The following is a 60,948-nucleotide window of genomic DNA, read 5'->3' as shown; positions in this document are numbered from 1 at the left end:
TACCTGATGTTTATCAATGTCTAACTGACTACAGATTTACTTTGTTGCTTGTTTGATTTTTTTCTTTTTTGCAACAGGGTCTCACTATTGTAGCTCAGACTGACCTTGAACTCTCAAGTCTCCTGCCTCAGCTTCCCAAGAGCTGGAATTACAGATGAGTGACCGTGCATAACCAGATGCATTTGTGCATCTGTCACCCTTGCCCAGAACATGGAAATAGCTTCAGTGAACTTAGGGACTGATGTTTTGCGTGTTGCTACAACAGTGCCTGGCACATAGTAGGCGCTCTTTGTTGACTGTATGCCTTGTTGTGGCCACGAGGGGTGGTGCTGTCATCAGCAGCCCATTCTCACAGAATCACATCATCAGAGCAAGGATGAAATAGCCCTTCGGAGAAGGGGGGATCATGGTGTACACAGGGGCTCTGGGAGAATCACTGCGTGACCTGAGGGTCTGATGCTTTTATACACATTCTCTTTTTGCACCTCAGAGAGGCAGGCTTTGTCATTCCCATCCCACGGTTGAGAACCTAAGGCAGTTCCCAGTGGGCTTTAGAACCTTGGGGCTTCCTGCTGTGTGTCTCGGTGCTCATGGACCCCCAGACGGCAGGACAGCTCCTCCTCTTTTCTCCCTCAACTTCCCAGAAGTTCCCACAGGGGTCAGCTGGGGTGAGAGCAGCCAGTTCCACATTCTCTGCCTGGCACTGGAAGGAAGGGTTAACAAGGAGTGTTTGTAGCAGCCGCTGTCTCCAAGGAGAGGAGAGGGAAGCAGCGGGGAGGCCCAGCCTCACCAGGCTTCTGGCTGGTGGCAGTGGCTGGTCCGAGTCAGCAGCCGACCTGTCCAGTTCTGGGAAGAGAAGATTGCCCTCAGCTCTACTTGTCCTGGGAGACGCTGACCTCAGTGGACTGGGCAGCTGAGGGTGAGATCGCTGCAGGGCCACACCAAACAGGGAAAGTTCTGGCAAGGACCGAGGAATGTGGGGAAGCTTGGGGCTGGGCCTGGCCTGCAGGCTGGAGCTGGTGGCAAGCTGCCCTCAGAGGTAGAAGGGGACCCCGGAGCCAAGAACTGCGCCAAGACCCAGCAGGAGCAGAGAGGCAGCAGTGGGAGACCGGAGACCCCGACTTCCTCCCCTACTTAGGTTCCAGCCATGTCCCAGCATGGGGGACACAGGAGGAGGTCCCGGACTCCAGGGCCTCCCAGGTGCAGCATCCAGTCCTTCAAGTCCAGCGAGCAGTACCTGGAGGCCATGAAGGAGGACTTGGCCGAGTGGCTTCGGGATCTCTACGGGCTGGACATTGACGCAGACAACTTCCTGCAGGTGCTGGAGACGGGCCTGGTCCTGTGCCGGCATGCCAACACCGTCACCGAGGCTGCTCTGGCCTTCCTGGCTGAGGCCCCTGCCCGAGCCCAAAGGATTTCTTTGCCCCAGGCTGGGGTTTTCTGCAATGAGGCTGCCCAGCCGGGTACCTTCCAGGCCAGAGACAATGTCTCCAACTTCATCCACTGGTGTCGCAAAGAGATGGGCATCCAAGGTAACCCAGCTGTCCTAGACTCTTAATTTGCAAGGCTGGGGGCCATCCGTCTCCTCTCAGGCCTGGGTTAGATCTGGGGGCCAAGAGTTAAGTTCAATAGCTATCTCTCTCTCTCTCTCTCTCTCTCTCTCTTTTCTCCTGTGTCAGTTTCCCCATCTCATAGTAGATCCTTGGTAAACATGTGCTGACAAATGAGCACATTTGTTTGTTTTCAACAAACATATGTGAATCACCTTTTCTGTGTCAAGTCCCATACTGGACCCCAAGCACAGGAGGAATGAGACCCAAGGCCCCAAGAATGTGTGACCTAGTAACACAGACAAAGACTCAGAACTTACACCCCAGGGTGAAATGTTCTCAAAGTCAACGTGTATGTGGGGGACACAGAGACCTGATGATGCGGCGCAGAGCCCTGGGAAACGCTACCCACAGGAAGGGGATTTGCGCTAAAGAGAGAAGCTTGGTGCAGGAGTTTAGGAAAGGCTGGCAATAGTGTCGCCACGTTACAAGCCTTCAGGACAACTCAGGTCATTAAGGTCCCTGAAAACCGGCTACAATGTCAAAATGTTGAAGTGTTTCCATAACTCTTAATTAAAAATTGACCATAACTTGTTTGTTCTAAACTTAATGAAACTTGAAAAAGTTTATTATTGCATGTAAAAAAAAATAAAGAGGGGCTGGAGAGATGGCTTAGCACTTAAGACGTGTGCCTGCGAAGCCTAAGGACCTCTACTCGATTCTCCAGGTCCCACATAAGCCACATGCACATGGTGGTGTATGTATCTGGAGTTCGTTTGCAGTGGTTAGAGGCCCTGGCATGCCCACTCTCACTCTTTCTCTCTGTCTCATATAAATAAATAAAAATAAAATCTTAAAAAATAAAAAATAAAGAGGCCTGGCACAGCGGCACACGCCTTTAATCCCAGCACACTGAAGGCAGAGGCAGGAGAATGGTTGTGAGTTTGAGACCAGCCTGGGACTCCCATAGTGAATTCCAGGTTTGCCTGGGCCAGAGCGAGACCCTGCCTCGGAAGAGAGAGAGGGAGGAGCTAGGGAAAGGGAATTCTCAGCAGGGGGACACCAGAGGCAAAGCCCAGGAGAGGGGCCTTGTGGGTGACTGGAGAGGCTGGGAATTGAGGGCGCGGGGCTGGGCTGGGAAGAGAACTCATGAGGCAGAGGAATGGCAGGGAGGGGCACATTACCGTCTCACATCTCCCTATCCTTGAACCCAGGAAGGGTATTGCGTCATTCTCGGGGGGGGGGGGCAGGTAGTGGAGGTGAAACAGGAGAAGGGTCAGGTTTGGGATAGCAGCTGTTGGCAGGGAGGAACAGGATTGGAGAGTTAACAAATGATTGGATTGGAAGTGTAGCCTAGGTATATATACAAGGTTTTGGGTTTCATCCCTAGCGAACCATACAGGTTAAAAAAAAAAGAAAGAAAGAAAAGAAAAAGTAAAACAACTGAATGCCAATAACTATTGATCTTTGTTTGTTTTTTGAGCTAGGGTCTCACTCTAGCCCAAGCTGACCTGGAATTCACTATGTAGTCACAGGGTGGCCTTGAACTCATGGCGATCCTCCTACATCTGCTTCCTGGGTGCTGGCCAACTTATCTCTCTCTCTCTCTTTTTTTAATTGACAATTTCCATAATTGTAGACAATAACCCTTGACAATTATCTTTTCTTTACCCCAAGGTAGGGTCTTGCTCTAGCCCAGGATGGCCCAGAATTCACAGTGATCTTCCTACTTCAGCCACCAGAATGCTGGGATTAAAAACATGAGCCACCACACCAGTTTATCTTTTAAAAAAAATATTTTTATTTATTTGTTTGCAAGGGGAGGGAGAGAGAGAATGTGTACACCAGGCCCTCCAGCCACTGCAAATGAACTCCAGGAGCGTGCACCACTGTGCATCTGGCTTTACATGGGTCCTGGTTGAACGCAGGTCATTAGGCTTTTCAGGCAAGTGCTTTAACCACTGAGCCATCTCTCCTGCCCAACTATTAGTTTATCCAAACTTCTCGACAACTCCGCAACATTCACTACATGCCTAGTTTTCTGAAGAAACCTGGGCTTGGGGGCTAGCCAGGAAGGAGTCAGGATTCAGGCTCAGAGGCCGGCTGTCCAGAGCCTGTACTCAAATCTGCCTTGTTCCACCTGGTCTGGGGGTTCACGTGTGAGGTGCTGGGGAGATGGGTGGGAAGTGCAAAGTGGGTAGGAGGGTACTGTAGGGGGCACCCTTCACCCTGCCCTGGTGGAGCCAGGGCCAGGCTGCGAGTTCCTTTGCTCGTCCCACCTCGGCCAAGCCGAGACTCCCTAAGGGACCCCTTGTCTCAGGATGGCGCCCAGGGCTCTCCTGGGAGGTCATCAAGGGGTCTTCTTCGCCCCCCTCCTCCCGCCCCACACCAGAGGTGCTGATGTTCGAGACCGAGGACCTGGTGCTGCGCAAGAACGTGAAGAACGTGGTGCTGTGCTTGCTGGAGCTGGGCCGCCGCGCCTGGCGCTTCGGGGTCGCGGCGCCCACCCTGGTGCAGCTGGAGGAGGAGATCGACGCGGAGCTGCGGCGCGAGCTGGCCCTGCCGCCCCCCGACCCGCCGCGGCCCGCGCCCCCCGCGCGCAGGCCCTGCCACTTCCGCAACCTGGACCAGATGGCGAGCGTCCCGAGCCACCCCGGGCCCCTCCGAGCCGCCCTCGCTTGAGCTGAGCCCCAGCGCCCATCCCCTGGGTCCTGGGCACGCCCTTTACTGCCCGCCCTCCAGGCCAGCACCGCACACCTCGCGCTTCACCCGGGGGCTGGCTGCGAGGTGCCTGGCTGGCATCCCCTTAACAGCTTCGCTTAACTTCTCCCCTGCGGCGCGGCTCTGGGCGAATGATTCAACCTCTCTGCGCTTCAGTTCCGCGACCTGTAATGTAGTCTGTAGTGAGCCAGCACCTGCCGTGTGTGGACGATGTCTGTGCACAGAGGGCCAAGCCCATTTCCATCACTGAAGAGACTGGGAGGTTCCTCTCTCCTGTCCCCTCCCCTCCCCTCCCCTCCCCTCCCCTCTCTTTCCCTTCTCCCTCTTTTTGCTTTCTTTTTGGTTTTCGAGGTAGGATCTCACTCTAGCCCAGGCTGACCTGGAATTCACCATGGAGTCTCAGGGTGGCCTCGAATTCATGCCAATCCTCCTACCTTTGCCTCCCAAGTGCTGGGATTAAAGGCGTGCGCCATCTCACCTGGCTTTTTCTCCTTTTTTTTCCTCCTCTTCCTTCTTGGTTTTGTTTTCCTCTTCCCTTCTTTTGCTAAATTGTCAGAACTGACCTCAAAGTCACAAGTTCAAAGCTGGGCGTGGTGGCGCATGCCTTTAATCCCAGCACTCGGGAGGCAGAGGTAGGAGGATCACTGTGAGTTCAAGGCCACCCTGAGACTCCATAGTGAATTCCAGGTCAGCCGGGGCTAGGGTGAGACCCTACCTCGAAAAACCAAAAAAAAAAAAAAAAAGTCACAAGTTCAAGCTTCAGTGAGGTTTCCTAGCTAAAGGCCTTGAGGCAGTGGACACGGGACTCTGTGGCCCAAGCTGGCCAGACTCCACAGCCCACCTGGTTACCTTTCCACCCCGCTGCTGCTTTTCTGCTGACTGCAGGGCACTGAGCCCAGGCGGCTGCCTCCCTGACTTGTCCTTGCTGGGTCATTTCAGGTCTTCTTGACTGTACTCGTCTCTCAGTCCTCAGCCCTAGCCTCAGCCCCAGTGGGATGGACCAACTCTGGAAATAGCGAGCCCCCCCACCCCCAATTAGCAAGGGACATGGGTGCCCAAACAGAGAGAAGGGCTGAGTCTCTGCCTGTTGCCCTCAGGTGCAGAGTCTCGTGAGCCACTGCACATGCCCAGTGCAATTCTCCATGGTCAAGATATCTGAGGGGAAGTACCAAGTGGGGGACTCCAACACCCTCATCTTCATCCGAGTAAGTCTGATGTGGGGTGGCCGAGCCGGCATGGTGGGTAGAACGGGGTTTCTTTCCATGGAACCCCGGCCTAGCCTAGGAGCACGGAAGCCACCACGCACCCCGGGTCACTAGGCCTTGAGGCACGCCTTTTCTTCATTGGGGATCGCTGGCAAAACAGGCTCACCTGTTCCATCTTCCTGTCAGGGCACCAGAACCACCACCCTGTACCAGTCAAGTGTCTAGTGTGCCCTCAAGCAGAAGTGGGGTATTAAGAAAGGTACCCTTACTTGTCCCTTCTCTCCACCCTCCTCGCAGGCTAAGTTAGAGCAAGGGACCTGAGAAGCCAGGTCTGTGTTCAGGTCCAGTCCCAGCCACATGGACCGCCAAATCCACTCCTTAGACCTCCAGTCCCAGCCACATGGACCGCCAAATCCACTCCTTAGACCTTAATGTAGTCCATTCTGCAGAATGAGTAGTAACTAAGTCTGAGAGGTGCTGGCTACCAACCCCCAGAGCTGGCTGCACCTCCTCAGAAGCCCTCCTGAGCCCAGGGGTGTGGCCGGAAGCCCTCTGGCACCGAGTGTTCCTGGGAGCAGAGCCAGCAGCCAGAGGTGTGTAAGAGTAAGGAGCCCTGGCCTTGTCCCGGGGAGTGGGACGGGGTAGTATTGGCTCTGTCTGCCACACAACACAGGGGCAGCGCCAGAGATGTAAGGCCAGGGAATCCAAAGCAAGCTGGCAGCAGAGGGAGAGAAGGCGCATGGTGGCGCACACCTTTAATCCCAGCACTCGGGAGGCAGAGGTAGGAGGATCACTGTGAGTTCAAGGCTAGCCTGAGACTACATAGTGAGTTCCAGGTCTGCCTGGGCTACAGTGAGACCCTACCTCGGAAAAACAGAACAATAGCTGGTCGTGGTGGTGCACACCTTTAATCCCAGCACTCGAGAGGCAGAGGTGGTAGGATAGTCGTGAATTCGATCGAGGCCAGCCTGAGACTACATAGTGGATTCCAGTTTAGCCTGGGCTAGAGAGAAACCCTACCATGAAAAACTGAAAAAAAAAAAAAAAACAAAAAAAGGTGAGAGAAGGGTGTGTCCTGGACCGGGGCGCTACGCAATCCCTCGCCTGTGTGATCCCTTGTCTTTGTCCATTGTTGGAGAAAACTTGTTTTCTTTTTTTTTTTTTTTGAGGTAGGATGTCACTGTAGCCCAGGCTAGCCTGGAATTCACTATGTAGTCTCAGGGTAGCCTCGAACTCACCTACCTCAGCCTCCGGAGGGCTGGGATTAAAGGTGTGCGCCACCACACCCTTCTTGAAACTTCTTGAGAGTTTGACACTTCCCACCCCCAGCCCTTCACAAGTGACATCTGATGCCAGTCCTGTTGGTGACTAGACTGTAAAATACACTCTCCAACCACACACGTGTGCCAGATAGCATCTAAGTGTGCACACGTAAGCCGATGGGCATAGGTGTGAGCGCATGCCAGAAGCCTGCGAGCTGCTCCAGGAAGAGAGGATGCCCTTCACCTGGCTCTCATCCTCAGCTTTGCCCCCTCAGATCCTCCGGAGCCACGTGATGGTGCGCGTGGGGGGCGGCTGGGACACGCTCGGCCATTACCTGGACAAGCACGACCCCTGCCGATGCACGTCTCTCTGTGAGTCTCGTCCCTGTGGGCTGGTTGGAGAGACACAGCTGTGGGTTGGGAGGCCCAGAGCGGGTAGGTCGGACCTCCAGGGACGGAAGGAGTGCAGGAATCCGTGGGCAAGGATGGAGGAAAAATACTTACTGCTGGGCTGTGGTAACGCAGTACTAGGAATAGCCACAGGGTGGCGCACGACACACGCAGAAGCAGGTTTTGGTCAGGGCAAAGCGCGTGGCATCCACAGTGGAAGCACCAAAGCAGGACTTGGGAGGTTTTCAGTGCTTTCATAATCTCCGTCAGCCACTCAAGCCACCCCAAATAAGTAATCGAAATAAAAGCTGTCGCCTTCCAATACAAACACAGCTTTCAACAAGTCCCCCAGGTGGGCCCTCTGACCAGATTGGGTCCCCCTAAAATCCCTCCTGTAATGAAACTCTGGGGTTGCCATTATAGGTTTCAGTGTCCATAAGGTGAGACGAGGAGCGTGGTACCGCTGGTGCAACAGTGGGCCTTATCTGCAAGAATTGAACCCTTCCATTTTTTTGTAATTTTTTTTCCTGGGGAACTATGTTGGTAGCCCACAAACCAGGCAGCTTCTTGAAGGCTCCAGTGCCACCTGTGCAGCATGAAGTGAGGGTGCAGGATGGACCCTCGCAGGCCCAGCCTACGATGACCATCAGCCGCTCACAGAGCCCACTGCCTCCAGTGGACTGGAGGACATACACCTCTTCAAGCAGAAAGCTGAGACCCTTCACCCTCTCCTCTCCCAGATCCCGTGAAGCACCGGGAGCAGGGGCAGGGCCGCTGAGAGAGACGGCTCCATTCCTCAGGTATTCTCAGAGGCCTCTCCTCCTGAGATAAAAGGAGAAATGCCCCCGCTCCAACAGAACCTCAGGTTTGCCAGGTTGCTGGGGCATGCCTATAATCCAAGCACTTGGGCATCCAAGGTCAGAGACTGAGTTTGAGGCCAGCCCGTACAATTTAGGAAGATCCTGTTTCAAAATATAATTTTAAAGGGGGAGGGGCTGGCATGTAGCTGAGGGGCACGGCACTTCCCTAGAATGCGCAAAGTCCTGGGTTCAACCTCCAGCTTCACATAAACAAAACAGAAAAAAAAAAAAAATCTCAGGTGTTTGGAACAAACAAACAAAAAGTCACCCAGGGCTTTGAGATTATCCAGTCACTTCATGTAGCTGCCCATTTCAGACAAGGAGGCTGAGGCCCAGAAAGGGACAGACATACCCAAGGGCCTTTTACCATTTCATAGTAGAGCTGAGACTGAACCTTACTGCAAACACAGTGACATCTAGCCTGGAATCATCACTTGAATGATCTGAAGTCACCTTCTAGCTGCTGCACTGGGAACAGTAACTGCTGGGGAGGGGCTTGTAGCCAGTCTTGGAGAGGAACACTTGTTCTACAGACCCCTTGGTGTTCCCACGGGAAAAGAAAGTCCCTTCCCAGAACCTGGAAGCTTCGCTTGATGCCGCTGTCCGCCCCAAGTCTCCCTTTGCAGCTTGTCATTCCCCTGCCCCCTTTCTTTCCAAGGTAGGGTCTCACTGTAGCCCAGACTGACCTGGAATTCACTATGTAGTCTCAGGCTGGCCTGGAATTCACAGCGATCCTACTTCTGCCTCCTGAGTACTGGGATTAAAGGCATGCGCTACCACACCAGGCTCAGCCTGTCATTCTTTTTTCAGGTCCCATGAAAGGTCACTCACCCCATCTCAGAAATTGCTGTCAGCTGGGGATAGCCTTCCCAGTCCCCAGTTCTCATCCATCCATGGGGCCCGAGATCCATGGGACAGCCAGTCAGAAACCAGACACCCTGGCGAACTCCCCGGGAGAAGGACTCCCACATCTTGGGTTCACAAGGAAAGAGACAGCTGGGGAGCCCACGCCAGGGTTCCCACCTCCCAGAGACTCCAAGCCCTTGAGGCCGCCAACAAAGCAACATCAGCAAGTGGACCATCTCCCCCACCTCGTTCCTCTAGCCTGATCAAGCCCCCGGGCACATGGCTGCCTCAGCGGGGAGCTTCCCCCCAGCTCAAGGAGCCTGTCATGAGCCGATCGTCATCTCCCAGCAAAGGACTCACCAAGATCCCCATCCGGATGTCCTCTGCTCGACCCCCCACCCCAGCAAGAAGCTTTTTGGGAACTGAAAATGGAGGTCCCATGGCAGAACTGAGGGGAGACCCTGTCCCATTAAGGACTGTCATTGGGAACCTCGCTGGGTCCAAACATGGAAGAGCAAGGCTTGAATTCCACAAGGCAGATATCCAGGTCACTGCAGATGGTGGGGCATCCCAGGACCTTGGCACACAGGAGCAGGAAGGGAGGCACGCTTCTCTGCCCCTGGGCAGGACCAAGGAGCAAGCCCTCTGCCATAGCCTTGAAGAGGACATTGTGGCCAACATGACGCTGCTGGAGATAGGGGCTCCTTGTCCTCAGGGCACAGAGTCCAGAGTTATCCCTCGAAGCGGAGTCTACGTTCCCAGTCTGGGTGGGCGGTGGCCTCAACCTGGAGGTCCTTATGACAAAGTCATACAAGAGCTTGCTCAGGGACCCCCACCTCTCCTAAAAGTGGACCCAGGAGCCTGGAAGAAAGTCCCTGCAGGCTTCCCTAAGCCAGCTGTCACCACAAGCCCAGGAATCCCCGAGGGGACACTGGGAGTCAGAAAGTGTGGGCCAAGGACAAAAGAAAGCCGGGACACCAAGGGCTCCAGAGTGAGCGCCACCTCACTTCCAGGGGAGCAGGACTGCTCCGCCCCTACTGTGTCTGTCATCTCAGAGGGGCCCCCGCCTTCAAGCCCAGACCCCAGTTCTGACAAAGCCAAAGCCTGTCTGGGCAAGGGCAAGAGAACACTCCGGACACCCCGGAAGGTCCCGTCCATCTACAAACTGAGGCTGAGGCCCAGGATCCGGCCCCGTAGAGACCACAGACCTGAGAAGCGACCTTCCAGAATTCCCAAGCCACTGGCCTACCTCTGCCTGGGTCCAGCTAGGGCACCCCCCAGGGACAGGCTGTTGAGAGCTGCGCTGGGCACTAAGGGAGGGGATGCCTGTCAGGTGGGGGGAGCATCTGCTGGTGAAAGGGAGGAGGAAGAGAGGAGGAGGGAGCCAGCTGCCCGATTGCACAGTGGCCCCCAGCCTTTGGAGGACCAGGGCCCTCAACAAGTTAGTCGAGCCCCCCTCCCACCCGAGAAGGAATCCTGGGTTTGAAGAGCCCGCAGATGGGGGAGGACAGAAGCTTGAACATGGGGGATGTTCTCTCACTTAACACAGGGCTTTGACCTGGAGTGAATTTGAGCAAAATGAAGCCCACTCCAATTCCAAAATGAGGCTAGGGGCAATGGGTTACCTCATATCTTGTTGATCCCCTCCCAGGACATTGGCTTCATGATATTTCTACCTGTTCCCACAGCTATATGTTATTAAACACATGTGGGTCTGTCCTGGAGCCCAGTTTCTTGAGTCCCCTCCCCTAGGAGTGTGCAGGAAGGTGCAGCTTCAAACAGATGTCTCCATCACAGGGGATGAAGCCCAAGTCAGAGGGCCTGGCCACAGAGGCAGCTTCCTGTTTGGAGGCTGAGCCAGCCTGGCCAGACAGCTCCTCTTCCCTGGAGAGCGATAAAAGGCTGTCCAACACTCATCTGGGAACAAAGACCACTCAGGGTGAAGAGGGATGGTTGATAACATTCGTCACAGTTCTACATCCACGAAGGATGTAGACGGAGGACGGAGGGTCTCCAAATCTAACCCAGAGTGGGAAGACGCAGGGGCAGATCCAGGCCGTGGTGAGGTCGGGTCATGATGCTCCCCCTTGGATGGGTGTAACTAGCTGGAAGTTTAGGGGCTGGAGAAAAGGAGGTAAGTCCAGAACCCTTCTCCCTTGATTTCTGGGTTGACTGGGCTTTGGAATAGGAGTCCCCCTTCACCAACCGCACACTCCTAGAAAGCCCAGCACAGAGGCACTGAAGGGATCTGCCTCTCTCCGCGAGGAACAGAGCAGACACAGTAGTACAGAAACGAGGGAAAACACTCCCTGATTTTTAATCTGACTTCCAGTAACAGCTCAATGGTGTCACACGCACACGCACTTCCAGACCCTGTGGTGGGAAACCCTGGTAGGGGAGGGGATGGACAGAGACGCAGAAAGGGAGTGGAAGGACCTGAAGTCCGAGACCTGGGGTGAAGCCGAGGGACTCGAGGAGGGCTACATTCCGATGGCTTCCGCAGGGCTGGGGAGCCAGAGGCCTGGATCCCCCACACCCACACTTTGGGGGCCTCAGAGTTGCGGGCGATGGAGCACAAGAGATGCTGCCATTCTTCATCCTGTCCCCCTGTGAACCAGGGCTGGGGACGCAAGAGACAAATGTGGCCAGCCCTCCTCCTTACCCTCCCAGCCACTCTGAAGTGTGGGGAAGGGGAGCCACCTCCTCTGTTCCAAAGGGAGGCTCAGAGAGGGCAAGTCGTGCGCCCAAAGGTCATGCAGCACAGCAGGGACTAGAACCCAGGAACGTTGGATTGCTCAAGGTCAGGGCCTTAGCTGTAGGGCTGTGCTGCCCCCGGTTGGGTGGAGAGAATGGGAGTTGGTGGGGGAAGCAGAAGAGAGAATCACAGATTCCCTCCTACACTGGATCTCAATGATAAATTCCCCACCCACAACCCTGCCCCAGATTCTTCTCCATCACTGCTCTGGGTACTTGATTTCCGAGGCCCGGTGGTTCTTTGTGCCCCTCTTGATATCCTTCCTCCCAACCAGACCAGGGTGGAAGCCGAGGGTCCATCCCTCAAGAACTTCCTTTGGCCGGGGCAAGGGGGCACAGTGCCATTACTTCCTCCCTCCAGGTCCCCCAGCAATCCCTCGGGCCATTCCTGCAATCTTCAGTAATATTATTTCTAAATCAGTACAAAACGGACAGTGATCAGCTCCGGTGAGGAGAGGTAGAAACCCGGCCAGGCAGCCGGAGAATATGGGGTGGGGTGAGTTAGGGCATAGGGCCACCTGGTGTTGGGACAAAGGGGTCAGATCCTGAGGGCTTCCACCAATGGGTGGGGAAGATGCCTATCTTCCCCAGGCACAGAGGTCTCCAGCATTCTTTTCCTGACTCTACTCATGCCCAGATTGTCCGAGTCAATCTGGGACGTGCTGGAGGCAGAGTCTGGGGTAGTCAGACCGGGGTGGGACTGGGAGACAGCATTGTCACTGGCACACTCAGACCCCATCCTGCCCACCACCCTGCACTCCACACACAACTCAGCTCCCCTAACCTGGCAGACCACTCAGTACAGGAGGTAACAGAGAAGTGAACCTGCTATCATAGGAAACATGTCCTTTGGGAGTGGGGATATCCCCGCTCCACACTGTCAAAACAAAGCAAAACAAAACGAAAAAGTTTTAGCTCCCGGCGGGACGGGGGAGGGCGGGAAGATCGGGCTTTCGGGTCAGGAGGGGTGAGGGGCACCCGGCAGGGATGGACTATTGAGTTAAGGCTGGAAGGTAGGTGGTTGTGTCTCTGGGGGGGTTGCTGGGTAGGGAGGTCTCCCTGGAAGTGGGAGAACTCAGCTTTCTCTCCCCCTGACGGATCTGGGATCTCAGCCCTAGGACCCTTTGGTTAACGGTCCTTGGGCTACGTGCATCTCTCTGCCCCGTGGCCGGTGGTGGTGCTGCCGGTCAGAAAGCCTGGCATCACAAAGTCGCCAGGTTCTACGACAAGGGGATGGACAAGATGAGAGAGCCCTGTGAGTGGAGCTGGCGGGGGGCTGGCTGTGGGGGTGGTGGTGGGGGTGCTGGGGGGAGGGAGGCTGGAGGGTGGATAGGACCACCAGTAAGGACTGTTGGGGCAGACAGACACGGGAAAGGAGGACACGGCGGAGGACGGCGGGTAGGGGTGGAGTGGGGGCAAAGACAGACACACTCTGGGGAAGACGCGCGGGGGCCCCAGCCTAGGCAGCGCCCCCGCCACCCCACCGTCCATCCATCTCCCGCGCTCTCCCCTGTGCCCGCCGGCTGCGGCGCCCCCCTGGCGGCCGGGCCGGGTACTACACGCACTACAGCGCTGACCGTGGCTGTCCCGGGAGGACCCGCGGAAGTCTTGGGGGGGGGGGCGAGGGGGGCTCCCCGTCGCCCTCGGCTTCTCCCTCTCGCGGGGAGCTGCGCGGCCGCCCCGAGGAGGGTCCCCCCCCAGCCGCCCCGCGGGGCCCCTCCCGCCCGCCCGCCTCACATGATGGCGCAGCGGTTGCGGCGCAGCGCGCCCTGGAAGCGCAGCGCGGCGTGCACGTGCTTGCAGCGGGCGCAGCCGACGCTCTTGAGCAGCTCGCTGAAGAGCAGCAGGATGTGCCAGTTGTACTTGGCCGAGCACTCCACGTAGCCGCACTTCCACGTCTTGCGCACCAGGTGCGACACGTTCCAGCGCGGAATGACGCGCCCGCGCTGCAGGTCCCGCTTGTTGCCCACGATGATGATGGGCGTCTCCGAGGTGCCGATCACCCTGCGAGGGAAGGCGGGAACCTCAGAGCCCTGCCCCCCTCCCCACCCCCGGGGGGCTCACAGACAACCCGCAGGCTCTGTTCCGGGTGCTGGCTCCAAGGGATGTGTGTGGGTGGGGGGAGGGGGAAAGGGGGTTACATTCTAAGCGTGACAGATGGCTCCAAAAGGGGGTACCACTGTCATTCCTGTTTTACAAGCGAGGAGACTGAGGCTTAAATGCTAACTGGTCCACAGTCATGTTCCCAGTCACCCCTTGGTCGCAGTCCCAAGATGAGCCAGCAAAAGTGGGGGCATACTAGGGTGTGGTGAGCCATGCTCGTCATCCTCGCACTGAGGAAGCAAGTTGAGGTAGGAGGATCTTGAGTTCGAGTCCAGCCTGGTTACACAGTGAAACCTTGTCTCAAAATCGGGAAAGGACAAGAAGTGAGTGTGTGTGTTCGAATGAATGTACAAGCGGGAACAATAGACAATAGACTTCACGTGTGACTGACTCCCTCTGTCCTCATCTCTCGGGAGCAGGCTAGCAGGGGGCACCCACAGAGGTGGTAACGGACTGTTGCAGCTGCTCACCTCGTCTCCAGGATCTGTTGACGGATGGTCTTGACGTACTCAAAGCTGTCAAAGCAGCAGATGTCGTAGACCAGGATGTAGGCGTGGACGCTCCGGAGTCCCCTGCAGCAGGCATCTGCCCACTCCTGCAACACCCCCGGGGCCAGTACCACCGTCAGAGCAGCCACAAGGCCCCCCAGCCGGCAGCCACCCCCGTCAGGCTGACAGTGCTGTCATCTGCCACTGCACCTGAGGCCTTCCGCACCCCCACGCTCAGGAGGCCAGGCCTAGAGGAAATGCAGGTGCTCAGGGATGCGAGCTTCCCTCCCCCACCAGGACAGAGCAGGGTGATGCTGACTGGCCTCCAGCCCCACTATCCTGTCTTGTGCCTATCTGGAGGTTAGATCCACCTTATCCCGTCCACCCATTCATCCATTTATCCATCTGTCCTTCTATCCATCATTCATTCATTCAGACATTTCTTTAAGAAAAACCTTTATTAGTTACTTTTAAGAGCACAGTCCTGAGCTAATGGTTGGGCCTGCTGAAATCCTACCTTCCAATGCTTAGCGGAAGTGTCTCCTCTGAAAAGCGTGTGAGATGACGCCCTTCATCTCCTGTGTCTTTGATTATACCCTGGTTACATCTGTTCCATTTCCAGTTTCCCAGATGCTGTGAGCTCCCAAGAGGGCCAGAAGCTGTCCTTCCTCATTTTACACACTCCCGCCTCTGTCTGTCAGCTAAAGGAGTTGGCTTTTAGGAGATACCCCTTAATTGCAGGATGTACGCTGTTGTGAGCTCTCCATGGTCCTGAATTCCACAGGGCCAAACCTGAGATCCAGGCAGGTCTTGTTTTAACATAGCCCTTCCGCGGCTTCCTCCCGCTCCTCTCAGCAATTACAGATGAGAAACAGGAGGCCTGAGGATTGAAATATTGAGACTGGGGGCTGGGGAGATGGCTCAGCAGTTAAAGGCACTTGCTTGCAAAGGCTGATGGACCCAGGTTTGATTCCCTGGTACCCGTGTAAACCAGAGGCACAGAGTGGTACATATATCTGGAGTTCATTTGCAGTGCCAATCTCCCATTCTCTCTCTCTCTCCTTGCAAATGAATAATAAAGAGAAAAATTAAAAAAAACACTGAGACTGGGAGCATGAGAGGGGTGGCATTGCAGAGACACAGAGCAGAGCCCAGGGAGAGCAGAGAAATTTGGGGATTTTCTTGTTTTGACAGTGCTTCCCTGTGTAGCAAAGGCTGGTCTTGAAACCTCGACGCTCCTGCCTCCCGGCTGCTGGCAATACCAGCATGCACCACCACACGGGGCTTGAGAGGAGACTTCCTAAATGTTTGTTTGTGGCAACTTCTCAGGGAGGGGCTTCAGCTCAAGATGAATAGGGCCCTTGGAAAGGCTGAATGTGCTAAAGAGAAGGTTCCTTGAGAGATTAATTAGCTAATTAACCTGCCAACAGATGTAATTGCAAGAGGAAGTTCAGGCAGACAGTGTGCAGAAAGGAGATCCCTGAAGTTGGGGGTGGGCAGAGGTATTTGGAGGGAAAAGAGAATCAAGGTTTTCTCCCTTGAGGGTTCATGAAAAGACTAAAAGGTGGAGGAGGGATATAGCTTAGCTGTAGAGCAGCTGCCTAGCATGTGTGGGACTCTCTGATTCCCTCCAACACACACACACACGCACACGCAAGATTAGAAGGAGGTAGAGGTCATGTCTTCTGACCCAGCTTGAGTTGAGTTGGGGCGAGGGCTGGGCACAAAGAGGGTTGAAGCTGGGTGGCAGCTGTGGTGTGTGAAATCTGACTTCGGAACAGCATTTCCAACCCAAAGGCTGGGAAGATGCTGCAGCGGGCTTCCCTGGGGAGGTGATGTGGCATCTTCGCTTTGTGCTGAGGTTTTAATTTCTGGTGCAGAGGGAGGATGCTGAAGGCAAATCTAAAACTGTAGAAAATCACGGACCTGCTTCCTCTCAGACAGACCTGGGAACACTGCGTTCTCCAGGACACGGTGGCCTCACAGAGCCAGGGGTCTGCCTGCTTGCAGATCCTCCCTCAACCCACGAGGAGTGAAGACTTGTGGGAAGAGGGAGGGAGGAGAGGCTCCCAGCCTTTGAGGGTGACAGCCCCGTCCCTCCCTCAACATGCTGCCTCCTCAAGGAGACCCCAGGCTACCTCCCACTCCCTGCTCTGTGGAGGCTCCAAAAAGGGAGAGAGAAAAGCCTGCTGACTGGTTGGGCTGTCCCTCTACTCCTTGACTGAAGGGAATAATTGAGAACACTCGGTTTTCTGTCCAGCTTGCTCTGTGTATAGTTCTAATTTGTCTCCTGGAAGACCATTTTGGAGCTGTGTTAAGACAGAGGATGGGCAGATCATACAGCTCAATGGCAGAACCTACATATAGAGTGTGTATGGCCCTGGGTTCGATCCCTAGCACCAAAACAAACACAGGAGAGGAGTTGGGGAGATGACTCAGTGACTAAAACACTTGCTGCACGTCTCTGAGTACCTGAGTTTGCATCCCTAGATGCCATATAAAACTGGAAGCTGTAGGCTGGAGAGATGGCTTAGTGGTTTTAAGGTGCTTGCCTACAAAGCCTAAGAACCTCTGTTTGATTCCACAGTACCCACGTAAGCCAGATGTACAAAGTGGTGTGTGCATCTGCAGTCCCTTTGCAGTGGCTGGAAGCCCTGTGCACCCATTCTCTCTATCTGCTCCCCCCCCCTCTCTAAGTAAATAAATAAAAACTGGAAGCTGCACCTATGGCAAGAAGGGAGGAGACAAGAGAATTTTCCAGAGACTTGGAAGCTGGTGAAGGAAGTGGTGAACAACAGCCACTGAGAAACCCTACCTCAAATAAAGTAAAAGGCAAGGACCAATCCAAAGGTTGTCCTCTGACCTCCACATGTGCATGCTCTCTCACACACATAACCAAAAAAAAGGAGAGGGAGCTAGAGAGATGGCTTTGTGGTTAAAGGTGCTTGCTGGCAAAGCCTACTGGCCTGGGTACAATTTCCCAACTCCCTACATAAAGCCAGACACAAGGGGCTGGAGAGATGGCTTAGTGATTAAGTGCTTGCCTGTGAAGCCTAAGGACCCTGGTTCAAGGCTCAATTCCCCAGGATCCACGTTAGCCAGATGCACAAGGGGGCGCATGTGTATGGAGTTCATTTGCAATGGCTGGAGGCTCTGGCATGCCCATTCTCTCTCTCTCTCTTTCTGCTTCTTTCTCTGTCTGTTGCTCTCAAATAAATAAATAAAAATAAACAAAAAAACTTTAAAAAGATTGACACACACACATTGACAGAGCATGGTGGACACATATGTAATCCCACCACTCAGGAGGCAGAGGAGGAAGTTTAGGAGTTCAAGATTGTCCTCATATAGAGAGTTCCAGGCCAATTTGGGCTACATGACAGACAGCCTGTCTTTAAAAAGCAAAGGAGGGCTGGAGAGATGGCTAAGCAGTTAAGGTGCTTGCCTGTGAAGCCTAAGGACCCAGGTTTGATTCCCCAGTACCCATGCAAGCCAGATGCACAAGGTAGTGCTTGTGTCTGGAGTTTGTTTGCACTGGCTAGAGGTCCTAGCATGTCCATTCTCTCTCTCTCTCTCAAATAAATAAATGAATAAATATTCTTTTAAAAAAGAAACAGAAACACAAAGGCTTTAAATACATATATAAAAAATGGTCAACCTCACTAATCAGAAATGTAAATAGAGTACATTGAATATTATATCTCAATTCCTAGATTGTGAATACTCCAAAAGTTTAATAATATATTCACATGGTAAGGCTTTAGGGAACTGAGCTGTCACACCCAACATATGCAGGCCATATTATGTACAACTTTTATAGGAGGGACTCTGGGGATGGAGAGATGGTTTGGTGGCTAAGGCGCTTGCTTGCAAAGCAAAGGACCTAGGTTCAATTCCCCAGGACCCATGTAAGCCAGATGTACAAGGTGGCACATGCATGTGCAGTTTGTTTGCAGCAGCTGGAGGCCCTGGCACATTCATTCTCTCTCTATTTGCCCCCCACTGCTTTTCTCTCAAATAAATAAATAAATAAAATATATTTTTAAAAAAGAAAACAGAATAGAAAGGACTCTGGACACATCTTCCAAATCCAGGTTCATTTACCCTTTGATCCAGTAATGCCATTTCCAGCAGCTAATCACATAGAGAGATATACCTATGCACAAACTGACTTATGCCCAAAGCGACAAAAGATTGGAAACCACCCACTTGCCCAGTAAGACAGGAACCATGAAACATTTCTTCCAGGAAGTACGAAGTAGCAAAGAGAAGAGAATGCGCAAGTTCTTCAGATAGTGACATGAAACAGCTCTAGGCCAAGACATTAAGTTAAATAAGAGCAGGCGTGGGGCTGTACTCCGGTAATCTCAGTTACTCTGAGGATGAGGCCGGAGGATTTTGAGTTCACGGTTAGCTGGGGCAATAGAGCGAGATATTGCCTCTTATTGAAAACATCAACAGGGGCTGGAGAGACAGCTCAGCAGTTAAAGGCCCTTGCTTGCAAAGCTTGCTGGCCTGGGTTCGATTCTCCAGCACCCACATAAAGCCAGACAAGCAAAGAGGCACATGTGTCTGGAGTTTATTTGCAGCATCAAGAAGCCCTGGTGTGCCCATACTCACTCCCTCTTTTCCTTCCTTCCTCTATCCCTCCCTCCCTCTCTCTTCACTCTTAAATGAATAAATCTGAAAACCATCAACAAAGGAGACTGGGGAGATGGATGGCTCAGTGGTTACCAGTGCTTGTTGTGCAAACCTGGCGACTGGATTCAAGTCCTCAGCACCCTTTCTCTCAAATAAATAAATAAATAAATAAATAAATAATAATAATTAAAAAGTAGAGTGGAGAGTGTCTGAAGAAGGCACCCATGTGAACCTCTGGCCTCCACATACATGCACATGCACCCACATACACAAATGTGCCAACACACACAGGAACATGCATACAAAGAGATCACACACACATATACACCCAGAAAGAAACAACAAATACTGAAAGTGTGAATGAAAAACATCACACACACACACACACACACACACACACACACACACACACACACGCACAAAATGGCTAGAGAGCAGAGCCACAGGATGAAAGGGGCCAGGGTCGGAACCAAGACTTTTTTTTTTTTTTTTTTTTTGAGGTAGGGTTTCACTCTTGCTCAGGCTGACCTGGAATTCACTATGTAGTCTCAGGGTGGCCTCGAACTCATGGTGATCCTCCTACCTCTGCCTCCTGAGTGCTGAGATTAAAGGCGTGTGCCACCACGCCAGGCTTGAAACCAAGATTTCTCTGGCTGTAGTTTGGGTGTTTAGTCTGTCTGACCTATTCCCAAATTGAAATGACATTAAAATTCTGTCTGACCTATTCCCAAATTGAAATTACACTGAAGATAAATACACAACTAAATGTAGAGAAAGAAGCAAAGCTCAGTGTCAGGCTTGGAGCCAGATTTGAGTGTCTACTCACGATCCCCGTCAAGGGCTCCATTAGGGAATTAGAAGGCCCCAATCCAGGACCCACGGCCCTGACCTGCTCAGGCGTGTTTGTTTCTAGAGCAGATGTCGGGACCTGTCTTGTATGGTGAGCTCAGGCACCTGGGACGAGGGAGACCAGCCACGCTGGCAGATTGGGCCCAGGCCCTCCTGCTGAGACAGCGCTGAATGCTCAGCAGCTGCTAGCCCCAGCCTGGCAGATTGCTGAATCTGCTGTTACAACTGCCCAGGACCTGTCCTCTACCTCCTGGGTATCTACAGCTTTGTTTATCCTCATGTGAAGCCTCAGAAAGCTTTGGTCAGAGGACCCCACAGTAAGAAAATGCATCCAGGCACTCAGCTTTCCTACACCTGCTCCCTCTCAGGGCAGAGAGACGGGGAAGGAGGGAGGGCCTGGTCTCAGGAAACTGGAAGAAGGTTCATGGGGAGCTTGGAGACCCCGGGAGGGGGGCACCTGAGCCCAAACGCTGCAGGGAGGGGCCCTAGAGGTATTGCTAAGGCAGAGGGGTGAGAGTGGGATGGGGGGCAAGCATCCATCACCTCAGGGAGGACGCCCTTAGACAGAGACCTGAGTGGATCTCCAGCGACTCTGAGAACACCCCTTTCCCTGGTTCCAGACAGTCCTGCTGTCCCTTCTATAGTTGACAATGAGGAGTGAGGCTCTGAGGCCAGGGCAGGCAGAGCCCAGAGGATGAACAGAAAGTTGGTGCTCCTCGTCATTCTCCCCACGACCCCTTACTAGCCCCAAACCTACTTTGTTCCACCACCTCACACCCTAACAGGCTAGATATCCCCCCCACAAGAGCCAAATTGGTGGTCTCATTCCCTCCATCACAGCCCTCACCCACCGTACAGCTGCCCGTCAGTCTTTCCTCACCAGACTTTGAATTCCTTGAAAGCAAATTCCATATCCGTTTTGCTGACCATTCATTCCTGATGCCCAGCGCAGGGCCTGGCACACACTAAACAATCATCAAATATTTGTTGAATTAACTAGCATACAAATGAATGGCTTCCTGGGGTGATTCTAAGAAGGGAGGCCCAAGGTGCAGCGCAGTGCTCCTAGCAACTGAGAGCTAAGGAGGGTTAGAGCCCGGCCTGTCCACGCCCCTCACTGCCCCACAGGGCCTGCCTACCTGAAGTGTGTTGACAGGGAAGGTGCTGATGGGTGGGAAGTCCAGGATCTGGAGGTCGTGCACATGGCCGTTCATGACCACAGCAGGCAGGTAGAGGCGGCGGGCGGTGGTGGGCACACAGACCTCGCTGAACTCGTTGTACAAGAACTGGCGCACGATGGCACTCTTGCCCACACCTCGTGCCCCCAGCACAGCCACCCGGTAGGTGGAGACCATGCCTTCCGCCCCACTCCGCCACCGCGTCCTTGCCTGGGGCTCCCCCGGGCTGCATATTCCAGGGGCTGGGGGCTCAGCCACCCTCAGGACCAAGCATTGCTGCCTCTGCTTGCCTTGGGCCCTCTGCGGCCTCCACCTAGACTGGGGAGGGGGGGAAACAAGTGGTGGCTCAGTGCACTGGCTTATATCTGCTCCTGCCTTGCCCTTTTCACTGCTGGTCTTTACTGAGGCTCCCCCTTGAATGCCTTCCCTTCTCCAGAACCTGCGTCCTTGCCTATCCGAAAGCCCCCTCCACCACGCCTTATCCGCTTCTCCTGCAACCCATTTGACTTGCATTGTGAGCAGGTCTGGCCCCCTCCCCCCAGCCCAAGGCAGGCTTCACAGCACTGGACTTGAGTTCAGATTCCAGCTTTTCCCCCAAGGCTGGGGCAAAATGGCAGCTCCCCCGTGTCTGAGTTTCATCCTGAAGGGGCAAGACCCAGCAAGAACACCTCAGCAGAGGCCCTCCCGGTGTCCGGTGGGGAAGAGAACTCTTCCTCATACAGGACTGCTCTTACATTACAGGACATTCGACTTTCACGGTTCCCAGGAGGTAGCTGGCCCGCAGCAGCCTTCAGTGACTGCGATGACCAGAAATGCCCTCATCATTTCCCCAAGTCCCGCTGCACTAGATGACAGCATTGACTCTGGCCAGCGAGTGCTTGCTGTCAGCACGCCCACATGGTTGTCCTCCGGTCAATACAGTATCCCCAAGGGAGAAGGATTGCCAGTCGTACTTCACAGAGGAAGCTCTGTGTGCCCCACATCACAGCTGGGAATGGCAGCTACTCCTGTCTACAGGTTGTAGCACTTACAGCGTCCACGTGTAGCCATTCCAAATGGTGACTGCATACAGACTAAATGCTGGGTCTGACTCTCTGGCATGCCCTGGAGCCAAGAGGGAGGGCCTGGCACACAGATGGTGCCTAGGAAAGGGGTTGAACTTGGAGGGGAACTCATTAGCAACTCGCTTGTTTAGTTTCTGTGACTTCTAGAGTTTGGGTGTAAACCCCAGCTTTGACATTTTCTTTTTAGTCTTTGGCCAGCGGGGCAAGCCACTTGCCTGAGAGCTGTGCTCTGCACATATGTGAATGGGATCAAAAAAGGTGCCCCACTTCCAGAGATAATCCTTCAACTGTGTGTGTGTGGAGGGGCGGGGGGCTTTCTCATCATTTCCCTGAACTGGATGATGTTCCCAGTGGCTGCTAAGTAGGCCCAGGGCAGGTGGGCTTGCTGGGCTCCAAAAGGACCACACTTTTTTGTGTAAGTGCGGTTCTGGGTGGATGCGTGGCTCTTTCCACATATACATGATTCACAGCCAAGTGTCCCCCAGGCTGTTCAGGACCAAAGGACTCAGTGTATGTGTGTGCGTGCATACAGAATAGTAAATAAAGGATACGATGTGGAGCGAGAACTGTCAAGGTTTGCTTCCCAATTTTTCCATTCACCTAAAGTGTAAGCTTGGGCAAGGAACTTTACAGGGTATTGCGGGGTTGTCTGTGCAAAGCCCAGTGCCTGGCGGAGAGTAGGTATGCAATAAACAAGTACAAATGCTTAAATAGAGAAATAAATGAATAAAATAAAGTCATATGACTACTATTAGGTGCAGGGGCCTGTTGCTCATTTAAAGTTTCCACACTCTCGAAGTGGGACTGCCTAGAAGCGATCACTAGCCAGTGTTGCATGAGCTCACATGGATGTAGTATGCATGAGCGTGTGCGTGTGTGCGTGCATGTGCGTGATTGCTCTCCTTTTATTGAGGGAAAAACCAAAACAAGACCCCCAAAGATGTAGTAGGGAAGAAAGGTCTCTTAACCAGCTGAGTTGTGCACTAAGTCTAGGACCCCAACTCCCTTTGTGCCCCGTGCGCGTCCCTTCCCCAACAGGTGTTCACACATGTGTCAGATCCAGCTGAGGCAGAACCAGTCCTTCCACACCATACATCCCTCCAGGTTCCTAGCCCCCTTGGGCATCCCTGGTTGCTGCCAGCTTGGCAGAAAGACTGGGTTAATTACATAACAGCACAAGCAGGTGGGGAGGAGGGAGACCTAGGGGAGTGACAGAGGGCAAGGAACAGAGAGTCCTGGTCTCTGGGTGTGGCAACTTAAGAGGTTTCTAGGATATAGTTTACCTGCAGACTCTCCCTGCCCAGAAACCAACCCTTTCTGGGGAGTAGCACAACGGAACGCAAGACAGAGCCTGGGATCCAGGGACGGGGTGTCAGAGGCCCCCCAGGCAGGGTCCAGCCTCCTGGAACTCACCAGGCCCGAGTGCGGCCCTGTCTCCAACTCAGATGTGACAGGTGTCCCCTCTTTCTTCTCAGGCAGAGGTCCTGGGTCTCAGCTGTTACCAAGCCCACATGCCTGGCGAGGTGGGGACTGAAAGGTTTGTCCTAGGAAGCTGGGCCCAGGCCCCTGAGCTTGCTCCCCAAGGCCTGTGCTCTGCAGTGAGTCTGCAGACAGCTCCCAGCAAAAGACAGGGGCCACACACTGAGGCCCAAACCTCCTTCTAGTCCCCTTTCCTTAGCCTGGACACCTGGGTCCCTGCCTCATCACGTGGGGTTTGGTTGGCGGGCGGTGGGGTGGGGGGAGAGGTCAGGGGCTTTTGAGGATCACGAGAGGCAGGGTCACACGTCCGCCCATCGCGTATCCCTTACCACGTTCGTTCGCGTGAGGGTAAGGGGTGACGGGGGGATGCTGACCTGATTGGCAGGAGTTGGTGGGGGAGGGATGCAGGAGCCCAGCGGGCTCCCTTGCCTCCAGTACGGTGCGGGCACCCCGGGGGGCTCCCCACCCCCCCCCCGCACACACCCCAGCTCCAGCATTCACGTGGCGGCCTCCGGACGCCCCTCACCCCGCCGACGACCCCTCTCCTCTCCCCGCCCCCCCCCACCAAGGCCCGCCCGCTGACCTCCGGCCGCCGCCGCCGCTTACCCGGGGCCGTCCTAGCCGCCTGCCCCGTGCCCTGGCCGGCCGGCCGGCGGGGCCGCGCTCCCCCCCGGGCTCCGGCGCTGCGCCCGGCTCGGCTCCGCGGCCCGCCCGGGGGAGGGAGGAGCGGCGCCGCCGGCTGCCGGGGCGCGGGGGGCGCTGCGCCGAGGGGTCGCGCTCTGCTGCTCTCCCCGCCGAGCGGAGCGCACCGCCCGCCCGCCCGCCCGCTCGCGCCGGCGGCGGGGGAGGCGGGCGCGGGGTGGGGGGGGGGCGTTCCGCTGGGTCCCCGCGCCCGACGGATTCACGCGGGCATCGCTGGACCAGTGAGTGGTTCCCTACTCCCTAACCTCGACCTTCTTCACCTCCTCCTCCTCCTGCGCTCTCCGCCCTCTCCCTGCCAGAGCCGGGAAGAGCGGGGAGCACAAGGACCCGAAAGGGCCCCGAAAGCCTCCTCCCTCCTCGGGCTTCATTCCCACTCCTGCCCTCACATCCCCGCATGCCGTGAACCTCGTCCTCCATCCATCCTCTCTCCATCCCCCGCCCCCCAACGCCACCCCGGGGGTCTGTTCTTTGCACTCTCACCCGTCCACTCAGTCAGTGACTGACAGGCGGCCAGTGCCCTGCGCTGGGTCCTGGGCATCCAGGTTCCTCTCCACCCCTGGAGGACAGAGTGAGGAGGGTGGTCACCCTCACCCTTCACTGCGGCAGTGAAAGGCAGCCCAGGCTAGCGCCAAGCCAAGCTGGGTCCCTGCCAATGTATGACCTCCACTCCTCTAAAGCTGCTAATCTCTCTCTCTCTTAGAATGGGAGACACCAGCCTTTGCCAGACTTGAAGGCGAAACTCGCTCATTGAACTTATTCTAAAATCTTCATATTTTTTTTAACCAATAACTAACATTTATTATCCCAGACAATGTGGCAAGAACTGTGCCCACACCCTCACGTTGAGCCCCACGACATTCTATGAAGTAGACGTTTCCACCCACTCTACAGATGAGACCGCTGAGGTGGAGAGAGGCCGGAGAACTCCTCTCACTTAAACTGCAATGTGACATACAAAGACCAAGGGTCTAGCCGGGCAGCTGGTGGCAAGCTTGGCATGGGCTCAGAGTCCAAAACAGACAGACAACCGGTCCTCATACGCACTCTGAGCAAAGTCCAGGCTCTGCGGGTGGGCCAAGAGGACTCAGTGGAGGTGTGGAGAAGTGGTCAGGGCTTGCTTGAGAAGGGAGATCAGGAACAAGACAGCCTGAACTGGAGCAAGGGTAGTGAAGGTGACAACTTACAGGCCCTGCATTAGTTACTTTCCTTGCTGCAGTCACAGCTACCCGACGAGGAGGAAAGGGTTTATTTCCGCTCGAGAGTTAACCGGACCTAGACCATCCTGGCCGGTGGAAGTGTGAGGTGGCGGGGCGGTCAGGAGCCAGAGAGGTGAATGCTGGTTCTGAGTTCACTTTTTTCTTTTTTACCCTTTCATTCAGTCCAGGACCCCGGCTCATGGGATAGTGCCACCTACATTAAGGATGGATCTTTCCTCCTCAGTGATACCTCTCAGGCTAACACTCTCACAGACACACCCCGAGGTATCTTTCCTAGATGACCCCAAACCCAACCATGCTCACAATGGAGATTAAGCATTGCAGGCCTGAATTGCTAGGGGTCGTTTGAACTCAGCCCAGTGCTGGCTGGATGGGAACACAGTGAAGAGCTTTGAAGCAGGACTGTGCTATCAGGTTGTGTTTAAATGCTTCCAGGAGGAGGAGGAGGACCAGGGTTTCCCCCATTGGAACTGGGACTCACATATTCTGCCAAAGCTTATTTTATTTTATTACTGTGGACTCCAGCTCACTCACAGAACACACTTTCCTTCTTCCCTTTGTGCTCTGCATTTGGGCACTATCTCTTTTCTTTTAAAATATATTCTATTTATTTTTATTTATTTGAGAGAGAGTGAGAGCGGCAGATAGAGAGAATGCTCCCCAGCCCCCCACTAGGGCCTCTAGCCACTGCAGACGAACTCCAGACAAATGCACCATCTTGCGTACCTGTGCACCCAGCTTACACAGGTACTGCGGAATCAAACCTGGGTCCTCTGGCTTTGCCGGCAAGTGCCTTAACTGCTAAGCTATCTTTCCAGCCCCACGTTCTCTTTTCTTAAAAAATTATTTATGAGAGAGTGGAGAAGGAGAGAGACAGAGAGACAGACAGACCAACATGATCTCAGGACCTCTTGCCACCTCAAAGGAACTCTAGCTGCACTGGTCACTTTATGTGTACCTGATTTTATGTGGATACTAGGAAATAGAAACTGGGCTGTCAAGCTTTGTAAGCAAGCACCTTTACTCTGAGCCTTCTCTAGCCCCTCCTTTTTATAAAATATTTTCATTTACTTGTTGGACACTTTTCTTTTTTGGGTGGGGGTTCAAGGTAGGGTCTCACTCTAGTCCAGGCTGACCTGGAATTCACTATGTAGTCTCAGGGTGGCCTTGAACTCACAGTGATCCTCTTACCTTTGCCTCCCGAGTGCTGGGATTAAAGGCGTGCACCACCATGCCCAGCCCTGGACACTTTTCTTTTTTTTTTTTCATTGAGGTAGGGTCTCACTATGGTCCAGGCTGACCTGGAATTAACTATGTAATCTCAGGGTGGCCTCGAACTCTCAGCAATCCTAACTCTGCCTCCCGAGTGCTGGGATTAAAGGTGTGCGCCACCAAGCCCGGCTGACACTTTTCTTAATAGCTCTCCCCAGAAAGCTTAGTGGCTATGAGCCTGTGTTTCATCATCAGACAGATCTGGATTTGAAGTAACTCTCCAACAATCAGACACTGCTTTTTCATGACATGTGGATGTGGTTTCTTGTCCCACTGTTGCTTGTTGGGCATTAGTGTACTAAGGTGTGAAAAGTGTCTAAAATAATGCCTGGCACACAGTAATCTCAGTGTCTAGCACGATGCCTGGCATGCGGCAACTCAGTGCCTAGCACGATGCGTGGCATGCAGTAAGTCTGGTGTGTGGCCTTTGCTTTATCTTGCCTTTTCACACACACACACTGCATTCTTGGGAGACTGAACACTACTATGGGAATATTTCCATTTTTTTCTACCTGGGCTCCCAGAGTTAGCAGGTGGGTTTGAGAAGGGCCAGTACAGTAGCTTGATGCAAAATTCAGACTGGGAATGGCAGGGCCTTCCAGGGTGCCACCTTAGGGAGTAGAGCAGGAATCAGATGTAACTGTCTCCACCAGACCACAGTGGGGGTCACTGAGGCCTCTTCACTTGATTAAATCATTCTAGGCACTGTTTTCCATTGTATCTGAAAATCTTTCATCCTTAACGTTATTTGAAAACCCTAAACTTTCTGTCATTCTCCCAGGGCATAGCTCCTTTTCAGCCCAAGGGGGGCTAGAAATAAGAAATCAAGCAATGCTTACATTCATAGCTTGGGGCCTGTATTAGTTATGGCTCTCTAGAGGAACAGAACTGATAAAATGAATTGTATTAAAAGGGAATTTATTGGATTAGTTTACAGCATTCCAACAATAGCGGTTGGCAGGCCTGAAAGTCAAGGAACCCAGTAGCTGCTGTGTCCATGAGGCTGGATGCCTCAGCAGTCCCAATCCAGCCCTGAAGGCCTGGAGGCTTCTTCCTGCAGAGCTGCTGGTCTTCAGTCCATGTTGGAAGGCAGCAAGCAGCACCAGCAGCCAGGTGGGAGGAAGGAATTCCTTTATCCCAGAGCTTCCTTAGATAAAATTCCCCTCTGAGAGAGGCCGCCCACTCTGCAGGAAGGGCTCACCCTGAGAGAAGGACTTCCTCCTTTAGTTATTCCTTCCTGGAAGCAACTTCAGAGACCCACTTATGAGGAAAGTCTGTGGATTACTAAACAGTTGACACAAAACTTAACCATTTTAGGGCCAATCTTCTCAAAAGCTTCTCAATGGGACCTGGGGAGATGGCCCAGCTGGTAAGAGTGCTTGCTGTGCAGTACGATGATCTGAGCTTGATGTCACATATCCCTGTGGCCCTGGGTGCTGAGGAGGGTGGGAACAGGATTGTTGGATTTCCTAAGACACCAAGTCTTATTGGGGAGGGGGAACTTCTTCATGTAGCTTACACTAGGAGAGCACAAAGCCACAGGCTATATGGTCTCATTAGCCTTCAGTGGAGGGTCATTTAAAACATCATCATCATCATTTATTTGTTTATTTTTTATTTTATTTATTTATTTATTTATTTGATAGTGACAGAGAGAGAAAGAGGCAGATAGGGAGAGAAGAGAGAGAATGGGTGTGCCAGGGCCTCCAGCCACTGCAAACGAACTCCAGACGCTTGCGCCCTCTTGTGCATCTGGCTAACGTGGGACCTGGGGAATCGAGCCTCGAACCGGGATCCTTAGGCTTCACAGACAAGCGCTTAACCGCTAAGCCATATCTCCAGCCCAATCATCATCATTTATTTTAGTTTTTCGAGGTAGGGTCTTGCTCCAGCACAGGCTGACCTAGAGTAATTCACTCTGTACTCTCAGGCTGGCCTCCAACTCACGGTGATCATCCTACATCCACCTCCCGAATGCTGGGATTAAAGGCATGCATCATCACCATGCACAGTGAAGGTATTATTTTTTTCATTTTTTTGTTCATTTTTATTTATTTAATTCAGTGACAGAGGTAGAGAGAAAAGAGGCAGATAGAGAAAGAGAGAGAGAGAGAGAGAGAGAGACCTTGTGTATCTGGCTAACCTGGGTTCTGGGGAAGTGAGCCTTGAACCCGGGTCCTTAGGCTTTACAGGCAAGTGCTTAACTGCTATGCCATTTCTCCAGCCCAAAGGTATTATTTTTATTAAAAACAAAAGCAAAGGGCTGGAGAGGTGGCTTAGCAGTTAAGGAACTTGCCTGTGAAGCCTAAGGACCCATGTTCAGCTCTCCAGATCCCACATAAGCCAGGCACAGAAGGTGATGCAAGTGCGCAAGGCCCACATGTGCACTAGGTGCACACCCATCTGGAGCTTTTTAAAAAATTTTTATTAACAACTTCCATGATTGTAAACAATATCAGTGGTAATGCCCTCCTTCCCCCCACTCTCCCCTTTGAAACACCACTCTCCATCATATCCCCTCCCCCACCTAATCAGTCTCTCTTTTATTTTGATGTCATGATCTTTTCCTCCTCTTATGATGGTCTTGTGTAGGTAGTGTCAGGCACTGTGAAGTCATGGATATCCAGGCCATTTTGTGTCTGGAGGAGCACGTTGTAAGGAGTCCTATCCTTCCTTTGGCTCTTACATTCTTTTTATTTATTTATTTTTTCAAATTTTAATTAACAACTTCCATGATTATAAAAAATATCCCATGGTAATAACTTCCCTCCCCCCACTTTCCCCTTTGAAACTCCACTCTCCATCATACCCCCTCCCCATCTCAATCAGTCTCTCTTTTTTTCCTCCTCTTATGATGGTCTTGTGTAGGTAGTGTCAGGCACTGTGAGGTCATGGATATCTAGGCCATTTTGTTTCTGGAGGAAGCACGTTGTAAGGAGCCCTACCCTTCCTTTGGCTCTTACATTCTTTCCACCACCTCTTTCGCGATGGACCCTGAGCCTTGGAAGGTGTGATAGAGATATTGCAGTGCTGCCATCTGGAGTTTGATTGCAGTGGTTGGTATTGGTGCCTGGGGCACCAATTCTCTCTCTTTTCTCCCATAAAAAAAGCAAAATATCGCCAGGCGTGGTGGCACACTCCTTTAATCCCAGCACTCAGGAGACAGAGGTAGGAGGATCATTGTGAGCTCGAGGCCACCCTGAGACTTCATAGTGAATTCCAGGTCAGCCTGGCTAGAGTGAAACCCTACCTCAAAAAACAACAACAACAATAGCTGGGCATGGTGGCGCACGCCTTTAATCCCAGCACTCGGGAGGCAGAGGTAGGAGGATCGCCATGAGTTCAAGGCCACCCTGAGATGAGAGAGTTAATTCCAGGTCAGCCTGGACCAGAGTGAGACCCTACCTCGAAAAAACAAACAAACAAACAAACAATCAAAAAACAACAACAACAAAAAAACAAAAAAAAATAGCTTCATGAAGTGTCAAATTTACATATATTTAAGATAGTTGATTCATTTGTAGAGAATCAAGAACATTCACTCCTCGAGACTTGTTTACACTCCTCTGTCATTAGTATTACCTTGGTGGAAAAGTTTGAGAGCCTTGTCCTTCATTTTGTCTGCCCTTGAGCCCCCCTTGTAGCTGTGATTCAGCTGAGGATGTCTGATGGCTGAGGTACCAGCTCACACGCTCAGGTTCCAGGTGAGCACACACATGGGCTCATCTGCGGTACCTGAGGCCCAGAGGTGAAAAGGGACAGATAAGACAGAGCCCACCCAGCCACCTTGGTATTACCTCCCTGTTCCCTCAGAGCTGAGAACCCCTTGAGGTGTCCTGGGACAGTTGACTGTAAGTGGAGCATGGAGGGTCTCACTCTACCTCAGGCTATCCTGGAATTCACTCTGTAGTCTCAGAGTGGCCTTGAATTCACGGTGATCCTCCTACCTCTGCCTCCCTAGTGATGGGATTAAAGGCGTGTGCCACCACACCTGGCTCAGAGGCTAGTTTTTTTAAAAAAAATATTTTTATTTGCAAGGAGAGAGAGAGAGAGAGAGAGAGAGAGAGAGAGAGAGAGGGAGAGGGAGAATATGAATGGGCACACTAGGGCCTTTAGCTATAGCAAGTGACCCTTAACCACTAAGCCTGAGGCTAGTCTTTTTTTTATTGCAAGGTATTTTTAATTTAATTTTTTTAAATTAATTAATTAATTTATTTGAGAGCGACAGACACAGAGAGAAAGACAGATAGAGGGAGAGAGAGAGAATGGGCGCGCCAGGGCTTCCAGCCTCTGCAAACGAACTCCAGACGCGTGCGCCCCCTTGTGCATCTGGCTAATGTGGGTCCTGGGGAATTGAGCCTTGAACCGGGGTCCTCAGGCTTCACAGGCAAGCGCTTAACCGCTAAGCCTGAGGCTAGTCTTTTTTTTTTTATTGCAAGGTTTTATTTTGTTGAAAGTTTGAAATATATACATACATATACATACCTCACTGATTTCTGTTTTTTTTTTTTCTTTTTTTTTGAGGTAGGGTTTTGCTGTAGCTCTAGCTGACCTGGAATTCACTCTGTAGTCTCAGGGCGGCCTTGAACTCACGGTGATCCTCCTACCTCTGCCTCCCAAGTGCTGGGATTAAAGGCGTGCGCCACCACGCCTGCTGAGGCTAGTCTTGAACCTCACTCTTCAATACCAACACAGCAGAGGAAGTGGTACTTTCTTAGCTCTTGTGCTGGGGTGCTGCTGGAGGGCATGATCCTAGCTAGAGATTGCAGTCTTGTCCCCAAACAATGCTCCTGGAAACAACTCATGAAAGCCACTTTCCAATTAAGAATCTGGGTCTAACTAGTCCCCAAATTAGCCTTTTCCCTTGTTGCCAGCATCAAGAACGGCAGGGCAAAAGCGAAATGAGAATCAGAGATGGCAAGTTTGAAGCCAACTCGGAAACTTTTCAAGAAACATCCTTGTTGCTAATACCATGTCTGGGGGCTGGTTGGGATTCTAGGATTAGTGTTCAGGAGACAGGAATGGGTAACAACGGAGGAGGTGTGATCTTTCCCAAGTGCCACACCAGGTATTAAAATAAACAGGCTCTTGCCTCCTAGAGCTGGGGGTGGTGGGAAAGAATCTGGGTCCAAGCAAAATGAGGAAAAAGCACTAATACATGAAGTAGGAGGACGAAGGCTCAGGCCTGAGAGTCTTCAGCTATTTTTCTAGCCTCAGAAATAATGTAAGGGTGTGAGTTTTTATTCTTGTTTCTATTCTGCAGGCAGAAACCAGTGCAATCTCAAGGATGAATCTGGGGCCAACGTGCTCTATCTAAGCAAAGCTGGATGTGGTAGCAAAAAGAACCTTCCATGCTTCGGAGGAGGAAGCTGTAGTGTTGTTGGATGCAGTGCCACATGTCATTTGAAAAGCAGGGGCAGGAGCGACACTGAACTAAGGAGATGGGCAAGGAATAGACTAAGCAGGTATAATGGGCAGAGTGCTTTTTTTTTTTTCCCCCTGCTTTAAAACCTTGAGTTACTGAAGAAGAATACAGGTGAACAGGTGTGAACCTCTGACTGAACATTATTAATCCTGGGGATATCCCCACCCCCAAATAATTAAGGGATTAGGAAGATGGTTCAGTAGATAATGCGTTTGCTTCTCAAGCAGGAGGACCAGATTCCTAGCATCCATATAAATGCCAGGTGAACTTGGCTGCCCGTCTGTAGTCCCAGCACTAGAGAGGCCGGTGAGGTGGAGACAGGGGTCCCCTGGATGAGTGAGAGACCTTGTCCCAGTAAACATATGGAGTGAATGACGTTGACCACTGGCATGTGAGCCCGTATGCATACATGTATGTATGTATGTATTTAATATGTACTTAAATATCTTTATTTGCAAGCAGCGGGGTGAGGGGTGTGCCTGGGCCTCTTGCCACTGCAAACCAACTCCAGATGTATGCAACGCTTTGTGCATTTGGAAAACTGAACCTGGGCCATTAGGCTTTGCAAACAAGCCCCTTTAACCACTGAGCCGTCTCCCCATTGCCCATATATATAATCATTTATTTGAGAGCATGAAAGAATGAGAAAATAGGTGCTCCAGGGCCTTCAGCCACTGCAAATGAACTCCAGACGCATGCACCTCCTTGTGCATCTGGCTCACGTGGGTCCTAGGGAATCGAACTGGGGACCACTAAGCCATCTTCTCCAGCCCCCTATATATATTTTAAAGTCAAAAGTAACAGAAAAACAAGCCCAGAAAATGCTTTATGTTAATCAAAACATTTCTATGTAATGTATATTAAAAATCATTTTAGGGTTGGGGGGATGGCTTAGCAGTTAAAGGTACTTGCTTGCAAAGCTTTCTGACTGATGCATGTTTGATTCCCCAACACCCACAAAGCTGGACCCCAAAGTGGTGTGTGCATCTGAAATTCTCTTGCAGCAGGACACACATACACACTGCATCAAAATCAAATAAAAAATCTTTTTAGCTTGACTTTGGGGCTCACACCTTTAATTACACCACTTGAAAGGCTGAGGTAGGAGGATCACTGTGAGTTCAAAGCCAGGCTGGGAATACGGAGTGAGTTCCAGGTCAGCCTTGACTAGAGTGAGGCCATTTCAAGAATAAAAAAAGCTGGGCTTGGTGGCACACATCTTTAATCCCAGCACTTGGGAGGTAGAGGTAGGAGGATCGCTATGAGTTTGAGGCCACCCTGAGACTACATAGTGAATTCCAGGTCAGCCTGGGCTAGAGTGAGACCCTACCTCAAAAAAAAACCACCCCCCCCAAAAAAAAAAGAGGACTGGAGAGACACCGGCTTGGGTTTGATTCCATGTAAATAAAGCCAGATGCACAAAGTGGCATATGCCTCTTGGTGTTCCTTTGCAGCAGCAAGAGGCCCTGGGATATGCACATTCCCTCATTCATTCACTCTCTGAAAGAAATATTGTAAAACAATAATTTATCTATATTTTAGAAATATATATATTTAAAATTTATTTTATTTGAGAGGTAGTAGCAGATAGAGAGAATGGGCATGCCAGGGCCTCCAGCTACTGTAATGAACTCTAGAAGAATGCACCCTCTTGTGCATCTGGCTTACGTGACTCCTGGAGAATTGAACCTGGGTCCTTTGGCTTTGCAGGCTAGCACCTTAACCGCTAAGATACCCTCCAGCCCCAGAATATTTTTAATATGTAAATTCTAATTTTTAGTAATTTTAAAGCATTTATTACTTTTTTTGAGGTGGGGGGGATCTCTCACTCTAGCCCAGGCTGGCTTCTAACTCACACTAATCCTCCTACCTCCACCTCCTGAGTGCTGGGATTAAAGGCATGTGACACACTAGGCTTTTAAAGGCTTTTTGATTGACAATTTTTGTACATGCATACAATGTATTTTGATCACTATCTCCCCCTCCCAGTTTCTTAGGCTTCACAGGCAAATACCTTAACTGCTAAGCCATCTCCCCAGCCCCGACCCAATTACTTTTTTTAAATGCAGATTTTCCAAGCTCCATCCCAGATGCATTGAATAGAAACATTTGTCAATTTAAAGAATTATTTTTTTTAAATTATTTATTTATTTGAGAGGAACAGACACAGAGAGAAAGACAGATAGAGGGAGACAGAGAGAATGGGCGCGCCAGGGCTTCCAGCCTCTGCAAACGAACTCCAGACGCGTGCGCCGCCTTGTGCATCTGGCTAACGCGGGACCTGGGGAACCGAGCCTCGAACTGGGGTCCTTAGGCTTCACAGGCAAGCGCTTAACCGCTAAGCCATCTCTCCAGCCCTAAAGAATTATTTTAAAAAGTATTTTATTTTTATTGAGAAAGAGAATGGGCATGGCAGGGCCTCCAGCCACTGTAAATGAACTCCAGATGCGTGTGCTACCTTAACAACTAAGCCATATCTCCAGGCCCCAATTTTTTAATTATTTTACTTTATTTATTAGAGAGAGAAATAGCAAGTTAGAGAGGAGATAATGGGAGCACCAGGGCCTCCATCCATTGCAAATGAATTCCAGATGCATGGGCGACCTGTGCATCTGGGTTATGTGGACACTGAGAAATCAAACCTGGGTCCTTAGACTTCACAGGCAAGTGCCTTAACCTCTAAGCCATCTCTCCAGCCCACCTCTGTTATTTATTTTTTTTAATTTATTTTTATTTATTTGAGAGTGACAGAGAGAAAGAGGAAGAAAGAGAGAGAGAGAGAATGGGCTTGCCAGGGCCTCCAGCAACTCTGAATGAACTCCAGATGTATGCGCCACCTTGTGCATCTGGCTTACATGGAGCCTGGGGAATTGAGCCTTGAACCGGGGTCCTTAGGCTTCACAGGCAAGCACTTAACCACTGAGCAATCTCTCCAGCTCACACATGTATCATTTTTGAAAATTTACCAGGTAATGTGCACCAGAGTTGAATCTCTCTGGGGTCTTTTCTTGAACTGACATTATTCTTTACTGGTGACCCGTTTGACCTAAGCTTGCTCTTCAGGTCTCTGTCCCTGAGCTTTAAATGAGATCACCTGATCCCACTCAAGTGTGAATCCTGCTCTAGCTTGGTAGCCTAGCAAAATGTTTCTAGTTGTTCAAAGCAATTCATTCATGGTGTTTGGACATGCAAGAAATAAAAGCTATTTTTCTAATCACCTACCAAGTTCTGCACAGCATACACTTGTTCTACATGCCAGCCAGCCATGAAAGGCGCAAGGAATTATTCCAAGGGCCTCTTATTGTTGGGACCTTCTCTGCTCTTCCCTAAGTGCAGGTTGTGGGATAATTCAGTGGCTGTCAGCTTATCAGAACATGTACACATATCCCTAGAGACATGAATGTAGTTCATTAGGCTTGAACTTCTTGAGGAAGCTTGCTTTAAAGCAGAAGCAATTCTGTTTACTTGGGAATTTTGTGAGCGCTGGAATGAGACATCCTGGGGAATGGGAAACTAGCAACTTAACTGTACTCCTGCCCTTGGGTGTGCTGGCAGGCTGCCTACTCACAAGTCAGAAAAAAGCCAGTCACTCTGTCTGGTGCCCCTGGGAACACGTCAGGCAGGCTAGCTGCCCTGGGCGCGCTCTACTTACAGCAGAGGTGGTTCGAGGCTCAGACAGCCAGGGACCTCCCTGAGGTATATTCCTTTTCAAACCACATGTCATTCCATTTGGCTGAACTCCTGGGAGGGCTAGGCCATTAAAAGTGTTTTCAAAGAATGGTCACTAATGTGCTGTCACTCCCCTGGCCAACGTGTTTTGTCCAAGTGTCAGCTCTGGAAACAAAGGTACACTGCACATTTTATTTTGTGTAAATGAGTTTATTGACGAATACACAAGGTCAAGCTTCCCCCAACTCCCCCCCGCCCAAACAGATCCCAACAAGAACAGAATAAGAAGCATTCTTAGGACAGCCTTTACCCCTCCTCCTGCTCCTCCAGCATCCCAAGCCTCACATACAGACACACGGAACAGGACTGGGTGAGGACAGGAAATCTCTGACCAGTAAGAGCCCTGGGCATGTGCTTGCCTCCCCAGCCCTCTGTATGCCAGTAACATCAGACACACTTGGGCAGAGAGTGGGGTGTGGGGGCATGTATCCAGCTCCCTTAATCTGGCCAAGCTTGAAAGGGGCCTGAGGGGAAGCTGTGGCAGAGGCAACAGGCTGTCTCTTTGAGAGAGGTTCTTTCCCAAGAAGCAGAGCTCCTCCCCAGCTCTTCCTGGGGTGCAAATGGGAGGAGGCTCCCCCAGGAGGGAAGACATCATATGGATTGGCTCAGTTAGGCCAGCAGAGAACAGCAGCTGTTATCCATCAGTGGTGGGGAGGCTGAAAGAAGCCTTAGCTTCAGGGGTTGAAGGACATATCCTGGCATAAAAGCATGTTCTGTCTGCTTGTCCTGACACATTCTCTTCCTTCTGGAACTACAGTTTGCTTTGAGATGAGAGCACAGTGTTTGTAGTGTGAATCTCTTATAGCGCCTGTATCCAACTGACTCCATGTATGAGTCTCAACAAGGGAACTTTATCAACTTGCTTTCTTTCCTACCCTACATATCACCAACCTACCCACCTTCCACACATAACCCTGTGTTATATCCTGTTTCCCACAAGCCTAAGCGGTAGAGAGTGAGGGATGTATTTCCTTTTCATCATTTAGTAATTCTGATTCTTAAGATCTTAGAAAGTACACTGAAGGCCTCACACTCCACTGGTTTTGCAGCTGGTATGAAGCAGGGTCACTGCAGACACAGAGTGGCTGGGGGCTGGCTTCTGCTCTGATTTTCTACAATCCCTTCTCTGAGTCCAGTGGGTTAGGTCTGAGTCCAACAGAAGGTCTCTGCACCCTGGAGTGCTTCTGACTTCAGCAGGGGACGCTGAGAAGAGCTGTTTTGGTCACAGATCCCAAATACCGGGTGCTAGGATCTGCAACTGTGTGGACAGTGTTAAGCAGGGTAGTGTCCTGGGCATGAGGTGTTCTTTAACCAATCACACTTAATGTGTTGAGGAGACTTCACATACCCGTCTTTTGAGAGGTGACAAGAGCTACTTGACCTTCTGGGATGATTCTAATTTGCTTTGCAACTGAGTGCAGAGCAGATCAGAGATGAGGGGATAATGCAAACTGGCAACAGCCCTAAGCTCACTTCTCCTGTGCACTTCCTTCTGGCCTCAAAAACCGTGGCTCATTGAACCCATGGAACACGTTAGTTCCACCTTCACTGAGACATCTGGAAGTACCTTCAAGTAAATGAGAAAGATGCTTGCTGTCATCTGATGTCTACAAATGGATGGGTGCCAAACAGTGTGGAGTATGCAGAACCAGAGTAGACACAGGGAAAGCGGGCTTTGAGAGAAGAACAGGAAAGTCCTTCAGTGAGAACAGCACTGAAGGAAGTTGAGGAGACCCGCCTCAGCTCTGCTGCAGAACAGCCAAGATGCCTTGGCAATAACGAATGGAATGACTGACCTTCTTGCCTTTCTTTTTCCTTTATAGGAAAACAGGGTTGGGTGAGTCATTAAAGTTGGCCTAGACTCTGACTGGAGATCTGAACTGGCCCTGAGAACCACAGGGAAAGGGGCTGGGGGAGAGCATTTGGTTCCTGCTCGTATCTCTACCCAGCTTCCCGAGTCCCTGTCATTACTGGGTTGGTTCAGTGGAAAGGAATGTAGGAAGTTCCAACTTCTTTCAGTTTTGGTGCTGACAGGCCCTAGGTTTTCTGTACTTGAAACACCATTCAGTGAAGCTCACCATTACTAAGTATGCAGCAATCAAATAAGAATACAGCACGGGGCAGCAGAGAGCTCGAAGGCTTGGTCAAAAAAGTATTTTGGCTAGAGGGGGAAAAAAAGCAAAAATCCAAATGACCAAATACAAGGTTGCCATGGACAGAACCCCTCTGAGTGGGCCAGTAACTGCATCTTGGCCTCTAGACTACAGTGAATGATGGCTAGTTGTTTCAACACTTTCCACTGGGGACAGTTCCTCAGTTTCTCATATGTACAAAAATATACAACAATGAAGTGCAGCTTATGTTTCAGTGACACTTTTCCTTGCTTTAATATTTGCTGTCTTGTTCTGCTTTCGAAATGAGCTTTCAATTACAAAAAAAAAAAAATCACACTACACTCAAAAGAGGGCACAGAAAAGGCCAGCCACTGGCACATGGAGAAGCCCACAGTAAGGTCAGAGAGCAGCAGCAGGTGGCAAAGGCGGGAAGTGACTGAAGCAGCGGTTACAAATGTTCACAGAAAGCTAAAACTATCCAACAAGGTGAGCTCTAATGTCAGCACAGGGTAGACTTGGTCACTACCTGGGTGGGTGCCGTAGTATGTGTGGGTTCAGATTCTACACAGCAGTACAGTTCCAGTTAACAGTTCTTGGTGTGCACCGATTACAGGGTGGCTTGGAGGGTAGTGGTCTAGTTTATTAGTTTTTCAAAATGCTATCATAGACCTGATAGACGTACTGAGAGACTTCAGGAGCTCTACACTTCAGCGACAGCTGTGAGGAGAAAAAGAAGGGAGATTAGCATGAAGGACGGCATTAGCTCTAAAGGTATTCAAGCATTCTGTTCAAGAAAACTTTTAACAGTTTGCAAAAAGTGCAACTATTGATTAATGCAATATAATGTTAAATTAGATGCACCTTCCTGAGCTCTTTATCTGTTCTAGCTTTGTCTTTGTCTTGTCTTCTCATTACAGAAGGTATATTGCCTTGTAAATTGTGGCAGCAATCCCAGGAATAAAAAATTAAGGGCAACAACAACAGCTGCGCATGGTGGCACATGCCTTTAATCCCAGCACTCGCGAGTCAGAGGTAGGAGGATCGCTGTGAGTTCGAGGCCACCCTGAGAATAAGCAGTGAATTCTAGGTCAGCTTGGGCTAGAGTGAGACCCTACCTCACAAAACCAAAACCAAAACAAAACAACCCCTCCCCCAACTTTTAACACAGTAGGAGAGGACCTCCTATGATTGGAACGGCCAAATGAAGACTTTATATTAATAAGTACCATATATATTTTTATTGTTTTTTTTTTGAGGAAGGGTCTCATTCTAGCCCAGGTTGACCTGGAATTCACTATGTAGTCTCAAGGTAGCCTCGAACTCACGGCAATCCTCCTACCTCTGCCTCCCAAGTGCTGGGATTAAAGGCATGTGCTACCATGCCCGGCTCTAACACATTCTAGAAATGACATATGCACAGTAGGAGAACCAAGCAGTGGTTGTGAAGGGTTGTCACTTAGGTAAGACTGTAACTACAAAGGGAGAACAACAGGAAGCCTTTTTTTTGTGGTGATGGTTTATACAGAGCTACTCATATTATGAAATTGCATACTATGTAACCCCCCCCCAAGGAATATGTAATGTAAAATCTCAATTATGTCTGTCTATAGTTATATTGTAGCAATACCTATTTACTACCTTTGAAAACGCACTACAGGTGTGTAAGATACCAACAGGAAAAACTAGGTAAAACATACATGAAAGCTTGTGTGTGGTGCATGCTTATAACCCTAGCACTTGGGAGGCTGAGGCACAAGAATCAGGAGTTCAAGTTCAGCTTTGGCTATACAGCAAAATCAAGGACATGAGACCCTGGCTCAAAAAATAAAACAGGGACTGGAGAAATGGCTTAGTGGTTAAGGTGCTTGCCTGAGAAGCCTAAGGACTCAGGTTCGTTCCCCCAGTACCCAATTAAAGCCAGATACACAAGGTGGCACATGGGTGTGGAGTTCGTTTGCAGTGGCTGGAGGCCTTGGTGTGACCATTCTCTCTCTTTCTGTCTCTTTCACACTCTCAAGTAAATAAAATAAAACTAAAAAACTAAACAAACAAACCATGAAGTTGGGTATGGTGCTACCCAGCACTCAGAGGGCCGAGGCAGGAGGAGTGCTGTGAGTTTCAGGCCAGTGTGGGCTACATAGTGAGTTCCAGCTTGGGCTAAAGTGAGACCTCGCCTCAAAAACCTGTTCCATTTAAAAAACTTTAATTATATCAAATTAAAAGGTTCTAAAAAAAAACAACCCTGAGGTTAAGATACTGATAGTAAGAAGCCCTTTTCAAAATAAAATAAGGTATAGGAAGCATCAAGAAATAGCTGACACCTAAACATCACTCATCCATCAAAAAATTAATGATTTTTTAAAATAAATATTCACTTATTGGGGGGGGGGGAGAAAGGAGCAAGCTAGGGCCTTCAGCCACTGCACACAACTCCAGATGCATGTGCCACCTTGTGCTTCTGGCTTACATGGGTCCTGGGGAATTGAATGTGGGTCCTTTGGCTTTGCAGACAAGTACCTTAACTGCTAAGCCATGTATCTCCCACCCAAAAAATTCATGATTAAAAAAAAAAAAAACATGCAACTGTCTTAACTGCTAAGCCATCTCTCTCTCCAGCCCATGATTTCTCACTCTAGCCCAGTCTGACCTGGAATTTACTATGTAGTCTCAGGATGGCCTTGAACTCACAGTGATCCTCCCACTTCAGCCTCCTAAGTGCTGGGATTAAAGGTGTGAGCCACCACATCTGGCTTACCTGACTTTTTTTGTTTTTAAGATTTATTTTTATTTATTTATTAGAGACAGAGAGGGAGAGAGAGTGTGAGTTTCTAGCCACTGCAAATGAACTCCAGACACATGCAATACCATGTGCATCTGGCTGACGTGGGGCCTAGAGAATGGGTCCTTAGGCTTCGCAGGAAGACCCTTAACCGCTAAGCCATCTCTCTAGCCCTTACATGACTTTAAAAAATACATATTTTATTCATTTTTTTTTAATTTGAGAGAGAGATAAAGAGGCCTATAAGAGAGAAAATGTGTGCTCCAGGGCCTCCAGCCACTGCAAATGAACCTCAGACCCATGTGCCACCGTGTGCATTTGGGTTATGTGGGTCCTGACACATCAAACCTGGCTCCCTTAGCTTTGTAGGCAAGCATCTTAACCACTAAGTCATTTCTCCAGCTCCTTACATGATTTTTTTAGAGAGAGAGAGAGAGAGAGAGACAGACAGACAGACAGACAGAGACAGAATTGGCATGCCAGGGCCTCAGCCACATAATAGAATTCCAGATGCTTGTGCCACCTAGTGGGCATGTGCAACTTTGCCCTTGCCTCACTTCTGTACATCTGGCTAATGTGGGATCTGGAGAGTATAACATGGGTCCTTAGGCTTTGCAGGCAAGGGCCTTAACAGCTAAGCCACCTCTCCAGCCCAACCTTAGGTATTTTTGATTAAGATTAACAAAACATCTATAATTTACTTCAGTGCAGTACTGAAGAAGTTTCCCAAACTAAAGGAAAATCTGAAGACTGGAAACTTCCCTATAGGCTAAGGAAATTCATGATTAAGAATAATTACTTTGCAGCTGGATGTGGTACCACATGCCTTTAATCCCAGCATACAGGAGGCTGAGGTAGGAGGATTGCCATGAGTTCTTGACCACCCTGAGACTACATAGTGAATTACAGGTCAGTCTGAGCTAGAGTGAGACCCTACCTCAAAAGATCAAAAACCAAAAATAAAATAAAATAAAATAAAATTAGTTTTAGGCTGGAGAGATGGCTTAGTGGTTAAGGCGTTTGCCTGGGAAGCCTAAGGACCCCAGTTCAATTCCCCAGGGCCCACATAAGCCAGCTGCACAAGAGGCACATGCGTCTGGAGTTCGTTTGCAGTGGCTGGAGGCCCTGGCTTGCCCATTCTGTCTTTCTCTCTGCCTTTTCCTCTCTCTCTCTCTCTCAAATAAAGAATATATATATATATATATATATATATATATATATATATATATATATATATATATATATAAAGGAGGAAAGGTCAATTTGAAATCAGCGAGGACACACTCCTCTTAGCTTACACAGAGGACCAAACACACAGACATGGGAGGTAAATAATATCTGAGATGACTTGCCAAGTTTGGCGAGCAATTCTACATCCAAGGGGCAGCAATGAATTTGCAGTATTCCTTGTTGCCAAAGGTGCCACGTCTTTTGGAGGGGGCATATACTACAGATAGGAAGGAGGTCTTCCATAAACACCACTGTGCTTTCTTTTCTGACTGCTTGTTTTGGGTATCTTTGTGGGTTTCTGCAGCATACTATGAGGAAATACAAGGGCTCTTACCTCCTTCCTCTAATCCATTTCACCCATTCTGAGAAAAGTCTTACCGTATAATTGGGGTTTCCTGGCTGGATACGTAGCTCAGCCAGAATCCAAATGCCATTAGTGAGCTTCAGGGACTGGTACAGCATGTCTTGCCCTTCCACATTCCTCTTGGCAATGGTGTAAACATTGTTGTTTTGCAACTTGCTGGAAACAGTGTCTAGAAATACAGATAAAAAATTACACACTTTCAGTTAAAATGTCAAACAAATGCCCTCTCTCCTCTGCCTTCCTTATAAGCCCCCTATGCTTGGGTTCCCTGTTGAGGACCTCCACATGCTCACTCCAGGAAGCTCTTCTAAGATGCAGAATGAAGGCTCATGAAGGGCCTGCCTTGCAGACTGCCAGGCAAAACTAGAACTAAGCATTACTGTAAGAGTTACCTAAGAAGATTATACAATAGCTGGACCTAAGAATTTAGTAAGATCAAAGGAAGTGTTAGGCAGGTAAAAATATTCTCGAGGGGACAAAAGAGATGGGTGTGTGGGAGTCCCACAGTGACTATTATGTTGGTATTCATTTCTGGAATACTGGTCTCAAATCAGTGGAAATACACTGAACAATAAGCAAATCTCTTTTTCCCCCACAAGCCACTATTACTTCACTGTGAGCCACCTGGGCCGTAATTTGTCAGGATTAAAGAAGTAAGGTAAGAGCTGCAAAAGTCCTTTTAAGTCACATTTATTACCCTGGTTGCTGAAGAATTTTTTTTAAAAGCAAGCAAATGACTCCTTAAGAAGTTAGAGAAAGCAGTGCCTTCAAATAATGAAGCAAAATGTCTCAATAAAACACTCTCAGATGGACACTGTGCAGAGGTGACTGCCAACCAGGCCTCAAATCCCAGCTGCTAAACTGGTCAGGCAACTCAGGGTAAAAGCAGGTTGGTGCCTGGCTCTTTAGCACGACTACAGCATCAAAGAGACATGATGGTCCAGAACTAAAGGTCATTTCTCCCTTTGTGAGCTTTAGCTACAGTATCAGAGAAGCTAAGACTAGAGATGATAAACATAGCTTCTTTATTAACTGTTTATTATGTTAGTTTCTGATGAGGATTCAAATTACTCATGCCTACTTCAAGAACTAAACTCTCCCACATAAAAATCTGTCGTATTCTATTGTGCTCTCTAGGAAAAGGAAGCATGATGGATGGCATTCCACTTTCCTAAATGGTTTGCTTTCAGCACAGGCATCCTGGAATTCTCATCACAGGACTTCCTTCCTTTCCACAATACTAGGACACAACAAGTGCTTGGGATCATCGTCTGAGAATACACCTTTGACCCAGGTGTTACAGATGCCACTAAGACCATAGTGTTAACAACCTACTCAGACAGAATCTACTTTTGGAGGCACTTCCACATTCAAGTCAGTGATAGCTGGGATGCGCGGAGGAAGACAGTGCTAAGGTCCATTTACTAAATATTTTCACCACAGTTATAACTTTCTGTCTTTTCTAAAGTTTTCATTAACATCAAAGCAAAGTGGCTATAATTTAAGAAACAGCTTTATTTGAGGAGCCAACAAGTTTAACTCAGGGTAGTTACATGTAATACTACCAGAGGAAGAGCCTCAATATGCTATACAATCACCTTATGAAGGGTAGGCAGCTCTTGCTTTGGTTCCCACAGTGACATGCTCTTCAGCTTAATGGGTTGCTAAGCAACATCACCAGCTGGAGATTGGCTAAACCTTTTGACAGGACTATCTTTAACAGACAGGGGCTTGCTTTAAATTGTAAAAGCTATTTCTTTTCTTTTCTTTCTTTTTTTTTTTTTTTTTTAGGTTTTTTGAGGTAGGGTCTCATTCTAGCCCAGGCTGACCTGCAATTCACTATGTAGTCTCAGGGTGGACTCGAACTCACGGCGATCCTTTTACCTCTGCCTCCTGCGAGCTGGGATTAAAGGCATGTGCCAACATGCCCAGCTTGTAAAAGCTATTTCTAACTTTCAGGGCCCTTGCCCAATTCTCAGAACAACAGAAAACATACAGGACAGGAGCCTTTATTTAAGAATTTTCTTGTTTTAAAGGCACAGACATATTCTAATACATGTCAGTGTCAAGGCCCAGATACTTACTGATTTAAAAAATATTTTATTTAGGCTGAGTGAGGTGGCATATGCCTTTAATTCCAGCTCTTAGGAGGCAGAGGTAGGAAGATCACCATGAGTTCTAAGGCACCCTGAGATTACACAGTGAATTCCAGGTCAGCCTGGGCTAGAGTAAAACCCCACCTTGAACCCCCCATATATCTATATAATTACAAGGCAAATAAATATATGTATGTACACACACATACAAACACACACACAATTTATTTGCAAGCACAGAGAGAGAGAGAGAGAGAGAAGAATAAATATGATAATGGGTGTGACAGGGCCTAATGCCAGTGCAAACAAACTCCAGACACATACCATTTTGTGCATCTGGCTTTACATGGGTTACTGGAGAATTGAACCCAGGCCATCAAGCTTTCCAAATAAGTGCCTTTAAATGCTGAGCCATCTCCCCAGCCCCTGACTTTTTTTTTCTTTTTCATTATTAACAACTTCCATGATTGTAAACAATATCCCATGGTAATGCCATCCCTCCCCCCACTTTCCCCTTTGAAACTCCATTCTCCATCATATCTCCTCCCCCTCTCAATCAGCCTCTCTTTTATTTTGATGTCATGATCTTTTCCTCCTATTATGATGGTCTTATGTAGGTAGTATCAGGCACTGTGAGGTCATGGATATCCAGGCCATTTTGTGCCTGGAGGAGCATGTTGTAAGGAGCCTTACCCTTCCTTTGGCTCTTACAGTCTTTTTGCCACCTCTTTCACAATAGACCCTGAGCCTTGGAAAAAAAGTATTTATTATTTATTTGAGAGAAGAGAGATGTAGGCACATCAAGGCCTCCTGCCACATTGCAAACTACAGATGCATACACCACTTTGTGATCTGGCTTTACAAGGGTACTGGGGAATCAAACCCAGGCCTTTAGGTTTTGCAGGCAAGTGCCTTTAATGGCTGAGCCATCTCTCCAGCTCAGTACTGACTTTTTATAATTTTACCATTTTTATAAGAAATGAAAGGCTAAAAAAGTCAGTTGTGGGGGCACATGCCTTTAATCCCAGCACTGGGAGGCAGGGGTAGGGGGGTCACCCTGAGTTAGAGGCCAGCCTGAGACGACATAGTGCATTCCAGGTCACCCTGGGCTAGAGCAAGTCTCTACCTTGGAAACACACACACACACACACACACACACACACACACACACACACACACTCTCTCTCTCTCTCTCACTCACTCACTCACTCACTCACTCTAAATGAAAAGGCTGGGAATGTGGCTCTGTTCACATTAAATGGCTATATTGTGATTTCTTTCTTTCTCTCTCTCTCTCTCTCTCTTTTTTTTTTTTTTGTTTTTTCAAGGTAGGGTCTCACTCTAGTCCAGGCTGACCTGGAATTCACTATGTAGTCTCAGAGTGGCCTCGAACTCACGGCAACCCTCCTACCTCTACCTCCTGAGTGCTGGGATTAAAGGTGTGTGCCACCACGCCCAGCTTTATATTGTAATTTCTACCAGAAGACTGAATGGAAGGAGGGGTCTATAATATACACGATGTATGAGTCAGATTTTATTTATTTTGTATTTATTATCACTTTTTTTTAAGCTAGTTTTTCACAATATATATCCCTGGCTATGTAGACCAGGTTGGCCTCAGGCTTATCGTTATCTTCCTGCCTCTGCCTCCCAAGTGCTGAAATTGCAGGTGCATACCAGCACATCTGGCCTTTTATTTATTTATTTTTTGGTTTTTCAAGGTAGGGTCTCGCTCTAGCCCAGGCTGACCTGGAATTCACTATGGAGTCTCAGGGTGGTCTCAAACTCACGGTGATCCTCCTACCTCTGCCTCCTAAGTGCTGGAATTAAAGGCGTGCACCACCATGCCAGGCATCTGGCTATTTTTGACTTTAGTTTTTCTAATTTTATTATTTATTTGAGAAAGAGCGAGAGAACGAAAATGAGGGAGAGTGGGTGCACCAGGACCTCCAGCCAGTTTAAATGAACTCCAGAAGCATGTGTTACCTTGTGCATCTGGCTTATGTGGGTCCTGGGGTTTGAACCTGGATCCTTAGGTTTCACAGGCATGCACCTTAACCACTGAGCCATCTCTCCAGCCCTTGACTTTAGTTCTTAAAAAAAAAACTGTGCGGGCTGGAGAGATGGCTCAGTGGAAAAGGTACTTGCCCACAAAGCCTAACAACCTGGGTTCAATTCCCCAGTAACCACATAAAGCCAGCTGCACGAAGTAGCTGAAATTCACTTGCAGTAGTTAAGAGGATCTGACACGTACATTCTGTCTTTCTTCTCTCTGCTTGCAAATACACACACACACACACTCATATTTATATTAAAAAACTTTTCTATTTGGGTGTGGTGGTGTGATTCAGGTGTCCCCCATAAACTTTGGTGTTCTGAATGCTAGTCTCTCCAGCTGATGATAATTGGAAATTAAAACCTCCTGGAGGCGGTGTATTGTTGGGGCAGGCTTATGGGTGCTATAGTCAGTGTTTGGCACACTCTTCCGTGGCTATGGTCCACTTTATGTTGGCCACGGGGTGATGTCCACCATCTGCTTATGCCATCATTTTCTCTGCCATCATGGAGCTTCCCCCTTGAGCCTATAATCCAAAATAAACCTCTTTTTCTCAAAAGCTGCTCTTGGTTGGATGATTTCTACCAGCAATGTGAACCTGACTGCAACAGTAAAGTGGTACAAAGGAGTGGGATTGCTGCTACACACCTGACTGTGTGGCTTTGGCCTTTTGGAGCTGAATTTCAAGAGGAATGTGGAAGGATTTGAAACCTTGGCCTAAGAGATGCCTTGCAGTGCTGTAAGTACAGCTTGAGGGGAGTATTCTGGTCAGAGTTCAAAGACCTGAATGCAGTAAGAACTATGGACTGTGAGGTTTGGCTTATGAGGGTGAGAAAGAGCTTTGCTTGGACTGAGCTAGCAGTTTGTGTGAAAAGCTTGCTGGTCTACCCATGTCCTGAGAAGTTGTGCAGGGTTGCTTTGTGTAGAAATGAACTGGTGTGAGCAGAGGGGGATGGCACAGAAAAAAATGAAGTCTTTGGGCCTAAACTGCTGCCCATTCACTTGCAAATTGTTTGAGAGATTACAAACTTTGTGATTGGGTCAGCTGACCTGAATGTAGACTCTTTTTGAAGGGCCTGAATGTTCAAGGAGTGTCCTGTTCTTCAAAGACTGCTTTATTCTCCCCTGGATTAACAAATTGGCACCCTACCTGGTATTATGGAATATAAGAAATGCAGGAAAGACAGGGTTATTGAATTTGCAATGGGGTCTTGTGTTTTGGAAATGGCCATGTGCAGTGTGAAGCAGGTTTGCTGGATGCCTACATGGAGACCCCCATGGGGGCATGAGGATGAACCGTGGATTGCAGTGGGGACTCAGTGGAGATCTGGAACCACGAGATGGCTGCTAAGGAAAGCTGCTGGTCCTGATGCAGTTTTCTGGGACTATGAGTAGCCTAAGTGGAGGAACGGAATTGGAACTGCAGAAACTTGCTGCTGGTTAGAATTGCTGGACTTTGGAGACTTGTCTCTGGCTAGAGTTGTTGGACTTGGAGCTAGAGTTTGATGTTTGCCCTGTTTAAATCATGTATTGCTTGAGTATTTCTATGCCCAAAGCCATCTTTTGCAGTGTGAATGTTGATTTTGTGCCATTATGGGTTTTTTGAGGTTATTTTTTGGTATTATGGCTCAGTTATATAATCTTGTACTACAGGGATGTTTGAACATCAATGGGATTGATAAAAACTATGGGGACTTTTAAAGTTGGACTGAATGTATTACATTTTACATCAGGTATGATTATCAGTTTATTGGGGCCAGGGGCGGAATGTGGTGGTGCGATTCAGGTGTCCCCCATAAATTTAGGTGTTCTGAATACCAGTCTCCCTAGCTGATGGCAATTGGAAATTAATGCCTCCTGGAGGTGATGTATTGTTGGGGTGGGTTTATAGGTGTTATAGCCAGTTTCCCCATGCCAGTGTTTGGTACACTCTCCTTTTGCTATGGTCCACCTTATGTTGGCCAGGGGGTGATGTCCACCCTCTGCTCATGCTGTTGTTTTCCCTGCTATCGTGGAGCCTCCCCTTGAGCCTGTAAGCCAAAATAAACCTCTTTTTCCCACAAGCTGCTCTTGATTGGGTGATTTCTACCAGCAATGTGAACCTGACTACAACAACACCTTTAATCCCAGCATTCGGGAAGCAGAGGCAGAGGAGGATTGCCATGAATTTGAGATTACATAAATTCCAGGTCAACCTGGGCTAGTGAAAAAACAAAAACAAAACAAAACAAAAAAAAAAAACAAAGAAAACCTAAACCAAATCAAACAAACACAAAAACCAAAACACACCACCCACACCTCTTCTATGTGCATGTGAACTTTTGTGGGTGTGAGCACACATATGCCAAGCACCTGTGGAGGTCAGAGGACAACATCTGTTGTCAGTGCTCACCTTCCACTGTGTTCAAGACAGGCTCTCTTTGTTCTCCGGTTCATAACATTTGGGGATTCTTCTGCCTCTGCCTCTCATCTCTCCATAGGACCACTGGGACTAGACAGACACAACTGTTTCTGGCTGTATGAGGGCTCTGGGGGTTTAAATCCAGGTCTTCACACTTGCACGGGAGCATTTTACCTGATTAGACATCTCCCCAGCCTTAATTAAAAATATTTTATTTATTTATTTTTGTATGTGTGTGTACATGAGAAAGAGAGAGAGAGAACGGGCATGCCATGGCTTCTGCCACTGCAAACAAACTCTAGATCCATGTGTCGCCTTGTGCATCTGGCTTATGTGGGTACTGACAATTGAACCTGGGTCCTTAGGTTTCACAGGCTAGTGCTTTTAACTGCCAAGCCACCTCTCCAGCTCCCTTAACTTCAATTTTTGTGGTGAAAGACTGTACCTCCAGTGCCTTGTATATGTTAGGCAAGCACTCTACCACTAAACTATACCCCTGTCTTAAACATTTTAGTATTAAGTTTGAGGAAGTAAGGACTGAAGGATAATGAGGCATACTGACCAAGAGTGATAATGATGGTGGCAGACACCAGTAACCTCTGCACCCAGAAGGGTAAGGTAGGAAGAGTTGAAATGAGAGCTAGATGTCAGACTTCTTGATATCACAGTGATCTTTGTTTGTTAGTAAACACAGGATGGAATCTTGAAGACTCTGAGAATGTAATGCTAATTGTTTCAGTGGGTGCTAATGACACCATCCCAGGCATAAGACACTAAGATCTGTCCCAAAGTATAAAGAAACACTGTCAAATATGATTATACTTGCTTCAAGAGGTAATTTCTTCTGTGTCCTTCCATACACTGGGCTATGTGGATCTGGGTGTCTGAACTCTTAGCAGGTGTGGACATGGTCTTTTTTCATCTTTCTGCTTTAGCTAAGGTCACAATTCTGGCAGCATTAAGAGTATATAAGGGTGTCGGGCCTTTAATCCCAGCACTTGGGAGGCAGAGGTAGGAGGATTGCCATGAGTCTGAGGGCACCCTGAGACTACATAGTTAATTCCTGGCCAACTTGGACCAGAGTGTGACCCTACCTCGAAAAACAAAACAAAACAAATCAAAACTAAACTAAACTAAAGAGTAAGGAAGGGGCTGGAGAGATGGCTTAGTGGTTAAGGCATATGCCTGTGAAGCCTAAGGACCGTGGTTCAATTCTCCAGGTCCCATGTAAGCCAGATGTACATGGTGGAACATGCATCTGGAGTTTGTCTGTAGTGGCTAGAGGGCCTGGTGTGCCCTTTTCTCTTTCTATCTCTAGTAAATAAATTAAAAAAATAAAATCTTACATAAAAAAATAAGAATTAATAAAGATTGACTCAAGGATAAATTTTTAAAAAAAGAGTAAAAGAAGGTACTCGAAGTAGAGAGTGGGAATTTGCATTTGGGGCCCTGTTGGGTATTATTAGCAAGTTCAAAACTGCTAATTTAAAAAGGGAATTTCAGGGCTGGAGAGATGGCTTGTCAGTTAAGTCAAAGGACCTTGGTTTGATTCCCCAGGACCCACGTTACCCAGATGAACAAGGGGGCGCATGCGTCTGGAGTTAGTTTGTAGTGACTGGAGGCCCTAGTGCGACCATTCTCTCTCTCTCTTTTCCTCTTTCTCTGTCAAATAAATAAATTAGTAAACAAACAAAAATAAAATATAAAAAGGGAATTTCAGAAAAGTACATTAATTTTTAAAAACCATTCAAGGAAACAAACTACCATTAGGTCCTGGTTAGGAAAGTTCCCGTTTTTGAAATGCTCCGAAGTGTGGGGAAAGCAACAATCAGACACTGAACTCATTCTCCCGTGCCCGAAGTAGCACATGCTTCTTCCTCAGGGCCTGACTAGTGAAAATAGACACGCCATGGCCTGTGCTTTCTCCAGCATAGTAAACAATTAAAAAGTGGGTTTGCAGAACTGCTTGCCACAAATACTCCTTTTGGGATATGGATGTACACTTAAGGTAGTGGTCCCAGATAAGAAATAACCCCAAATGTAGCCAAAATGGTAAGATTTCTGAAACAGATTCAGATAGATCTGACACTTTTGGAAATGGATGGTTCTGGGAAGCAGTAGTCCCATCCATTGGGACCTTTTCTCTGTCCCATTTATTTGTGTGTGTGTAGGACAGAGCATAACTGTTGGTGTCCTTCATAAGGAACACCATCTACCTTAAAATTTTTTTAAAGCATTTTAAATATTTTATTTTTATTTGTTTATTTGACAGAAAAAGAGGGAGGGAGAGAGAGAGAGAGAAAAAAAAAATGTAAATGGGTGTGCCAGGGCCTACAGCCAACTACAAATGAACTCCAGATGCATGCACCCCCTTGTACATCTGGCTAATGTGGGTCCTGGGGAATTGAACCTGGGTCCTTTGGCTTTGCAGGTAAATGCCTTAACCACTAAGCCATCCCTCCAGCCCTTATTTATTTATTTATTTTTAACATGGTGGTACATGCCTTTAATCCCAGTACTTGGGAGGCAGAGATAGGAGGATTGCAGTGAGTTCAAGGGCATGCATGCATGGTAGGGTCTCACTCTAGCCCAGGCTGACGTGGACGTCACTATGTAGTCTTGGGGTGGCCTTGAACTCATGGCAATCCTCCTACCTCTGCCTCCTTATTACTGGGATTGCAGGCATGCACTACTATGCCTGACATTTTCTTTTTCAAGGTAGGGTCTCACTCTAGCCCAGGCTGACCTAAAACTCATTTACTAGCCCAGGGTGGTATCAAACTCATGGTGATCCTCCTACCTTTGCCTCCCAAGTGCTAGGATTAAAGGCGTGAGCCAACACGCGGGGCTATGCCAGACATTTTTAACATGAGTTCTGGGAATGGAACTCTGGTCCTCACGCTTGTAGGACAAACATTTTATAGACTATACTATTTCCCCAGTCCATTAGTACCCCTTGTCCCCCTTTTTTGTTTTTCAAGGTAGGATCTTACTCTAGTGCAGGCTAACCTGGCACTCATTCTATAATCCTAGGCTGGCCTTGAACTCATGGCAATCCTCCTACCTCTGACTCCCAAATGCTGGGATTAAGGGTGTGAGCTACCATGCCCAGCCCATAGTACCCTTTCAACTTAAAAGTTTCTAATATTTATAACAAACAGTGTCACCATAAGCACTCCCATCACATACAACTTTCTACTACAATCTGCATTAGCTTTATGACTTGGGAAGAACGGATCTTTCTTCTCTAGAAAGAGATGAAAGAGCAAAGGGAAGCTCAGTGAGGTTGCAATGTCCTTTAAGGCTGTGACTTCCTGTAGCCCTGAAGATTCCCTCCTTCTGTCAAATGTCTACGCTAGCACAGAAAAACTATTTTAAGTGCTGGTGCTATTGTGATTAGGGAAGATCAGCTGGAAAAGATGGTATTTTTAGCTCACAGCTAGACACTTCTGTTGAATCAGAAGGCACTAATCTGCAAATGCTGCTAATGCAGTCCTCATGATCACAAGGGAACGTAAAGGCCAGGGCGTAGTCCAAAAAAAAAAGAAAGAAAGAAAGAAAGGAAGGATTAGTTGTAGAAAGTGTTCTTGAGGATTAGCAGTGCCTTAGTGTGGGAAATGATGGCTCAGGGCTGCTGGAGAAAATTAACTGGCTGTTTTTCTCTACGCTGCACTTGCTCCACTGTCATGAAACAGTGCCTCGAGAACAGATTCGCTGGTATTTAGGACACCTAAGGCAGGGGAGACTGGCGTGAGGCCACAGTGGGGTTAATCAAAACTGAATCTGCTCTGAGGATGGCATGAAAGGAAGCAGCCAGGATAAAGGCCAGGTACTGCCTCTTTGGCAAGATCACATACACTAAGGTGCAATAAGGATTTCTTTTCTTTCTATTATTCTGGCATGCTAGGCTAAAAAAACATAGTCTTTTGTCACTATTTTCTTTCAAAAAAAAAAAAAAACAACACTGAATGTCTGAGGTCAAACCTGTTTTCCTGTTACTTTAGCTTTTTTTTTTTTTTCCCCTCCTGTGGGACAGAGCTTCCTTCCCAGGTCATGCTGAGACATGGCATTAACAATAAGCACTTCTGACTTTTACTTCTATAATCCAAAAATTCAGTTACACAGAACTCTTAATGTCAGACTCATCAAGACTAGTATATGAATATATAGTAGCAACTTCTTTTTTTTTTGGTTTTTAGAGGTAGGGTCTTGCTCTTTCGCAGGCTGACCTGAACTCACAACAATCCTCCCAAGTACTGGGATTAAAGGCCTGTGCTGGGCTGGAGAGATGGCTTAGTGGTTAAGCGCTTGCCTGTGAAGCCTAAGGACCCCAGTTCGAGGCTCGGTTCCCCAGGTCCCACGTTAGCCAGATGCACAAGGGGGCGCACGCATCTGGAGTTCGTTTGCAGAGGCTGGAAGCCCTGGCGCGCCCATTCTCTCTCTCTCCCTCTATCTGTCTTTCTCTGTGTCTGTCGCTCTCAAATAAAAATTAAAAAAAAAAAAAAATTAAAGGCCTGTGCCACCACACCCAGCTTACTGTAGCAGCTTCAAAGAGAGGCATATGGTGTTAACTTTTATTATGTAGTCTCAGGGTGGCCTCAAACTCCCAGTGATCTTCTTACCTATGTACCTCTGCCTCCCAAGTGCAGCTAATGGTTTCTAATTTTAATGATAACTCCCTGCTTTTGTTTAAAATTTTTTTTTCTTGTCTCGAGGCACAAATATTCTCAGGTATTTTTATACTGCACAAGGATCATGGCTAACACAGAGCCTGCTGCCTGTTAAGTGGGGTACAGAGGGACACAGTCTGGTCCTCACCACGTGCATCGTGGCTTCTGCAGCTAGCGCTTCATGCCTGCTGAGGAACAGCCTCTTCTGTGGAAGGCTGCCCAGGCTCCTATGTTTGCCAATGAAGCTACATAACTGGTCAGAAAGCTTCACTGAGGGACAGGTCACACTGCCACTCACTCAAGAATGCACAAAATGGAGATAACTCACTGATGAGCAGAGGTCTCCTCAAAAACATGTCTAGGGGCTGGATATATGGCTCAGCAATTAAGGTACTTGCCTTCAAAACCTAAGGATCCAGGTTTGACTCTCGAGAACCTGAATAAGCCAGATATACATGATGGTGCATGCATCTGGAGTTTTTTTTGCACTGGCTAGAGGCCCTGGTGTGCCATTCTCTGTCTCTTAAATAAAAAACCCCACATCTTCAGAAGAAATGTTAAATAATCCTTATCACAGGTACACTGTATGTATCTTTTATTTGTGAGGGTTCAAGCAGGGCTTCAGCCTCCTGAACACCTCAGGGAGGGTGCACTGATCACCATGTTGAAAAGAAGCACCAGAAGAAGCAGCTAGTCAGCTTCCATCTGGGTTTCAAAACCTGATATGAACCCCAGACAAATACAATGCAAAACTTAAAATTAAAAAGAAGCTGGAAAGAGAAGGTAGTGTGTACTTTTTTCTTCTTCCTAGACTTCCTAGACATACTGCCTCCTTCCTTGCTGCTCTGCCCCCACTGTAGTGGAGAATGGCAGTGTGCTGAAAGTCCCTAATGAGGACTCCAATGCATGAAGGGATGTGATGGGTGGGTGAGTACTGAGGCAGTGCGAGAGAGGCTGGTACAAAAGGCAGGACACGGAATGGCAAATATTACAGTGGGCCAAAGCCCTAGGGACTGATAGCTGCTATTGTTTCTCCTCTTGGGTTACCTCTTTTTATGTGTTACTACAGCAACAAAATTAACTACAAAAAAGCATGGGGATTAATGGTGATTAAAAAGGTTAGCAACATTATATGAAAGCTGACAAAAGGCAAGGCAGTAACAAAAAGGATACCAGCTAGGCTTTAATCAACCATGATGTATGCTTTAAATTCCAAATCCAGGATACTCTGCTTCACCACCAAATGAGCTGACAGAGATGAAACAGCCCTTTTAATTCTTATGCAATGCCCATTCGCAAGTAGCACTTATTTGATGCTTGGTGTATTTAGGTAACATGACTACCATACACCTCATCGATTACTGAGGAAGTAAGTAGAAGGATCTGTTGTAGCTTGTTTCTTTTTGTTGTTGTTGTTTGTTTTTTCAAGGTAGGGTTTCACTCTAGACCAGGCTGACCTAGAATTCACTGTGTAGTCTCAGGGTGGCCTCAAACTCACAGCAAGTGCTGGGATTAAAGGTGTGTGCCACCATACCTGACTTTAGTTTGTTTCTTTTGGTTGGTTGGTTTGTTTGTTTTCTTTGAGGTAGGGTTTCACTCTAGTCCAAATTGACCCAAAATTCACTATGTAGTTTCAGGGTGGCCTCAATCTCCTGGTGATACTCCTACCTCTGCCTCCTGAGTGCTGAGATTAAAGACATGCGCCACCACACTCGGCTGGTTTGATTCTTATTAGTTTTTGTTGGTATTGATGACCAAACCCAAGGCCTTTCCTATGCCAGGACTAGTTTGTCTCTTAAATCTCTTAGCTTCTGAGTAATGTGGTATCTTACATTAAATTATCCCAAGGGGCTGGAGAGCTGGCTCAGCAGTTAATGTACTTGCCTGCAAAACCTAATGACTGAGTTCGATTTTCCAGTACCCACGTAAAGCCAGATGCACAAAGTGGTGTTAGCATCTAGAGTCTGTTTGCTGTGGCTGGAGGCCCTGGTATACTCATTCTTCTCTTTCTCCTTGTAAGTACAAATAAATAAATAAATAAATAATCCCAAGGTTTTTCTTTAAGAGACAGGATCTGGCAATGTAGCTCAGGCTGGCCTCCAATTCGTGATCCTCCTGAGTGCTGGGATTACAGATGCGCCACAATGTCTGGACAACATTTCAAGCGTTTAAAGTCATTTACAAAGTAATGTGCCTAGCATATACTCACCAGAATAAAGAAAGAATAGGTAGGTACAAGCAAACTTTTCAAGCATCTGATTTGACTTATTAAGATGAAAATGCAACCATGAGTTACTACCTACCAGCATTTAAATGGCATTCCTTAATCTGAAACTGGAGTTCATTTTCATTGGGAATATCTTTCCATGTTGCAAGGAAGACCTGGCGCTCTGTAAGGGAAGGAGAGGGAGAGGTGGATATGTATGATCAGTCAGAATTTTCAGTTCTGGCGCCCTTCATCACTTCTCCTTCAGCATGCCAGCAGGCTGGGATTTGAGCCAAATTTTACTCATGCAAAAGTATGATACCCCAGACCAATTAGTTCCTTATTAACTGTACAAAGATACACTGGAAGAAAGTTTACATTCAGAGTTAGTTTTGGTTCTCTTGTATTCCTATCTGGATGATTTGGGGCAACTTTTCAAGCCTTAGTTTCTTTTTCTTTTTTTTTTTTTTCAAGGTAGAATGTTGCTCTAGCCCAGGCTGACCTGGAATTCACTATGTAGTCTCAGGGTGGCTTCAAACTCATGGTGATCCTCCTATCTATGCCTCCTGGGTGCTGGAATTAAAGGCGTATGCCACCACATTTGGCAAACCTTAATTTCTTTACATATAATTATAACTTTTCTGACTGACCAAAGAGTCATTGTGAGAATCAAATCAAGCATCAATACAATTTAGTATAAACTACTTTTTTGGGATGGTAGTTTCATAAGTAAGGAATGAGAAATAAAAATAGTTTAATGAAATAGTGGTGTATTCCAAATTACTCATTTTTTTCAGTTTGTGTATGTGGTGTGTGTGCATGTGTATATGCATTTTCATATGTGTTTGAGTACATGTGTGTGTATGGATGTGCAGGTGGAAGCCAGAGGTTAATGTTGGGTGTCTACCTCAATTGCTCTCCACCTTACTTACTCGTGTTTCTTGCTGCTTCAGTGGAATGCCTGTCCAGTTTTATGTGACTGTCTGGGGAATTGAACCTGGGCCAACCATCTTCCTAGGCGCTCCACTTTTTTTTTTTTTTTTTGAGGTAGAGTCTCACTCTAGCCCACCCTCCACCTTACTTTTTTTTTTTTCATGGTGGTGGAGTTTATGAAGTCGGGTCTCACTCAAGCCCAGGCTGACCTGGAACTCACTTTGTATACAGTTTCAAGCTGGCCTAGAACTCACAGTGATCTTTCTACTTTTGTTTCCTAAGTGCTGGGATCAAAGGTGTGCATCACCATGCCTGTCCCAAATTATTGATTTCTTATCTTAAGGCAGTACAAACTTAGTATAATCTAAGTCCTAAATTTATACATATTACTTTATTAAATCATTATAAAAACTATTTCTGGGCTGGATAAATGGCTTAGTGGTTAAGGTGCTCGCTTGCGAAGTCTAAAGACCCAGGTTTGATTCTCCAGGTCCCATGTAAGCCAGATGCACATGGTGGTGCATACATCTGGAGTTTGTTTGCAGTGGCTAGAGGCCCTGGTGTGCCCATTGTCACTCTCTCCCCCCCATCTGTTTCTAATAAAAAAATAAAAAAAAAAAAAAAAATAAATAAATAAAAATAAATCTTAAAACACTACTATTTTGCAAAGCCTTTGGAAACTGAAGCAGAAACATCAAGCATCTTGCCCATGATCACACACAGCTAGTAAAATGGCAAAGATTAAGTTCACATCTATCTGTCCTCAGTCTTTGTAATTACTGAGTGACTAGATTACTCAGATAACTGGCTTGGATTTGGACAACAATGGCAAATTAATAACATTAAAAATGAGCAATTATTATGGCTTGAGAATATCCTAGCCCATTTTTTTAAATCTCAAAATGACCTGTCTATCTGGGGCTATGCTCTGCCTCACATTCCAAGGAAGGGAATGGTATATTTAATAGGAAAGAAGAATATACTAACCCATTTTGCCATCTTCTACAAAAAGCACGTTGAGTGGGATGAGGCAGCTGAAGTAGAAGACATCAATATTGTTTTTAACAGCCACCTGCCAAGAAAGCAACAAGGAGAAATGAGGACATCAATAAGGACTCCAGGTAGGAGGGAAAGAGCAGGTGTGTGTTTGGCAATGTACTTTTCTATTACAGCCAGAGTAGGCCTACCAAATGAAGACACATCAGCAAAGCATTCCTCACTCACTGTCATGTAACTGTGGCCACCTGTAACCAATCTTTTCCAGGACCATGTACACTGCATACCTTCTAACATAAGAGTTTCTTTTCCAGGACCATGTACACTGCATACCTTCTAACATAAGAGTCTCTTCAACTTTTTCTATGACTGAGAGTAGCTACTACTACTTACTACATCTCCACTAATGGTGTTTCTAATCTTTATCCTAAAGTAGGTGGCATTCTAGTCTTATTTTATAGATAGGGAAAATAAGGCTCACAAAGAAAAAGTAACATCCCAGACTACATAGACCATAAAGAAAAATTACGATTCAAATTCAAATGTCTGATCGTAAACCTTGACTATGCATTTTCCTCCACAAAACTAGTTCTTTTTTTTTTTTTTTTTTTGCTTTTCGAAGTAGGGTCTCACTCTAGCTCAGGCTGACCTGGAATTCACTATGTATTCTCAAGGTGGTCTCGAACTCACAGAGATCTTCCTACCCCTGCCTCCCAACTGCTGGGATTAAAGGCGTGAGCCACAGCATCCAGATAGACTACCCCTTTTTAAATAGATGGGCTTTAAGTTATTTCTTTCATAAGACCTCCTTTTCTGAGGTCCTACCATAGGAAAAAGCTTTTTGGGTTGAGCAAAATAAACCTGATGATTTTGTTATTTTATTTATTTATTTGACAGCAAGAAAGAGAAAGAATGGGCATGACAGGGCCTCCAGCCACTGCAAACGAACTCCAGATGCATGTGCCTCCTTGTGCATCTGACTTACGTGGGTCCTGGGGAATTGAACCAGGGTCTTTAGGCTTCGCAGGCAAATACCTTAACTGCTAAGCCATTTCCCCAGCCCTAAACCTGATGACTTTAAGAAGGAGAACATTTTAGCAAAGAAGTGAGTTTTTTCACAATGCAAACATCTAGGCTCCGATTTTACTGTGGTGTGCTCAATTCAAAGCATGCTGGCTTTGAAAAAGCTCACTAGCTACTTTTATTTGGGGCAACACTGACTGAGGCATGCGCTCAGGAAAAGGCAGATTCCACTGCAGCAGCTTCCAGACCCATATACGGTGAGGAGAGAGAGCAGGAGAACTGCTCAGAACCATCACCTCCCACTGGTTTCTGTCTCTAGTGACTTTCCTACCTATGCTCTTGGCACTGCAGGAAAACATTTCTCTGGGAAAGTTCTATGATCAGTAACCGTGTCTTTTTTTTTTATTTTTTTCATTTTGCTCTTAAAAAGTAAAATAAACAAGGTGTAGTGGCTCACACCTATAATCCTAGCACTCAGTAGGCAGATGTGGGCTCTGGTGTGTTCCTGGCCAGTCTGGGCTACAGTGAGTTTGAGGCCAGCCTGAGTCACATATACAGACAGATCCTATGGCCCAAACAAAATCAGAAAGTAAACAGACAAATATGTTTGTCTAGTACCACCAATCTCCTTCCCCCTTTTTCTCCTCAGCCACATACCTATATCTTTATCAAAATTTTGGCTATGACATAAAAATATTTTCTTTCTCAAGTACTACAGTCCTTTCATATGTATTATTGACCTCAAAGCATTCCTTTACTTTTGCCTCCATAATTATTTGGCTATGTCTCCCTGATGCTGGCTTTCTGATCTCTCTCAGAACTCCTTCAATTGCTTTCCTTGTAAGGTGGGCTTTTAACTTTTCAGTTACCAAGCCTAGAAATTTCTGGCCTGTATCACATAGCCTGACACCTAAAATGCTGAGACAGTATGAATGACAGGAGGATGAGGCTGCCAAATTAAAGCAGCCTAATGTCAGGAAAGGGCCCAGTTCTTCTTCAGGGTGCACCCCAGCACCACTTTCAGAGGGTTAAAGCAACTGTGGGCTTCTGGGAACAACGTATGTTCTAATTCCCCGGGTGGGTATGCAGCATAAGAATAGAAGACAAGGAGAATGATTAGAGTGAGGGCACCAAGATCTCAAAACAGTGCCAGGCTCTGTGAAAGTTAGTGACTATTATTAATATCATCCTTGAGTAGAAAGCAGTTATATCTCACAGTGTATCTCCAAGCCATGTAGTAATGTTTATTACATTTTAAGCATTTGAGATACAACCAAAGATAGAGGAAATATAGGGCTGGAGAGATGGCTGGTTAAGTGCTTCTCTGTGAAGCCTAAGGACCCTGGTTCAAGGCTCGATTCCCCAGGACCCATGTAAGCCAGATCCACAAGGTGGTACATGCATCTGGAGCTCGTTTGCAATGACTGGAGGCCCTGGTGTGCCCATTCTCTCTCTATCTGCCTCTTTCTCTCTGTCTGCTGTTCTTAAATTTAAAAAAAAAAAAAAAAGAGGGAGGGAGGTAAAAAAAAATTGAAACACACACACACAGAGAAATAAAACCCACTCTCACTCAAGAGACAGTGGCTTGTAATCAAAGACTTTTTATCAAAATCATTTGGACAGGTTTGGTTTTGCTTTAGTTTTTATCTTAGCTTACAATCTTCAAGGACAAGCTAGATATCACCTCTACCATAGTAAGTAGAAAACAGCAGCAGGACACTGGCAAGGGGAAGCTGGCTATAACACCCCTAAACTCACCCCCAACTACGTATCACCTCTAGCAAGGCTCCACCTCCCAAACTGTTACCAGCTTGGGTTCAAGCATTCAGAACACATGAGTGAATTTATTACAAACATCTGATTCAAACCACTAAATTTCACCCAAGGGCCACCATAAACTCACAACTATCCATGATGTAAAATGCAATGCATTCAGTATACCTTTGAAAGTCCCATAATTCTTATCAATCCCAACACTGTTCAAACACACCCATAGTCCAAGGTCTCTTAACTGTGAACCTGTGAAGCCAAAAACACAAATGGAACATAGCAAACATTCACACTGCAAAAGATGACAATGTGCATTAGAAGGAAAGCATGAAGCAATGCAAGATCTAACAAAAGCAGGGCAATACCTGCTGCTCTGTGTTCACCTGGGACCCACAACAAAGACTCAGGGGTTCCAATTACATCCCTCCAGCTGGGCTGCTCACAGCTGGGATAGAGGGGGAGAACTCCATCCCAATTCAACAGCTGTCCTTGGCAGCCATTTTATACTCTGGGGTCTCCACTGCAAATTTTGGTTCATCCTCATGGTTCCATCAGGCCTCCACAAAGAGACTATA

General features: G+C 48.4%; 3 protein-coding genes across 7 annotated transcripts in view; 1 reads left to right on the top strand and 2 right to left on the bottom strand.

The window, feature by feature from the left end:
- Positions 1 to 813: 813 nt before the first annotated feature.
- On the top strand, positions 814 to 10,320 carry Gas2l2 (growth arrest specific 2 like 2). The gene is made up of 6 exons (XM_045159627.1): positions 814 to 1,532; positions 3,943 to 4,184; positions 5,369 to 5,476; positions 7,014 to 7,110; positions 7,676 to 7,928; positions 8,799 to 10,320. The coding sequence occupies exons 1-6, from the start codon at positions 1,148 to 1,150 to the stop codon at positions 10,318 to 10,320; spliced, it is 2,607 nt and encodes an 868-aa protein (XP_045015562.1). The 5' UTR covers positions 814 to 1,147.
- A 3,001-nt stretch (positions 10,321 to 13,321) lies between these two features.
- Rasl10b (RAS like family 10 member B) lies at positions 13,322 to 24,618 on the bottom strand. 2 transcript variants are annotated; one of them, XM_045159288.1, is made up of 4 exons: positions 24,573 to 24,618; positions 20,809 to 21,165; positions 14,162 to 14,286; positions 13,322 to 13,592 (listed from the first exon to the last, which is right to left on the bottom strand). In XM_045159288.1, the coding sequence occupies exons 2-4, from the start codon at positions 21,022 to 21,024 to the stop codon at positions 13,322 to 13,324; spliced, it is 612 nt and encodes a 203-aa protein (XP_045015223.1). In that variant the 5' UTR covers positions 21,025 to 21,165; positions 24,573 to 24,618. The 2 variants fall into 2 exon arrangements, with proteins under 2 accessions (XP_045015223.1, XP_045015222.1); XM_045159287.1 differs by lacking the exon at positions 24,573 to 24,618 and adding an exon at positions 23,997 to 24,044.
- Positions 24,619 to 35,897: 11,279 nt separating this feature from the next.
- Positions 35,898 to 60,948, bottom strand: part of Ap2b1 (adaptor related protein complex 2 subunit beta 1) — a 179,533-nt gene continuing 154,482 nt past the window's right edge. For 2 of the 4 annotated variants that reach the window (XM_045158905.1, XM_045158904.1), the window contains exons 19-22: positions 57,572 to 57,656; positions 55,749 to 55,835; positions 42,237 to 42,391; positions 35,898 to 38,566 (exon numbers count right to left, since the gene is read on the bottom strand). In XM_045158905.1, coding sequence (XP_045014840.1) covers positions 38,492 to 38,566; positions 42,237 to 42,391; positions 55,749 to 55,835; positions 57,572 to 57,656 — 402 coding nt within the window. In that variant the 3' untranslated portion in view covers positions 35,898 to 38,491. The remainder of the gene's footprint in view (positions 38,567 to 42,236; positions 42,392 to 55,748; positions 55,836 to 57,571; positions 57,657 to 60,948) is intronic. The other 2 variants (XM_045158903.1, XM_045158906.1) reach the window with 1 other exon arrangement.

This window comes from Jaculus jaculus, chromosome 9 (assembly GCF_020740685.1).
Source record: "Jaculus jaculus isolate mJacJac1 chromosome 9, mJacJac1.mat.Y.cur, whole genome shotgun sequence".
Taxonomy (NCBI): domain Eukaryota; kingdom Metazoa; phylum Chordata; class Mammalia; order Rodentia; family Dipodidae; genus Jaculus; species Jaculus jaculus.
Note: the sequence above shows the minus strand (reverse complement) of the source record. Positions and strands in the feature narration are given on the sequence as shown.

Coding starts and splice junctions, on each gene's coding strand:
- Gas2l2 (XM_045159627.1), top strand. CDS start 1,148: ATGTCCCAGCATGGGGGACACAGGAGGAGGTCCCGGACTCCAGGGCCT. Junction 1,533..3,942: donor CAAAGAGATGGGCATCCAAG/GTAACCCAGCTG, acceptor GCCCCACACCAG/AGGTGCTGATGTTCGAGACC. Junction 5,477..7,013: donor ACACCCTCATCTTCATCCGA/GTAAGTCTGATG, acceptor TTGCCCCCTCAG/ATCCTCCGGAGCCACGTGAT.
- Rasl10b (XM_045159288.1), bottom strand. CDS start 21,024: ATGGTCTCCACCTACCGGGTGGCTGTGCTGGGGGCACGAGGTGTGGGC. Junction 14,287..20,808: donor TCCCTGTCAACACACTTCAG/GTAGGCAGGCCC, acceptor GGGGTGTTGCAG/GAGTGGGCAGATGCCTGCTG. Junction 13,593..14,161: donor CAACAGATCCTGGAGACGAG/GTGAGCAGCTGC, acceptor CTTCCCTCGCAG/GGTGATCGGCACCTCGGAGA.